Genomic DNA, 72089 nt, shown 5'->3' with positions numbered 1-72089 from the left:
TCCACGTGGACTGGGTCTGGGGGAAACTCTTTGGAGTATGAAGCTCTACTACTTATTATGGGTGACCATAGATTTTACTTGAGCCTCATTTTTCACAAGCTATAGAGTGGGGATTGTAATCCAAACCCCACGGGGATGTGATGCGGAGTAGAGGCTAGACAAATCCAAGTTCCCTTGTGGTCCTGTAGTTGTGCAGTACCCTCTCCTTTCACTGCAAGACTCCCCCCGACCCCCAGCTTTACCAAGGTATAATTGGCAACTAAAAATTGTATGTATTTAACGTGTACAACGTGATGGTTTGATATACGTATACATTGTGAAGTGATTACCACAGTCAAATTAATTGACACGTCTATCACCTCACATAGTTATTTCTTTTTTCCACGTGGTGAGAACACTGAGGGTCTATTCTCTTAGCAAATTTCAAGACTGCAATAGAGTATTATTAACTATAGTTGCCAAGCTGCACATTACATCCCCAGAACTTATTCATCTTGTAACTGAAAGTTTGTGCCCTTTGACCAACCTCCCCCCATTTCCCCCAGCCCCCAGCCCCTGGTAATCATGGGTCTACTCTCTGGTTCTATGAGTTCAACTTTTTAATATTTCACATGTAAGTGAGATCATACAGTATTTGTCTTTCTCTGTCTGGCTAATTTCACTTAGCATAATGTCCGCCAGATTCATCCATGTTGTTCCAAATGGCAGGTAATCCTTCTTTTTCTATGGCTGAACAATATTCCATTATGTGTATGTACATACCGTATCTTCTTTATCCATCCATCTATAGAGGGACTTTTATGTTGTTTCCATATCTTGGCTATTATGAATAACACTGCAATGAACATGGAGTGCAGATATCTCTTTGAGATACTGATTTCATTTCATTTGGATATATACCTGGTAGTGGGATTGTTGGATCACATGGTAGTTCTACTTTTTAGTTTTTTGAGGAACCCCCCATGATGTTTTCCATAATGGCTGTACCAATTTACATTCCCACCAACAGTGCACAAGAGTTCCCTTTTCTCTACACCCTTGTCAATACTTACCTGTTGTCATTTTGACAATAGCCATCCTAACAGGTGTGAGGTGATATCTCATTCTGCTTTTGACTTGCATTTCCCTGATGATTAGTGATGTTAAGCCCCTTTTCATGTACTTGTTGGCCATTTGTATGTTGTCTTTGGAAAAATGTCTTTTGAGGTCCTTTGCCCATTTTAAAAATGGGTTATTTGGAGGTTTTGTTATTGTTTGTTTATGTTTTTGCTATAGAGTTGTGAAAGTTCCTTGTATATTTTGAATGTTAACCATTTATTGGATATATGGTTTGCAAATATTTTCTCACATTCTGCAGGTTGCCTTTTAGTTTTGTTGATGGTTTCCTTTGCTGTGCAGAAGCCTTTTGCTTTGATGTAATCCCATTTGTTTATTTTTGCTTTTGTTGCCTGTGCTTTTGGTGTTATATCCAAAAAAATCAATGCCAAGATCAATGCCAGGGAGTTTTCCCCTATGTTTTCTTCTAGGAGTTTTATGGTTTCAGGTCTTATATTTGTCTTTAATCCATTTTGAGTTGATTTCTGTGAGTGGTGTAAGAGTTCAGTTTTATTCTTTTGCATTGGATAGCCAATTTTTCAAACACCATTTATTTATCCCTTCGCCATTGTGTATTCTTGGTATCCTTGTCAAGGATTAGATTAGTTGACCATATATGTGTGATTTTATTTGGGTTTTATCTGGGTACTCTATTCTATTCCATTGGTCTATGTGTCTGTTTTTATGCCAGTACTATACTGTTTTGATTACCATAGCTTTGTAATATAGTTTACAATCTTCTTTCTCAAAATTCCTTTAGCTATCTCGGTCTTTTGTGGTTTTATAAGAATTTGGGGATTGCTTTTTCTATTTCTGTGAAATATGCTGTTAGAATTTTGATAGGGATGACTGCAAGACTCTTAGTTATCCTCACGCTCTGGAGGTGGGTTGTATTTATTGGTGCCACATGACTCAATTGAATAATTCTTTACTGAGAATCTATAAGGACATGTATATGCTCCAGATTGGGAGCTCCGAAAGTGGGGGTGGGGAGGCACAAAGACCATGGAAAATATTTTATTTACATCTCCTGGAAACTTTTTTTTTTTTTTTTGCGTTACGCGGGCCTCTCACTGTCGTGGCCTCTCCCGTTGCGGAGCACAGGCTCTGGACGCGCAGGCTCAGCGGCCATGGCTCACGGGCCCAGCCACTCCGTGGCATGTGGGATCTTCCCGGACCGGGGCACAAACCCACGTCCCCTGCATCAGCAGGCGGACTCTCAACCACTGCGCCACCAGGGAAGCCCTCCTAGAAACTTTTAAATCTAAGCATACAGTAGCTATGATGTTCTTAGCATCTACTAGGATTAAATGTGCCAAGTGCCTCTCTGTACCTCAGTTTCCCCTTGATAAAATAGGAATACTACCAGTGTCTACCTCATAGGGATATTAGGAGGGCTCAATGAGTAATATTAGAAAGTGTTTAGAATGGCACATATTACTGATTCTGTGCTTGCTAAGTAAGTACATAGTCCCTTATCTGGGTAGCATTTTTGCAAAGTTTACAGCTTCCAGTTGTCAGATGAGGAAATTGAGGCTTGAGCCTGAGATTGTTGACATTTGTCAAGGGAGAGGGACTCTATGATCTCAATCTGATCAGTCAGGGGCGCCGTCAAAGATTCTCAGAACCAGAAGGATGCATGGGGTTGTCTAGGCCACTGATGCTAGACTGTGCTGTACCATTCCTCCCTCATCCACTGTGTTCTCCCAGCCCCACTCACCACACTGGCCTCCCTTTGGTTCTTTGAATACACTCAAAGTATTTCCACTGCAGAGCCTTTGGACACGTTGAACTGTATGCTTGGTTCACTGCTTCTAGAGCTTAGCTCTCAGCTCAGGTGTCTTGATCCCACGGAGGCTTTGCCTGGCCACCATAACTTCACTAGCCTCTCTCCCACTACTAGGACATCACCGTTTTAAGATCTTTATAGTTCTCTGTCATTATTACATTTATTTTTGTTTACTTGGCTCTTACCTGTTTCTCTTCCCTTCCCATCAGAATATTTTTCTGCCTTCAGTCAGTGCTTTGAACAATACAGATTCTCAGGTATTTACTAATTGACTGAGTACTACACCCCTAAGGGCTGTTCAGCTTCGGCTCATATGCACATGTTGTCAGGGAGCTCATTCCTTCCTGAGGCCATCTGTTCTGCTGTCTGCGGCTTTGACTGTTAGAAAGTTCCTTCTTTAACTGGATCAATTCTGCCCTTTTGGTATGCACAGACTAAGTCTCTTTCTATCACCTTTGGAGGTGAGGCCAGTTGGTGATCCGATTTTTGGTTTGTCAGAAGATTCTCTTTTTCCTTTCCTTTTCCTCTTTCACATGGCCTCTCAGGTAAGATTAAAAAAAATGGAGGTTGTCCCCCATTATCTTCCAAAGGTATCCACAGATGGCCCACTGTTGAATGCAAATACTTGTCCTAACGAGGGGTGTGTTATAGAACAGAAAGCCACTCAGTTTAACTTCAGTCCAAGAATGAGAAGGAAACTAGGATAAAAAGATCCATATTTCTAGATGCTTCTTGTGTTGTTATTAATAGATTTCCTGTGGGGGTGAAAAGGTTCAGTGGTCAAAGTCTGAACACACTGGGTTTCACTGAGTTAAACTTTCCTGTAGATCTTAGATTCTTTCCTATAACTCTTGCCAGAATCTTTGAGATGCAGTGGGGCCTGTGGTTTCTACAAGGGAGTCACAGTTTATGAATTGCCCAAACCCATTCACCCTAGGAATATTTTCATTCAACACCCGTGAACATCTCACGAACCACAGATGTCCAGGGTTTCTGATTTGGGAAATACTTTCGTAGGTGTTTCTTCAGCTTTTCTAGCCAAGATCTCATGATTCTAGAGAGGAACCTTCTAGAGACAGAACACTTTTCTCTTACAAAATCTACAAGGATAGGCCTGCCTTGCCCACATCGGATGAAGGACCAGGCACGCGAATGGGGCCTTAAAAATTTTCCTCTTTTCCCATCACCCTGGGAGGCCATCTTTCCTCCTTCTCCTCTGTCTTCATTCCCCACCCCCAACCAGGTTCTTAGTTTATAACCCCTTTCGAATAACATCTCAGGATTCTTGGGGAGATAAGAATCACCAGGAATTGTTTGAGAGCTGTAAATGAATTAAGTTGGTTAGGATTTCTAATCACGAAATGGCTTCATTGCCTCCTGCCGATAACAGGGCTGTAACCTTCCTCCCCTGGGGAGTACAGGTCCCCACCCCAGGGGTCACACAGCGGTCAGGGCCCTGGCAGCTGGGGAAGAAGAGAGAGGCTTTCTCCCCCTGCTACCCCACGCCGCTGGCTCCAGGAACAGCTAGGAGCAGCCTGGGCTGATGACAGCCCGGGTGGTGGTCCCACAGGGACCCTGTCGGCAACTCCCCTGCCTGTGTCACCCCCTCGACTTCCTGGGGACCTTGGCAGGCCCCTGCTTCTCTTGCCACTTGGACTGCCCTTCTATCCCGTGTGGAATCCTGGCGCCTAGTCCCATTTATTTATTCTGTTGTCCAGAGTTTACCACGGTGGGGCTTTGTAGGGAAAAGACAAGTGTCTGTATAACTAGTCATAATGCTGGATTTATTAATTCATCTATCCATCCTTCGTCAAATATTTATGGGGCATTTACCGTATGCCAGACAGTGTACTAGAAAGGAAAACAGACTCTATGAATAAGGGGAATAGTGTATACACACACACCCTTTATACATTCATAGTATAAAGAATAGTATATATACATATGCACATATATGTACATATATATACTGTATATGTTATAAACGTATATAACATATACATTTGTTTAAAGCTTTGACATCCGGCAAGTCTGAGTTGAAATCAGACCTTTGCTGTGTGACATTCAGTTGCATCCCCCTCTGACACTTATGGTGCCTGTGTCATAGGACTGGGGTGAGAATTAAAGCATTTGGCTCATATAGGACCCTCCATACATGGAGGCCACTATTATCACAATAAAGGTACACAGAGTTGTGGGAGTGAAACGGAGGTAAGGTAATTTATAACTTATCTTTGATATCTATCTAGAGAGATATGCATGTAACAGCCACCAGCAGATTCTGAGCAATTACTTCAGAAGAGAGATCAAGGGCAAGGTGGGCAGGGCAGCGTTTGAGTGGGGCCTTGAAGCATGAGTAGAATTCCAATAGCTGGGGAGAGGGGAGGGCATTCCTAGCCAAGGAAAATGCAGGGCAAAGGGTGTGAGATAGGAATGTACCTGATGTGTTCCAGGAGCCTCAGGTGATTTAGTGTGGTTGGAATGCGGGGCTCACCAAGGGCTGCAGGAGAAGAGGGAGTCAGAGAGGTGAGGGAGAAGGGACCTTTGGAAAACCTAGTTCCTGTGTTCTTTGCATTGGCCTTAAACTTCTCTTCCTGTAATTCCTGTATCGGTCCTGATGCTGCCCTCTGGGGTGCTTGCACAGAGCGAGTCCTCCCTCTTTCTCCTGACAAGCCCTTCAAACCTTAAATTTCCTGGAGTCCCTCACCTGTGTCCCAAACATACCCGGTGCTTTCATGCGACCTTCAGGAGACCTGGCTTTTAGAACCTGTGCTCCTGTGCCTTCCAGGTCATTTTTTTTCTGCTCTGCACTCCCTCTTTTAAATGAATGGCTTCCGGATTAAAATTCCTTTATTAGGAAAAATTTCTAGCATATACAAAACTAGAGACGATAGCTTATGGACTCCCGCACGCTCATCAATAATTTTCCACAACTATGATCATTTTTGCCAGTCGTTTTCTCTGTTCTCTCCTCCTCTGTTTTGTTTGCTGAAGTAGTTTGAAGCAAATCCCAAATATTACATCTTTTCATACATAAGATTTTAGTATGCATCACTAACAAAAGAGGGATGTTAAAAACCTGACCATGTTATTTTGACAGTCAACACAATGAACAGAAAATGTCAATATCCTCTATTACTCATGTTCGGAGTTCCTTGATTGTATTCGAGATTTTATGATTAAGAAAATCAAGATCCAGAAAAGATTCATATATTGCCTTTGCTTATTATATCTCCTGTTTCTTTTACTCATTAACAATTCCTCCCCTGTCTCTTCCATGCTACAGATTTGTTGGAGAAACACAATCATTTGTTCTGTTGACTATCCCATATTCTGAATATGACTAATTGCTCCTTCCTGGTATTTAATTTAATTTATTCTTCTATTGTCTATACTTCCTGAAATAGGTAGTTAAGTCTACAGCATAATTGGAGTCAAGTTCTTTTTTTTTTCTTTTTTAGGGGAGAACAATTCACAGATGGTGGCGTGTGTTCCCCACTGCCTAATGTTTAGGAGTCACGCAAGGAGTGTTGTTCCACTGTTAAATGAGGCGGAAACTGATGGGGGTTTAGATGGTGTCAGTCTGATCTCTCTATAGGTCGTCTCTTCTGGACATCTCTTCTGTCTACCCTTCTCTCTTAAAAAGAAGCACCGAGGGGCTTCCCTGGTGGCGCAGTGGTTGAGAATCTGCCTGCTAATACAGGGGACACGGGTTCGAGCCCTGGTCTGGGAGGATCCCACATGCCGCGGAGCAGCTAGGCCCGTGAGCCACAACTACTGAGCCTGTGCGTCTGGAGCCTGTGCTCCGCAACAAGAGAGGCCGTGATAGTGAGAGGCCCGCGCACCGCGATGAAGAGTGGCCCCTGCTTGCCACAACTAGAGAAAGCCCTCGCACAGAAATGAAGACCCAACACAGCCAAAAATAAATTAATTAATTAATAAACTCCTACCCCCAACATCTAAAAAAGAAAAAGAGCACCAAGAAAGGGATGCATCACTCCAGCTGTTGTTGGATTATAGAAAAGAAGTATCACCCACACCCCTTATTCTGTACCTCACACTTCTGTTCATGCAGCCAAAGGCTCCCTGAACTCATTCTGGGGCTGCAGCACACTGCTGACTTCCAGTAAGCTCACTTTAAAAAAAAAAAAACTATTTATTTATTCACTGTTGGCTGCGTTGGGTCTTCGTTGCTGCGCACGGGCTTTCTCTAGTTGTGGCGAGCAGAGGATACTCTTAGTTGCGGTGTTCAGGCTTCTCATTGTGGTGGCTTCTCTTGTTGCAGAACATGGGCTCTAGGCACATGGGCGTCAGTAGTTGTGGCACGCGGGCTCAGTAGTTGTGGCTCGCAGGCTCTAGAGCACAGGCTCAGTAGCTGTGGCACACGGGCTTAGTTGCTCCGCGGCATGTGGGATCTTCCTGGACCAGGGCTCGAAACCGTGTCCCCTGCACTGGTAGGCAGATTCTTAATCACTGCGCCACCAGGGAAGCCCTAAGCGCACTTTGAATAAATCCCCTAAGCCTCTTTTTCATGGGTTACTGATAAGCCACCTCTCTTTCTTCAGGAACTTTCCCATTTGGTTTTTTGGTCTGAAGTAAACCTTATATTTATACAAATAAACCTTATATATCTTATACATATATAACATTTATATATGTATTATATTATTCAAAGTGAAGTTTTGTTTTGTCTCAGCCAACTCTTCAAGGTTCATTTCCACTGTGATTTTGTCATTATAGGAAGGCTGATAGGAGAAGGGACTGCTGAGAGCCTTGATTTTAGCTCCTTCACTTTATAGATGAAGAAAATGAAGTATAGAGAAATTCCCTTTCTTGAATTAAGTTGCTCAGGGTCATGCACCATGGGGCAGACAGTTATGCTGGTGACCCCTGCTGAACCACACTTCTGGGTGGTCACTCGATTATGTAGCCTCCGCCCACATGGGGGAGTGGTCCTGTGACTCTCCGGCCAATGAGACATTAGCAAGCAATGTTAGCAGAGGCTCCGTGAGCACTTAGGTACTGGTGCTTGTCTTCTTGGAAGGGTCACTCTGGCGATGCCAATGGGGAGGGACCTCCAGTGGCTGAGAACACAGGGTGATGGGGCTAGAGAGACACCCAGGTAGCTGTCCACAACCTGCTGCTCCATGAAGAAGGACAGCAGAGGGTTGAGCTTCTCTGGAGCATCTGAAAGCTTCAAATACCTAATGATATAAGTATAAACTCAAGGCTTCAATCTCGACTTCAAGCAAATGAACCAACAAAGATCAAGACATGCTCTTGAGGGCCTGGAAGTGAGGACTAGAGACCCCAGATGCAGTAGCATGGTTTGAGCATGGCGTGGGACACACAGGGTGCTCAAAACCACAACCAGATCCATTCCTTGGTCACAGTGCTTTGAGGATCTTCACGAGGGCTTTAGTATAAATAGCTGGGCATTGCTATTAGGAAAGAGAGCCTGCCCTTGGTAGTTTGCTGAGTTGAAGTCTGCAGAGAAAGCTCGACTGAGTTCTCCTTCCAGGTTGCTTGTGGGTTCAGCCATCTGCAGCCCATCCTTTTGTTGTCTTTATGCAGTAATGCTGGGATTACAGAATCCATTCAGGTACTGTCTGAACAGGTACCTGGATTGGGTAGGTGACTCCTCTCTCTAATTACACCAAGGAAGATTTTGGAATCTAGCTTGATTCATATTTTATGGAGCCTAAGTTTTATGCAATTCAGGGGACCTTTTCAAAGCAGGAGAATGCAATATTCCAAGTATCAACTTCAGTCCAAGATCTTGGAAGGGACCCGTACAAAGGAGGAACCTCCAAAATGAAGTTTCATAGCTTTTCAGTAAATCCATCTCTGCTCCCATTTATGTAACAATTCCTTCAGCCAAAGTGTTCTTTCTCCTACTTCTTTACCTCTCAAACTCCTACTAATACTTGAAGTATAAGTAAAATGTTCCCTTCTCTGGAAGTCTCTGGTTTCCCTAGGCAGATTGAATCACCTCAATACGGTGCTCCCACACTGCTCCATTTAACTCATATCCCCCCAGATCCTAATGTTCTGTCTAACCTAAGTGTCTGTCCTCTCCTGCCAGATCCACTCTTGAGGCCAGGGACTGTGTCTTCTTGTTTTTGTTTCTCTAGGACCCAGAAGAGGACTCTGTAAGTGTTTATGGGATGGATGAGCCCTTGTCGAATCCTGGAGACTACTACCCATTCCTTTGTAAGACTCAAGGTCAACTATTGGCTTGATAAAGCTGGAACACGCCCAGCATGGAGGAGAAACAGTGAAGGTAAACTGTGGTCAGAGGTCTTTACTACACACACACACACACACACACACACACACACACACACACACACACACAGATTCACAGCTTCCCAAGGTGCTACCAAAGGGCAGGGCTCTGTTGTAAGAAGTGGAAAAGTCCTTTCGTGTGATGCAGCAAGTTCTTTCTGCCCATCCACTGCATTTAACTCCAGGTCAAGGAACCAGACAATTAGCTGGAGTGACTCAGCCCTGAGGGGGACTAATTATTTTAGCTGAGACCCAAGAGAAAGATTAGTAATAGCTTCCATTTGGAACCTTTCTTTGCAGAGCCTGAGGCTCATGGCAAACACTTTCATGAACCCTGATCTTTTCGTTAACACTGAACCTTTGTGGGGATAGGGGAAGGGGTCAGTGCTTATTCGAGCCAATTTCCGGCTAGAACCCCCGGGACCAGAGAGAAAGTGAGTCAATGTCTCCTGGGAGCTCAGGTGGCGAGTTGGGCTCAGACCTTGGCTTTCTGAGGAACAAAGACCATCAGAACTGGAAGAGGCCCCAGGAGCCACATCTTGACCAATGTTATTTTGGAGTGGAGGAAGCTGAGCTGTCGAGACGGGGAGCAAATTGGCCACTGCTGCACACGATGGGGACGGGACCAGAGCTGAGGCTTCCTGAATTCCAGGTCAGACGTTTGTTTTGTACCATGAAAGTCTGAATAAAGAGCACCTAGAGACCCGCTGTGGAAGATGTTAAGTCTAACCAGCGTCCTGGGAGGGGAGAAGGAGGGAGAGGCAGATGACCTGCCACTCCTTGTCTCCGTCTTTGGGGGCTTGTTATCTTTTAACTAAATGATCCTCCTCCTTTGTGTACAAGAAAAAGAATTTGTTTATTTGGTTGCTCTTGACTCCCAGCCTGGTTTTTAGAGAAATCATGGCAAAGGAGATAGGGCCATAGTTCTGGATTCAGAAGGCCTGAGTTCAGGACCCAGCTCTGTGCTTTCTGACCTTGTCACCCTGGCAAGTCACTGCCTGTGTGGTAGCCACAGTTGTTTTGAATGATCAGACACCCCTTTCCAACCTTCTCCTCCACTGCCAGCCTCCATCAAACAAACATGCTTGGAGAATCTAAATATTTGTTCTCTCAACTTCCCTCGCGTCTAGGTGTGGCTTTTTACAAAGTTTTGGCTACACAGTCTTAAGTGGAATTCTGCTGGGGGGTTTCTGGGAGGGCTTTTTTTTAATCTATTTTTTTAAATTGAAGTATAGTTGATTTACAATGTTGTGTTAATTTCTGCTGTACAGCAGAGTGACTCAGGTATACACATATATACATTCTTTTTAATATTCTTTTCCATTATGGTTTATCCCAGGATATTGAATATAGTTCCTTGTGCTATACAGTAGGACCTTGTTGTTTATCCATTCTATATATACTAGTTTGCATCTACTAACTCCAAACTCCCACCTCCCCTCCCCCTTGGCAACCACAAGTTTGTTCTCTATGTCTGTGAGTCTTTTTGTTTTTCCTGATAGAAGAGACAGACATCACTGACACTGCTTTCTTTGCTTCCTCCTAATTGAGTGCAGATGTGATGGCTGGAACCGAAGCAGACACTATGTGTCCGTGGGAGAAAGGTCAAGTGAATCGTACACATGCTGGCCATACTTCCAGGTTTCTTGTTAGATGAGAAACCCAAATTCACATTGGTATAAGTTACTGTTGGTTTCTTGTAGCTGAAAGCATTCTTATGTGGTATAAAATAGATAAAATTTTAGGTTATCTCTAGTGAATGACTATTATTTGTCAACCCAGAATCCATTTCCCTTTCTTCTGGTAGCAGCATCCCAGTTTTCCCAGGGGATCCCCTGTTCCTCTACTGTCAATCCACATGGTTCGGGTGGAGCTGACTTCACCTCTGGTTGTACCCTAGGGTCCGTCAGAACAGTTCACACCCTCCCCTCAACCTTCGGGATAGACAGATTGAGAGATGCTTTGTGCCTTGGGTGTGGCTAGTGGCACCCAATGCCAGGACCTTTGTGATAATCCTGGGAAAGGGAGACTCTTCCCCTCAGACCTGAGAGGCTGGCTGACGCAGAGGAAAGCGGAGCGGAGAGATGGGAATGAGGTGGAGACATAACTGAGTTTTAGATGCAGCCCCACTCACACTCTTCAGTTACTTGAGCTGACTCTTCCATTTCAGGAGTCCAGACTTAGTGACGAGGTGGGGCCACTTAGCTTTAAACAATAGTTGTCACCAGAGCAGGGGCTCAAATCCTTGTCGAAAGTGAATCCATGTTTTGCCGAATTCTGCAGATGATCTGCTTACGAGCCAGAACGCAGTCCCCGGGCTCCTCTTCCTTATTTGCCCTGTTAACATCTTGCTCAGAAATTTACTAGAGGATTTCTCTCAAGCCATCGCCGCTGTTCCTGTGCGGATCTGCCCTCTTATTAGACCACCATGCAGCAAATCAGCTTCTTGGTCTAATGGCCATAAAAGGTCTTTTCCACCTGACCATCTTCTGCATTTATTTACCTGAGATTACATTAAAAATCCATCCTACAGCCAAGAGCTCTTGGCCCGGCACCTTCTCTTCTCAGATTCCGAGCCTGCCTGCTCTGTGTGTTCTTTTATTCTGTGAATGAACGTGATCTCCCTTGGTTTTTGTCCCAGAGCTCCTGGTCCACTTCTCCTTGTGCCCTGTGTCTGCCCTTCCCGCCTCCAGAGGACGCTTTCCAGACCTCCATCCCCTCCTATGATTCTCTGCAGTGGCTCATTGGGTGATCCCCCTGTCCCCACATGGGACCCCTCCAGCACCAGAAGAGGCAGAAAAGCATTTTCTTTGATAGCAAGAGGGCATATTTTAAAGCACAAGAGAAGTGAGAAAAAGCAACCATTGTCCTGTTATTTGTTAACATTTAATTTCTAGAAGTATATACTTAGGGCAAAAAATTCAAACACTGCCAGGCATCAGGGAAAACAAATATTCCTCTCTCCATTCTGTGAGACCATCAGCCCACTCTCTGGAAGTAATTGCTGTCAGGGTTTGTTTTGTATTTGTCTAGGAACTTTCTAGATATATAGATGTGAGTACGCACACACACTGGGAACACGGCAGTGTACAAATCAGATAATATCCTTGACCTCATGGAACTTTCATTCTACTGTTGGGAGATAGACAATGAATAAAGAAATGCATAATATGTCAGGTATTGATAAGTACTGTAAAAATTTAAAAATGGGGTAAGGGGTAGGGAATGACAAGGTGTGTATGTGCGTGCTGTCTTAGGAAGGATGGCCTGAGGGGGGCTGTCTGAGTACTATTTGATTGACGGAGTGAGCCAGGCAAATAGCTAGAAAAGGATGTTTCAGGCAGTGACAGGAAGTGCAAAAGCCCTGGGGTAGGATTGTATTCAGCACTGTGGAGCAGTAGCTGGTAGGAGGCCAGCAAGGCCGGAGCAGGGAGCCCTGGGGAAGATGATGGGAGCCACGGAAACTTCCGTGTTGGCCACGGGAAGGACTTTCTGACTATTCCACGTGAGGCAGGGAAGAACTTGAGGGTTTGAGTCATGATCTGACTCACATTCTCCCAGCATCCCTCTGGCTGCGGAGTGAAGAATAGAGCCCAGGTGGGGCGAGGCGAGCACAAGGAAACAGTGGGGAGATGCTCGTGGCTGGCATCAAGGAGATAGAGTTGGATGCTGGGTTTGCTACTTGATTAGAAAAGATAGTCATCAGACAAATATCATATGATATCACTTATATGTGGAATCTAAAAAAATGATACCAATGAACTTATTTACAAAACAAAAATAGACTCACAGACACAGAAAACAAAGTTATGGTTACCAAAGGGGAAAGGGAGGGGGAGGGATAAATTGGGAGTTTGGGATTAACATATACACACTACTATATATAAAATAGATAAACAACAAGGACCCACTGTTTAGCACAGGGAACTATGTTCATAATAACCTATAATGGAAAAGAATCGGAAAAAGAAAATATATTTATAACTGAATCACTTTACTATATACCTGAAACTTAACACAGCTTTGTAAATCAACTATACGTCAATTAAAAATACATATTTATAAAGAAAAGATAGTCATCAAAATTGCTGTAAAGATCTGAGCGTGAGCAACTGGAAGAAAGGCGTTGCCATGTGCTGAGGAGAAAGGCTGAGGAAGAAGCACGTTTGGGGTGGGGAGCGAATAGAGTTTGTTTTTAGACGTGTTAAATTTGAGAGTGATGTCAGGTGGCCGCGGCCTGCAGCAGCCTGAAGCAGGGTTTCGGTTCCCAGCCAGAGACTGAGGTCAGGTCGCAGCGGTGAGAGCACCAAAGGCTAGCCACTCGACCAGTGGCCAGTGACAAGGCCCTGGCCCTTCGGCTTTGCAGAAAAGAATTCCCACAAAGATGGAAAGTAGTGAAACAAGTAAAGTGTTTATTAGAAGAAAACAGAGTACAGTACGTGAGGATAGACACACGGGGGGGCTCAGAGAGGGAGAGAGTCACGCTCTCGTGGTAGTTTAAATCTGGGTTTTCTTTGGCCAATCATTTCGATTTGCCTGGTTCAGAGTCCGTATTTGGTACATCTCAGGATCCTCCCGGGTGTGCGCGCATCTCTTAGCCAAGATGGAGTTTACTGAAGAGGCCTGTGGGTAGTTAGCATCACTTACTATGGGGTGACGCCCCCTCCCGTTTGACCTCCAAGGAGCTTTTCTGTGCATGTGTAGTCGGGGAGGTCTCCTGACTTTGAGAATGAGGAATATGTGGTCTCATGTTCTATCTGGGCAGGGCCCAGCCTCCTCCCTCGATTGTCCGGCTGTTTTCGTCTTGGAGTATCGGTCCACAGAGAACGAACTCCAACTGTTTGCCCCGGGGGCCCACCTATCTCCTGCCTCAAGGTGACATTAGACAGTCAAGCGGAGGTGTCAGGAGCACTCAAGGAAGAAGTCTAGATGAGAAATTCATTTGGGTGTTATGGTGGATGGTAAGCATGACATGCACTTTGTAGCTCTTCCTGTCAAGAGGAGGACTGTTTTCCCACCCCTTGAATCCCGGCTGGGCTTGTGACTTGCTTTCACCAGTGGATGCAGTGGAAGTGAGAAGTGAATTCTCAGGCCAAGCCTCAAGAGCCCTTGTACCTTCTGCCTTTGTGCTGTTGGAATCTTGTGACCACAATACGAGGAAGCCTACTGAGGCCCGGTCACCCTGTGGCCTCAGCTAACAGCCTACCAGACCCAGACCTGTCTGTGAGTAAGGCCACCTGAGATTCCCCCGGTGGCCACTGACCGACTAGCTGACCGCAGACACATGAGCAGGCCCAGCCGAGATCAGCTAAGTCAGCAGGGACTAGACCAGGAGCCCGGTCAAGCCTGAGCCAAAGAAATCATTATTTCAAGCAACTAAGTGTTGGTGGGATTTATTACGGTGCAGAAACCATCACATTCTGATGATGTGTTTAAATATCAGGATATCTGATCTTTTTCTTACTCAGCTGAGCCCATGATATTGTTCTGAAACATGCCTTTTCCATTCAGTGATGTGTCTAATGACAGTTTCCCATGAGGTGTATTTCAGTCTCTCTCATTATGTTTTTCTTTTTTTTTAAAACTTATTTATTTATCTATTTTGGGCTGTGTTGAGTCTTCATTTCTGGGCGAGGGCTTTCTCTAGTTGTGGCAAGCGGGGGCCACTCTTCATCGCGGTGCGCGGGCCTCTCACTATGGCGGCCTCTCTTGTTGCGGAGCACAGGCTCCAGACGCGGAGGCTCAGTAGTTGTGGCTCATGGGCCTAGTTGCTCCGCGGCATGTGGGATCCTCCCAGACCAGGGCTCGAACCCGTGTCCCCTGCATTAGCAGGCAGATTCTCAACCACTGCGCCACCAGGGAAGCCCCTCTCTCGTTATTTTTAACAGCTGGATGAATATGCTATCATCAGTCATATCAACCAGTGTCTTATTTTGGTGGTTTCCAGGGTTTGCTGTCACAAAGCCTTGGTGAACATTCTTATAGACAGTATTTATATCCATGTGTATTTATCAGATAAGTTCTTGCAAAAACAATTACTGAGTCAAAGAGATGTGCATTTAGAATATGAGTAGTTGTGAAGTTATCGTCCAAAATAATTTATTAATTTATACTTCCTTCTATATGAGAGTGACTTTCATCAAGCCCTTACCAACACTTTGAAATATTTGCCAGCCTGAAAGGTAAAAAAAATGTATTGCATTACTGTTTTACTTACTTTTTTGTGTGTGGTACGCGGGCCTCTCACTGTTGTGACCTCTCCCGTTGCGGAGCACGGGCTCTGGACGCGCAGGCTCAGTGGCCATGGCTCACGGACCCAGCCGCTCCAGGGCATGTGGGATCTTCCCAGACTGGGGCACGAACCCATGTCCCCTGCATCGGCAGGCAAACTCTCAACCACTGCGCCACCAGGGAAGCCCTACTTACATTTTTAAATGATGGATGAGGTTGAGACTATTTTTGTAGGTTTAGTATCTATTTATATGTTTTTCCTGGGAATCTCTTATTTCTGCTCTTTGCCCATTTTGTGTCTTGTTTAGCCTTTTAAAAAACTGAACCATCAAAGGTCAATGAATATTAAAGAAATGTTACTGTATTTCTAAACACTTTCTAGATGTAGACTTTTAAACTTGAAAGGCAATAAATAATCATTTCCTAACATCATGGTGTTTTACAAGTACAAAACACTTGGCTATATCATCTAATATAATTTCATAGCTAACTTCTGAGGCAGGTCCTGGTATCCCCAGAGAGATTAAGTAACTTTTAGGTCAGGAAAAATTGTGAAAGACTTTGAAATAAGCATAAAAAGATTGTTCTGTCTAGCGCACTCTTCCAGAATTTCTGCCCCTTTCATTGTCTGTGAGCTATTTTTCCACTCTGTATAATTGTTGGAAACTGGTACTAATGCAAATGATACTTGTCTATAGAAATGCAAATGAATTGTGCCTGGTGGAAATGACATTGATTACTTCCCTGTGGCCATTGACCCTTTTTGTCTCTGTTTGTAATTCATTTCAGCATTCCTGATTGCCTCTGCTTGTGTCTGTTCTTTGAATTCTCCTTTGAACTGTTATGATGTCTTACTGGTTCCCCCATTAATTAGTGAGTTAGATAAAACGTTGGCACGTGTTCATTTTATATTTATATGATCGTACTGAAACCAGGGGGGCAGGGGGCAGGGCACAACCTTTAAAAGAATGAGATAGCCGTTGAGGATAGGACATAAACTGGTTAGAACCAATTAGGTCCAAAGTGGTGGAAGATTCAACTTCCAGTAGACCTTGAGCCTCATTATACGCTCATTGTCATACATTAGCATACACTAAACGAGACTCCCACCAGTGCCATTACATAGAAGGCCAAAAAGTGGGCAGTGGCCCAATTCCTGGAAATCCCCACCCCTTCTCCAAAGTAGTTGGAATAATCCTTCCACTCATTAGCCTATGAAATTACCCAGCCCATAAAAGTTAACCACCCCAGTTTCTCTCTCCCTCCCTCTTTCTTAGGCTTTTCAGCACAGAGTGAGGCTGGCCTTCTAACTAGGCCCCTTTCACAAAACCTGGGAAGTTAAACTCTGAAAAGAGCTTATTCTCTTACCCTTCATTCAAACCAGAAATGACAACATCCCTCCCCAAGCCAGCAGAATAACCAAAGACACTAAATTCTGTTTAAATTTTTAAAGAAATGTTTCTATATTTCCTTCCCTCTTTAGGACATTCATATCAAAGCCAAACAGAATGTGTTAGACATGGGCCTCTTGCAACGTCATTGAGCGAATGTTCTGCTTGCAGGGGGAGGTCAGTACCATTCCTTCCACCAACCTGGACTGAGCTTCAGGGCACAGAGCCTCAGCTGTTCATGTCAATATCCAGTTCCATTTATGAAGTGCTCAGTAGGTGAGCGCTTATGAATGAATGAACAAACCTCTCCTTAGTCTCCTCTGTGCCTCTGTTCTCACCATAGTTCATCTCACCAAAGTAAGGGCCAGAAGGACCCTCAGAAGTCACCTTGTCCAACTGCCTGTTTTACAAATGAGGCCCAGAGTGGGTGAGTGACTGGCTGGAGGTCACACAGCAAATTAGAGGAAGTACAGGTGCAAGAGGACAACCTCTTCCTTCCAGAGATCATCCTGAGACCTCCCACAGTGTCTGTCGCCTGAAGCAGGAGGGTGACATTGGCCAGGAGAGATGAGAGCTTCCTTTATTGGTCACCTTGCTGCTAAGTCCGATGCAACCTCCCAAGGGACAACCTCAGGGTGGCTTCCTGGGCTGTGGGTTGTCTTTGGATCGTGAGATTGATTCCCCCAGAGACCTGGGCACCTTCCCGCCACCTGCCTTCACCTGGAGAAGAGAGCAGCTCCACTAAGGAGAGGATGTCTGGTCCCTGTGTGGAAGTGGCACAGATGTCGCCCCATTTGGGGTGCGGAGGTGCAAAAAAAGCAAAGTGCAGGGATGCAGGTCTGCTGGATGATGAGAGGGCCCGGGAGAGGCTGTGTCTCCCACGGGTGGCATGGCAGGAGGGCGATCCGGGTGGGGAGCCAGGCAGAGGCCAGCTGACCTTGAGCCGGTAAATAGCAACCTGTGGGAGGAGCCAGCCTGGGCCGTGCAGGGGGCAGCAGCATGGGGCCCTGTCACAAGGAGAGGCCAGGAGAGAGAAGTGAGCCCTGAACTTTACCCTGGGCTGTCCCTCGGCTTCCCAACCTTTCCCCGTTCCTCTCGGGCAGCTCGGAGTGGGTAGGGGGACCAACTTGGGGAGAAATGTGTGCCCAGGGGGGCCAGGAAACATCCTCCCCATCCCGTCATTTACAGCAACTGTTTGTTGTGGAAAAGTCACTTTGCTTCTCAGAGTCGAGTTTCTGCATTAGCAAAAAATGGATAAATTAAAAATCTTACCTCATAGGGTCACTCATGGCTTTGTACAAACCGTTACCCGTAGGAGTGTCTATTCTATTCGTGTACTGCTGCCGCCCCTGTTTGGCTTCTGGTACACATTCCAAATCTGTGTTGACTCAGTGGACAGCTAAACCTTAGGGAGCATTTCCTAGGTGATGAGCGGTCGTTTCATCCTCATCAAATCTATGACTGTCCTCTGAGGGGCACAGTGACTTTTCCAGGCCACACTGCTGCTAAGCGCAGAGCTGGGATTCGAACCAGGGCCTCCTGACTCCCCAGCCAGTGGGCTCGACCTCCACGCACCGCCCTTTACTCTGTGATCCTGCTCCATAAACTGGGAAGTTTTGCATAAGTAACACACGTGGGTCCCCGGAGGAGGGAGAGGAGTGTGATTGGCACTCAGTGGAGGAGGACACGGGGACAGAGGCAGCGACTTCCCCAGCATCCGGGCCTACTATCTTTCTAAAAGAATTGTCGTTGCACTTTGTACTGTAGACAGAGCTCCGGAGGTCCCCAGCCACACCCCCTCTCCCGCCCGCGACCGCCCCCCGCCCTGCGCCTCAGCCACTCACAACCACGTCTGGGTTTGTGGGCGGGGCCAAGTCGGCCTCGCTCGGCTGCGGCGAAGCCCCAAGGCTGCTGGTCTTCTGCTTCCGCCATTTGGCTCGTTGATTCTGGAACCAGATCTGAGATGAAGGCGAGAGAGGATGGAGATAAGCAAAAGGGATTTTCTCCATCTAGTTCCTCCCCCCAAAATGCATAATGACGGCGCCTTCCAAGGGACCAACCCTTTACAGTAGGAAGCTCCATGGCATCCAGGATTTCTTTGGATCTGATCTGCCTTGAGAGAGGGGGCCGGGGATCACAACCTTCAATACCTGCAGGGGTGTGGGCTCATGGGATGGGGTGAAGCAGCTGGGTGCCATGTAACTGGGAGTGGTGGAGTCTGCGGTGAGCAGTGGCTAAAGGGGGCAGCTTCTCAGCTTTAGCCAACAGTCACCATGTGGAAATGTGAGGCCAGCGTTGCAAGCTCATCCAACGTCTAAGGCAGAAATCTTGATTTTTATGTGAAAGCGCTGAGATTTAAGATACCGTGCAGTTCAAATAAAACCCATCTAAGTTCTTTCCTGCTGGTGGGCCACCGGTTTGCAGCCCCGTTGGGCCCCGTGGCATCTGTAGGTTGGTTGAATGTTGGCGGTTCCCTGTGTTCACAAGTGCCCTGATTGTCCATGACATGCTGCCATCTGCACTTGGTCGTACTGCCGAGGCAGATGCTGAATACTGGGCCTTACACTGGATGCAGATGCTACCCACCTAGCTGGTGACTGTTTTCAAATAGGAAGAAAAAGGGGAGAAGTCCAGACAGGGGCGGTCGTTCACCAGAAGAACAGTAGGTTCCAGTGAAATGAAGGGTGGAATGTTGACATGGACCCTGGAGCAGATTTTGAATTCGAATGAGTCCATCATATATTTTTTTAAATTTTTATTGAAATGTAGTTGATTTACAATATTGTGTTAGTTTCAGATGTACAGCAAAGTGATTCAGTTATACATATAAATATTCTTTTTTAACGTTCTCTTCCATTATAGGTTATAAGATATTGAAAGGTGGACGGGGGGAGGGATAAATTAGGAGGCTGTGATTAACATATACACACTACTATGTATAAAATAGATACTCAACAAGGGCCTACTGTGTAGCGCAGGAAACTCTACTCAATACTCTGTAATAACCTATATGGGAAAGGAATCTGAAAAAAGAATAGATATATGTTTATGTACAATTAAACCACTTTGCTGTACACCTGAAACTAACACAACATTGTAGATCAAATATACTCCAATATAAAATTAAAAAAATTATATTGTTCTGTTTTTCAAGGATTGCTTTTTTGTTTATTCATTAAAAGTGAAATTATAAAAAAAAAGATATTGAGTATAGTTCCTCCATTATATTTGTTAAAAAAAAATGAAGAGTGATTTAGAAAACTGTTTTAGAGAGAGTGCCAACATGTAACAATTGGATTTGCTAGAGCGGTTCTTGCAGGACTGGGGATATGCAGAGGGCGAGGCATACCCCTAGTGAGTGACAAGGGGCTACTGTATCTCTAACCACAGAGGAAGCCATAGACACTTGGGGGGACAAAATAACAGATTACAGATTAGGTCTCTGACCATGGAGGGTCCTTGCCACCTCTCTGTGCTGCCTCCAAAGTGATGCCCATGTGTTCTAGGTCAGGGGTTGGCAAACTAGAGCCTTGGGCTTTCTCTGGCCTCCTACCTGTATTTGTACAACCCTTGTGCTAAGAATGGTTTACACATTTTTAAATGGTTGGGAAAAAAATCTAAATGAGAATAATATTTGGTAACACATGCAAATGATACAAAATTCAAATTTTAGTGTTCACCAGTACAGTTGTATTGGAACATGCTCATTTGTTACATACTGTAAACTACGGCTGCTTTTGTGCTACAAGGGTAGAGTTGAATAGTTGTGACAGTGACGTTATGGCCCCCCAAAGCTTAACTTAATTAGCATCTTGTCCCTTACAGAAAAAGTCTGTTGAGCCCCGGTCTAGGTTGTCAAGACCTATTTTGTGAATGAGGCTGTGTGGTGAACGATGTTCTGGAGCTACAGCCAAGTACAGAAGGAGGGAGTGGAAGCAGATATCTATGCTACCTCTGTGTCCATCCCCCAAGGTGAGAAACCATCTTATAACTGTGGTGGCCTCATTTCCTGGAAGAAGATATTTGGCCAGTATAACTGCACTCATGGGATAAAGCCAATGGAAAATTTCTGATGGGGCAGCCCTAGAGGGTGCAGGATACATGGGATCTTACCCATGGCCCCAAGTGCACTGAGGTGGGGGGCCGAGGGCGGGGATGGCTGTACCTGTACCCGAGCTTCTGGGAGGTTGATCCTGGCTGCCAGCTGGTTGCGGACGTAGGCATCAGGGTAGTGGGTAAAGTGGAAGATCTTCTCCAGCTCATGCAGCTGCTCTGTGGTGAAGGTGGTTCGGATCCTCCGCTTGCCCTTCCTCTCCTCTGGATGGAAGAGGGTCCGAGCTGGGTTAGTGACCTTGGTCTCAGTGAAGCTTTTGTGCTGTCTTGTTCTACCTGTTCAACCCCCGTTGCCACTACTTGGCCTCTAGCTCCTTAGGTTTGGAGTTATACAAGGTTCTCTTTCCTAGAAACTCTGCTCCTAGGCTGACCCCACTCTCCCATCCATCCTGGACAGAGTGGCCAAGATGACCTTCTAGAAACTTCTTTGATTGTCCTTTCTGCTGCTCAGATGCCTTCAGACAAATTTCCCTTGTCTGTAACAAGGAATGGTAAACCACAGCTTGGGGGCCACATCTGGTCCACTGTTTGTTTTTAGAAGTAAAGTTTTATTGGAACACAGCCTGACCCATGGGTTTATGTATTGTCTATGACTGCTTTGGGCAGCCATAGGTGACTCTATATGGCAGAGATGAGTCGTCGAAACAGAGATTGCAAAAGCTAAAATAATTACCATCCAGCCTTTACAGAAAAAGCACAGCAGTCAGCCCCTGACAGCCCGTTTCCAACCACGTGACTAGCCTTATGCCCACTCAGAGCCGCTGCATCATAGGTGGGGTCCTAGTGCAAACGGAAAATGTGGGTTCAGAAAGAAAGCTTTTTCCTTTCTTCCTCTCTCTCTCTTGACTTGTCAGGGTGGTTTTTTATTTGCTACTTAAGGCCCTGCTCCCTTGGGCACAGGGATACTAATAGCATGAGTGTGGACCCTCACAGGGCCCACCCTTCAACTTGGTGCCGGGGTGCCTGTGCCTGACCCTGACCCTCCTCACATCCGTGCCCTTCCCTCCCCGATACCCCCCACACAGATGACAGAGGAGGCAGCAGTCACTGGGTAGGGGCGGGGAAACAGGTGACTGAGAGCCCATCCCAGGGAAGCAGGGAGGCGGTGAGAGGGGCACCGAGCCTGAGCCGAGGCTCCAGGCCCCTGGTATGTGCTTCGTGGTTCCACTGGATTGCGCTTACGAAACACAGATTCAAACAGAAAATCATTAAGAATTTCAAGAGGGTGACCATGAGCTTTAACCCGCAAGTGCTAGGCCTCCTTCTGAGCGCAGGGCCCTGTGCAACTACACTGGTCACACACAGGCCCATGAAGCTAGGCCTGCGTGCCCGTGTGTGTGTGTGTGTGTGTGTGTGTGTGAGAGAGAGAGAGAGACGGGAAATCAGGTGTTGAGTTTGGACGTGTTACACTTGAGATGCCTGTTGGGTCTTCAGAGCACATGATCAAATGGACAGATGCTTATGTGTTTGGAGCTCAAAGGGGATCTCGGGACTGAGGTTCACCAGCGTATATTTGGCCTTTGATCTCATGAGAGTGGGTGAGATCACTTAGGCAGGAGGAGAAAAGTGGAGGGTCTGGGAGTGAGCCTGGGTCTGTCCACCATTTAGAGGCTCAGGAACCAACGGGGGACCCAGGAGAAATCAATGAGGGAGGCCAAGAAGGACAGGTCTCTGTGGTAGGCGACAAGTGCAGTGACATGGACACCTAGCGAAGAAACTCTTTTAAGAAAGAAGGCTCAGCTGTGTCCATGCTGTGACTGGATTAATTGCAATGAGGACAGAAAGGGGGTCCTTGAACCTGGCTGCATGAGGACCCTAACGTTAGCAGTTCCCACAGAATAGGGGCAGCAAGGGCTCAGGGGCAGTGGGCAGAGGAGAGAAGGGGAGGAGAATTGGAGGACACAACAACGGTGCACATCTTCAGAAAGGTTTGCTGGGATGTGGAGGAAATATTGCAGTTGACAGCTGGAGAGACCATGTTCATGTGGTCCCAGGGATTTAAAACAAATTAACAGTATAACATCATGTAATCTCTCCAGCCAATCTCTCTCTCAGTCTATTTTTGGGGGAACCCTACCTAAGACAGAGGGAGCTCAGATCCACAAAATTCCATAGAAAACGTGGGGGAAGAGAGGTTTGGAAAGAAGGGAGTGATCACAGACTTTAAATTAGAGAGGATGAAGGGGAAGAAAAATAAGAAACAATCAGTGTGTTTATTCAACACCTGTTAAGTACCAGGTATAGTGCTAGACCCTGACCTTGGCCTGTGTGTATGTATATTTAGCTTGCCTTGTTCCAGCATGGATTTGTGAGGCATGTGGTCCTGAATCTGGCCTTCAGGATGTCATTGAGGTACACAGGAAGACTACTTGGGTTGAATTAGGATGGTCAAAGCCAAGCGAAAAAGAACAATTTTGTGTTATCCACAAACACACTAAATACAGTGTCTCTGATACTGGGTAGAAACTTCAACAAGTGTATGTTGTATTAAATTGGATGCGGTGTGAGTGGTCGGGGTGAAGTCTAGGCGGTGAGGAAGAGAGGAACTTTTATGTCGAGAAGGTGCGAAAAAGGCTAGAGGGAGGTTGGGGAAAAGTCTGGAGTGCGGCCTGGAGCATATATCTAAAGCCTCTCAGGAGGAGAAACTGAGGAAGAAGAGTGAGGGCTTTGGTGGATGCTTGATGGAGCAGGGCTGCGGGGCAGGCTGGTCAGAGGTGCTCATTATACCTGGCATTGAGTTGTTCAGGACAGGTCAATGGGAGCTCAGGTCATCAGCAGAGAGTGAAGGAGGTGGGAGGGATTAGAGGCTGGAGGAATGAAGAAGGGATTTGGAAAGCTGCTCTGGAGAAGGACGAGAGAAGCCAGGAGAGTAGGGAGGATGGGGATTCAACCAGCCTTGCTGTACCTCCTGATGAAACTAAGGGACGGTGAACATTGGAGGAAGCACCAAACCAGGTGGGGCAGGTTTGTCTCTCTGACCATGGACTTCTGAGGCCAGGGTTACAGTTCTAGTCTGACTTGCAACAAAGACCACATGATGCAATTTTAGGAATAGTAGGAAAGGTACACACCCCCCCACACACACACCACCGCACACACAGATCACCTTCACTTTTGGGGCCAATTCCTACCATTCTAGTTGACCACCATGGCTCCTGATTTCTTTCTCACTCCTGTAAGAAAAGTCTGCTCTCAGAAATGATGGTGAATCTAGGTACGTCCTGTCCTAGCATCCCTCACGCACATTGGCAAGACTCAAACCCTCTGGGGAAAGAAGCCTGCTGTTCTCTGTCTCTCTGTGTCTCTGTGTCTCCACTGTGAGCTCCTGGAGGGCAGGGACTATACATTGGACTTGCTGAGTAACTGGCATCTATTGGGAGCTTCATAATTATTTGCTCTAAATGAATAAAGGTGAAGTTTAGGCTCTGTTCTCAACCCATTCGGCAGATAAGATGCTGTCCCAAGAAACAACGCGGAATGATTTGTCTGGACTCTTGTGTACTGTCAGATGTCACAGGTCGGGAGAGAGCAGAATTACCTGGAAAGGAGGGGTGGGGATCTAAACTCTTGTTGAGGTCTCCTTACTTCCGCTCAGTCCGCTTTCTTTTTCCCCCCAAAAGAGGTAAAACCACCACAAACTATGAGCTGGAGTAGACACAGTGAAAAATGGATTTCACTTGTGATGGTTTCACAGCTGAAGAGATCAATTAACTTTTATGTGTGTGTGTGTGCTTATTATCTGTCCTGCTATCATTGGACAGTAGAAAACCCACTAAGCTGGATGCCAGAAGCCCTGAGCTCTGTTCCTGGTTCCAGTCTACAGCTTGGGCCATGTTTTATTTACTCTCTGGGCCTCAGTCTCCCCATCTGTAGAAATGGGGGAGGAGAGTGGGTTTGAATGATCAAATCGCTAAGGCCCTGACATGCTGTAATTCTTTTTCTCTTCAGTTGGAGGCTGAATGGCTTAAAAGGCCTGGCCTCGGGCTTGCCTGGTGGGTGAAAGGAGAGGGCCAGAGAGGAGAGATTTCTGCTGAGGATAACTCTCCCGGCTGAATTGCTCCTGTGTCTCTGAGAATCAACAAGTGCATTTCATAGTCTGCCTTTGGTCTCACCCCTCCTGACTACCCCTCATTTTTGTTAGTCCATTTCTTTTTTCCCCTCAAAGTACTTTTACTCATTTTTCTGACTCTTGGAAGCTTCTTGGGAGTCCCGGACAGTGAGGGGACTCACTGACATGATTACCCCCTAGAGTAAGCTATTGGATTGTGAACCAGCTGATGTGATCTGATTTCTCTCCTTCTCTATCCCCTTTTCCCTCCTCAAGTCCACCCTACTTTTTAAATTACAAAAAAGAGATATTTATTCTATGTTTAGAGCTGGTGGTGTATTTAAGGGATAGAGCCAAACCCAGCCAGAACTGATGTAGAGAGAAATGGCAAGCCATGCTGAAAGTATCTCATCCATTCATTCATTCACGAGGTCAGCATGTTAGATGATATTAGTGATGCAGTGCAGTTCTATAGAAAATTGCAAAAAAATTTCACAGAAGGGAAGATTCCAGGTTGGACGGACAAAGTGAGGTCAAGGACAGCATGGATCTGGGATTCTTCTGGGAATACAGAGCTTTGGAATAGAGGATACTGAACAGAAAACGCAGGGTGCTGAACCGGAATACAGGAAAGTAGGCAATGGGGAGAACAGAGGATTAGAAACAGAATGTAGATTGTAGTAGAAATAAGCCATCTCCTCCTTTTTCCCCAGAAGGAAAGTTAGGCAAACAAGGGCTCATGACTAAGCATGAGCCTTAATAAAATGATTATTTCAAGTTTCCATTTGTGTAATCAAGGGAGCAGCTATTAGGATATATATGGCTTTCCCGTATTTCCTGTAGGACCAGAAGGGCATCCTTTGGAGATAAGGTGAAGAGGAAAAGATCTGAACTCTACCCTGCAAAATAATTGGGGAGGGGCTGCTTGGCAAGTTATGGGTCAGTAAGAAAAATATTGTTCTCATTAGCTTTGAACTATACATTCTCAGGATAAATGTTTATTCTTGAGAGATGATGATAATGATGGTGATGGGATCTATGTGTATGTGCCCAACAGCTGTAGTGACTTCTCCTGTGAAGAAAGAGGGGTGTCTAAAATTCACATGGTTGGCGAGATGGAGGCTGAGCCCCAAGTGGACCGGGCTGCAGGACTCAAGGGCCAAAGCCCCTCCCCTAAGACTGAGCATGGGTTCTTGGGGTGTCAATAGTCAAACACTGATTGTCCCCGTCCAACTCTTCTTGGGATGTTATTTGAGACTGAATATCCCTAAATTGGAGAACTATAAAAAGGAGTGGTAGGGAGAGGGGTCCTGGAGTTGAGATCACCCCCAGTGAGTGGGGATCCCTGAAATATGACTAGTGACACCCCACCAGGAGAGCCATTTTGGGAGACAGATAGACTTGGACCTGGAGCTAGGGAAACAAGGTTAGGATCTAAGGCTGGACCTTGTTAAAAGTTTAACTCCTTAGGTCTGCCTTGTTCAGTATGGTAGCCACTATCTACCTGGGGCTGTTAAAATAAAATAAAATATACAGTTCCTTAGTCACACTAGGCATAGGTCAATAGCCACATGTGGCCAGTGGCTACCATATTGGACAGCACAGATGTAGAACATTTCCATTATCAGAGAAAGTTCTATTGGACAGTGAGTGCTGCCTTACTGGTTTGGATAGTGAGTTCTATTGGATAGTGAGTGCTACCTTACTGGTTTTCTCATTGGGTTCTTGAACAAGTCATACTCTGGGTCTCACTTTACGTCCTTCTTGTGTTGCAGCTTCCTCTAATTGCCACATATGTCTAGGAAGGAGAGTATCCGTCAGTCATAGAGCTGACTTTGATGGTGCTGGGAAAACTGGAAGTACAGGGAAAGTGAGAGGAAGGGAAGACTGGCCCAGGCCCATCTCTCTGCTGATGACTGGGGAGAAGGAACGTGTCCAGTGGAGAGGATGGTGCCCTGGAGCTCCGGGTGGTGACTCAGAGCACAATGACCTGCCCATGGTCCACAGGGCAGGGAGGATGGGGGAGAGCAGAATCTGAGGGGCTGGCTCAGGAGGTATGAAGGTCAACACTTCAGTTTTCCCATCAAATGCAGGAAGAGGCTGCTCTAGGAAAGGAGTGAGGGGGCCAGGAAGCCTGATGCTTGGGTTACAGACCACAGTAGGTGATGAGAGAGATGAAGCAGGGGAGGGAGGCAGAACAGCATAAATGGAATGTGGAACCGAGAAGAAGACAGAACACAGGACTCTGCAGGTAGAATTTTGGAACCAGAAGGAACCTCATTAAACAGGAAGCTGGAAGTACCAGTTCATGGTTGGAGCGCCCATTGCATGGGATGATTCTTAATCATGGGGAAGGGCTGGGATGTTCTGGGCCCCAGCTCAGAGAGGACGATGGGGAGTGTGGAGCCCCATCCAAGGGCACCCGGGAGAGGGTGGGGAGACGGGGCAGGAAGCGGGCAGGGAACTGCCGCCCCTTTCAAGTTGCCCCTCACCTGGTTATTAATTGTTGGAGCTGTGAATCCCACTTCAGCGGGTCTTCAAAGAGAACGAGTCAGCAGAACTTAATTAAACCTGAGACGTTTAGCACATAGATCATACACAATTTACACAATACACAATTTACACAAGTGATTAGGTCACCTAATTATAAACTGATGGTTTTCCGTGCATGGCTCCCTCCCCTGATTGCTCTTCTCTGCGGTCTGCTAATTGGCCGCTCAGCTAAGGCCCCAGGGGCTTTGCAGCTGGGCCGAGACTCCAGAAACGGGCCTTGTCCTTGTCTTCCCAAGGCAGCAGGTTCGGCAGGATGGAGATCCAGGCTCCCTTTGGGGCCCTCCTGCAGGGTGAGGACACCTGAACAGGACAGGTGGGGTGCAGGGAGGTGCCTCCCAGGGCAGAGATGCTCTGGCCTCTTCCCTCCGGGTGTGGTCCTGGACTTCTACATTTCCCTGTGCCCACAACGTGCAAGGCACGCTCCTTGGCCCAGCATTCAAGCTCTTCAGGCTCCCCGCTTCCCAGGGTCATCTGCTTTCTACCCAATCATCACTTCCATTATTTCTGCACCACCTGATGGCTTCTAGATTCCCCAAATCAGCCATGCCTTTTTATCCTCCAGGGACTTGCTCTCACTAACCCCTACATCTGCAAGCCTGTCCTCCTCCTTTGCCTAGTAAACTCTTACTCATCCATCAAAACCCAGATCAGTCAAAGATTTCCTTCTCTCCAAGGTCTGTTGTGAATCTCCATGTGGAAACACAACAGATTTTTTGTTTAATCGATAAGTAAAGAGTGCTAAATTTCAGTGTGCAAGAAACCAGCCTCCATATTTGTACAAAAAAATCTCTCTCAATCTTTATGTATCCATGTATCAAAGTGTTAACGGTACTTACTACTGCATAGGAGAAGTTATAGCTACATTTTCTTTTATCTTCTTTCTGTTTATCTGTATTTTTAATTTTTCTATAATAAACGTGGATTACTTGTATAAATAAACAACAACCCAGCGAATACAGCTAGAGTGGAAAGAGATGAGGATAAAGAAATTGCTAAAAGAAACAGCTGAGAGACCATTGGAAAGCTCACCAGCCACGGATTTGCACCCTGTTCCCAGGGGTGACTGGGTCAGTGCCCATCCACCCCTCAGCAGCGTGAAGATGGTTATTTTCCACATGTATGGTCTCCCTTTCATAATATTTTTTATATATGGCTCTCAGCATATATGTCCCCTCATACTCTACCACACTTTTCATATGTGTTTTTTCTTTTTAAAATAGAAGTTGTACCTTTGTTTAAAGGATTTTGTGCGGGGAAAGCTACAAAACAAATAGCCTGAGGGCTCCTCTCTTGACACCTTGTGAGGTCACCAGAGTGTAGCCTGCTCCGTCCCCCATTCATCCAAGGTCTCTCTGACTGTGTAACTCAGCGGAAGCCTGAAATTCCCCAAACGTAGGTTTTAAAGATGCTGATGGACATAGATAAAGGCCAAGGTGCTTAGCTTGGCACACCTGACCTCGGCCTACCTCATGCCTCTCATCTCCGCCGACATTGGTCCATGATTTCTCAACTCCAGCCACCCTGAGTTTCTTTGTTTCTCAAAAGGAATATTCCATTTTATTCCTCTGGGCTGCTTCACCTGCTTCCCTCTGCCTGGCGTGCTCTCTCCCCTCCTTTGCCTGACTGCTATCTCAGATGCCACCTCCTTCTGAAGTCTTCCTTCAAGCAGAGTTTGTTGCTGTCTCCTCTGCGTTCTCAAAGCCCTGGGTCAGGTTTGTATGTTTCTCTGTGTTGTTACAGTATGGCTCTCGAGACAGTGTGCTTGGATTTGGGCACAGGGTACTGGAACATGGGCTGATTACATGTGCTTTCAAGGTGCCATCATATTTCAACAGGTATAACTGTTTTCCTCGCTGAGAAGGTGTGTGTGTGTGTGTGTGTGTGTGTGTGTGTGTGTGTGTGTGTGTGTGTGTGTGTGTTTGCTTCCCTCCTGCCCTTATTCCTTTCCACTCTATACTTGTGACAATGCAGGGGAACAGACAGATGACACAAGCTGTGAAGCTAGAGGATGTTTCCTGATGTGACACAGGAAGTGTCACAGAACTTGTTTCTATTCAATGCGGGAATCCATATTGTTACCCTTCCTGCCGAGAACTGAGGAGGAAGTTAACCAGCTCTTATCTCTGTGAAAATACATACAGAAGGCCAGCCCAAGTGCAGGTATGCAGAGTACCCAGATTAGAGGCATCCAAAGCCCCAGGCCCTGTAAACAGGGAGAAGAGCCATTTCTGGCCAAAAAAATGATTAACAACTGCTACAGTACAAGGAGTATTTGGAGGAGCAAACCTCTGTGGCAACAAGCATTGATTAAAAGAAAGGAAAAAAGGAACTTTGAGAGTTCTATATATGGAGACCGAAAGTGACCTATGAGGAGTCATAAGGAATAAGAAACCATCAACCCAGTGTGGAAGAGTGTGAGGACAAGAAGAGGAACAGCGAGAAGAAGGCTTGGCCCCAGCCCTGAGCCAGGGCTCCCCCTCCCAGGGCCCAGAGCAGAGCAGAGCCACTGCCTTTAGTTCTAGGCAACTGGGGGCTGAGGAGGGAGGGCAGGGGAAGGAGGGAGGGGAGGGGGAGAAGAGAAAATAAAGAGGAAGGGGACAGGGAAGAGAGGGGGGAAAGAGGAAAATGAGGGGGACGAAGAAGTGAGGAAAGGGGGAGTGGGTTGAACTGTGTTCCCCTCAAGAAGAAATGTCTAAGTTCTAATCCCTGGTCCCTGTGAATGTGACCTTATGTGGAAATAGGGTCTTTGCAGATATGATTAGGCTAAAGATTTTTTTTTTTTTTTTTTTGCAGTACGCGGGCCTCTCACTGCTGTGGCCTCTCCCGTTGCGGAGCACAGGCTCCGGACGCGCAGGCTCAGCGGCCATGGCTCACGAGTCCAGCCGCTCCACGGCATGTGGGATCTTCCCGGACTGGGGCACAAAGCCGTGTCCCCTGCATCGGCAGACAGACTCTCCACCACTGCGCCACCAGGGAAAGCCCTGCTAAGGATCTTGAGATGCAATTCTCCTGGATTTAGGGTGGGCCCTAAATCCGATGGCAGGTGTCTTTATGAGAGAAAGGAGAGGAGGGTTCCACACAGACCCAGAGGCCTGTAGACGCGTCTACAAGCCGAAGACGGCTCTGGATGGTCAGCAACCACTGGAAGCTGGGAGAGAGCCATTTGAGCAGGTTTTCCCTCAGGGCCTCTGGAAGGAATCAACCCTACCAACACCTTGGTTTTGGAATTCTGGTTCTGAACTTCTAAGATAATATATTTCTGTTGTTTTAAGCCATTCAGTTCGTGGTAATTTGGTACAATGGCCACAGGAAGCTCAGACAGAGGGAGAGGATGAGGGAAAGAAGAGGAAAAGGAGGAAGGAGAAGGGGGAGGGCCGCAGAGGCTTCTAAAGGGCAAAGTCTAGAGGCATTGAAAGGGCAAGAAAGATTGAAGTGGGAGAGATGCTCCATGTGCCTGGAAAGTGAGGGACAGGAGGCCGTGATGGGGGATGAACCTGGGGATCGGCAGGGCCAGTCTGTGAAGGACTTTGAATGTCACACCAGTGGGTTAGGGGTTGATGAACTACAGCCTGAGGCTGGATCTGGCCCTCTGCCTGTTATTGTAAATAAGGTTTTATTGGAAGATAGACATACCCATTCATTTATACCTTGTCTCCTTTTCAGCTGTGATGGTAGAGTTGAGTAATTGCCACAGAGACCATCTAGCTATCAAAACTTAATGTGTGGCCCTTTGTAGAAACGCTGCTGACCACGGCAAGAAGATATTCTTCCAGTCTCAAGAATTCCACGGTGCCCCCGGCCACCCCCACCAGATAAGAGGGGCGGAAGTCAGCACCGCCCCAAGGTGGTGTTGCCAGGACTCTAATTGCTGACCCCATTTCTGCTCCAGGTGGGTGACCACTACTTCTGGTTTTATTCACCTTTGCCTCCCCAGCCTGCCGCCTGGCCCAGTAAGCACTCAGCAATGATTCACTGAGGGACTGAATGGCCCATGAATGGACAAGGGAAGGTATCTGTGTCCCTCCCAGGCCAGAAGATCCACACTGGTTTACCCACTGAAGTGGTCCCTTCTTTGCCCATCTTCCTCTCCCCTTTCCCCGCCGGGACTCGCAATTTCCCTGCAGAGGGTCATCAGTGGGACAGGTGCAGAGATGATCTCTTTCTTTCCAGGGTCTGATCCTCCAGTACAAAGTGACTTCCTCCTGACTGAGTCTCCCTGGACTTTGAGGACCCCCGAACTCTGGGGGGTTTTCCTCTCTCAGGAGGAGTGAGCGGGCATCTGGGCTTAGCATCCCTTCAAATTGGGAGACCCTCTTGGATTTTTCCACTGAGGCTGGGGAAGGTCCCTGTGAGAGTGGGAAGCTGTGGGGAGGGACCTGGGTCTCTGCCATGAGAAATGAGGGAGGCCCAGCACTGGCCTTGGTCTGGATCACCGACCTGGCCCCGGATCTGGCCCGTATTGCTCTGTAGCACCGAACAAGCCAGTTTGCCTCTCTGGACTCCAGCCTCCTCAAAAAAATGATCCTTGGACCACCTGCGTCAGACTCACTTGGGAGATCTTGCTAGAATAGATTCCTGGCCTCCACCCTAGACTGGAGGCAGAGTCTTAGGTGCCAGGCCTGGAATGGTGCCTCTTCACAAGCTCCCTAGGGGGTTGGGATCCTGAGGTAACGCTTTGCAGTCAACCTCCAGGAGCCCCTCTGTGAAGCCCTTTAAGTGGAGACAAAGAGGAGTTTATTCCTCTGTTGTTATTATTGGGACAGGGGAGGGCCCTGGATGCACCTCTTCTGTCCTGTTGCCCATTCCCTGAGGGCTCCTGCATGCTGTGTGTGTGTGTGTATCTGTGAGTGTGTGTGTGTGTGTGTGTTTGGTGGGGAACAGGACAGAGGTGGAGAGGCATCAGCTGGGCCACCAGCACTGGCGGGGGTGGGGCCTCCTGGGGGGCAGTGAGAGGTGGAGGTGGTGAGTAGGTCCTGCCCTGCCTGGCACGGACACCCCTCTGCAGGGAGGAAGCTTCTGCCATGGAAAACGCCCACGAGTGACACCACCGAGGCTTTTGCGCAAGCAGCTTCTTGTGGAACCGGTCGTGGCATGTCGGAGCGGGGAGGGCCCTTAGGAATTTTCTAGCTCTGCTCTTTCGTGTTCCAGATGAGGAAACGAAGGCCCAGCCAGGGCAGCGGCTTGCCTGAGGTCCTCCAGTGCATCGGTGCCAGACCAGGTCTCAGAGGCCAGGTTTCTGGAATCCCAGCTTCCTGCCCTCCCCACCCAGCCTAGCATCTCACAGACTCCAGCTCTTTGCAGTTTGTGCAAGTTACCTTTATAGTTTCTGACATGCTGGCATCTCACCTGCAATATTATTTACTTCACATTTCAACAGACTTTTTTTTTGGTTTACCTAAATAAATACATTTATTTTAAAAGAAAACCTCACATCATGACCATAAGTGGGTAAATGGTATCACGTGTCATAAATAGAAGGTTAGTGTAGAAATCATTACAGAACGATTGACATAAATAATCTTTGTAGACGGGAATAAAGATGCAGATGTAGAGAATGGACTTGAGGACACGGGGAGGGGGAAGGGTAAGCTGGGACGAAGTGAGAGAGTGGCATGGACACATATATTACACTACCAAATGTAAAATAGATAGCTAGTGGGAAGCAGCCGCATAGCACAGGGAGATCAGCTCGGTGCTTTGTGACCCCCTAGAGGGGTGGGATAGGGAGGGTGGGAGGGAGATGCAAGAGGGAGAGGATAAGGGGTTACATGTATACATATCGCTGACTCACTTTGTTATACAGCAGAAACTAACACACCACTGTAAAGCAATTATACTCCAATAAAGATGTTAAAAAAAAAAAATCTTTGTCTGCCTGCCCCTCGAAGTCATCTTGAAAACCACCATGACGACCCTTATGAGCCTTGGACATGCTGAATTCCAGCCCAGCGGGGAGACGGATGGATTTAGGCCACATTCAGGAATACTCTAGAGTGGATGGTCTCAGACCACCAGGGTTCAGTTCTAATGCTACCTACTCTGCGGTTTTTGCAGGTGATTTGTCTCCTTGGTTTCATCAGCTCTAAGGTAGGGCTCACAACCGGATATGGATAGAACAACGGCCGTGAGATTGCCATGAGAGCCGTGGAGTACCGTCCAATCTTACGACTGCTATTTTCGTAAGCACTCGCTGGGGGGGTCTCCTCTGGGTCCAGCGGGATAGCTGGCGTGAAACATGCCAGCAGCTTCGGGGGAGGTTTAGAATGACTGGCCTCCTTTTTGCCATCAGCCAATGTCAGGCTAGGAGAAGGCAAGCTGCTCTGGGAGGGGAAGTAAGATCTCTTTCTCCACAGCAGAGAGGACAGACATGGATTTTATGTAGCTGCAGCAGGAGAGACTCTGGTTAGACCCTTAGAAGAATGGTTTCTGTGAATGCTCACTGCTCATTCAATTCACTGGCAGATACTAATGAACTTCTCAACATTAAGCTGGGGCCCTTTCCTATTGATGGGCTGAGCTACTGGGAAAGCTGCCAGCTCCCCGGGGACGTGTTGCCCGCCAGGGTCTTTCCCTTGGCCCGCCTCCGAGCACAATCTCCATCTCGGGAGACTTGACTTGGTTGGAGGAATTGGAGCTCCGTGCTTGGTAGGAGAAGACATCACGGGCCCCCCCTGAGCTTCCTTTCCTTGGATTAAAGGGGTGGAAAGGAAAGAGGACTGGGACCCTTTTGTGAGACACTCCAGGCTCATGTCCTATCAGACTCCAGTGGGCCCTCGAGACATCACCAGCTCCATTTCCTCCGTCACTCAGCCGTCTCACCGAGGGTGAAGCTGAGGCCAGAGTGGAAAGGCACTTTGCCAAGGTGGCTCAGCAGGCCGGGGGAGAGGTGACACTGACTGCTGACTCCTGACTCTTAGCGTGTGTGTGCCCTCCTCCAGCCCTCCTCCAGCCCTCCTCCAGCTGGCTCTCAAGCAGGGGCCTGGGATCTGGTCATTGTTATTTGGGGGCAAGCCCTGGGGTGGGCACTGGCCTGGGGTGTGATCAGGGTGGGCAGATCCGGGGCACAGCTTCAGCCACTAGAGGCCATGCAGGCTGAACTCTGCTTACGTAGGGAAAGAACACGACAGACCGAGCAGGTGTTTGGGGGCGGCTGGGTCTCGGGTCCTCTGCTTTGTGACTTGGGGGCATCACCCACCTCTTCCCTTTACAGATGAGTTTCCACATCTGTCAAGTTATGATAATTATGCTTTTCTACTGAAGTTAAAGAAGAGACATGCACAGCCTCTGGGGCAGTGCCGACCACATTGTAAATGCTGAATAAATGAATGATAACTCTTAGCTGTGGCCTGGTTACAGGAACGAGCCCCAGGTCCCTGCATCCTGCAATGGACCGAGGCTTGGTCCACATTGGAACAACCACAGTGCCGGGCTGGGTAGAAAAGTATTTAAGGCTAACAGCCCAGTGCCTAACATCTTTTTGAATTTTGAAGGCTTCTCTTCTGTTGATATGGAGCAGCTTTCTCTCTGCCCGAGTGCAGCTGGGTCTTGGAGACCCAGGAACAGATGAGAAATGGCCAGGAGACACTTACCCTGGGGCTGGTCGTGCGGGGGTCTCTCCGGCCCAGAGTCTGCAGCTGCTGCTTGCCCGGTGCCCTGTCCACCTGCCCCTTCTGGCCTGACTGCATCACTCCTCTGAGCCGGCCTCTTTAAGATCTCCTCGATGGAGAAGGACAGGCCCCGCTTCTCTGGGGCCTCACAGCACCCCGAGCTCTTCCTCTCCATCCCCCCATGGAGAGCCGGGCCAGCCTTGGCACCCTCCGCGGGCGGCTGCAAGGGGGGCAGAGGGGCCTATGCCAGTGGAGGGTGGCGCTCTTCCTTTCCCGAAGCTCCTGCAATCAAGAGGGTGAGCAGAGGTGGGTCCTCGTGTGGGATTATCCAAGCAGGGTTATGTCTCTGTGGGGACTTCCATGGGTCACCTCAAAACACCCTGGGACCAAGGAGGCAGGTCACGTCGGGAACACTGGAAGGGGCTGAACCCCGTGCCCAGGGGCTCAGAGCCCTCGCCAGCTCCATGTCAAGGGAGTCACCATTGCCAAACTGGGTTCAGTCCTACTGCAGCGAGTCTTCTCCAGGGTGGTCACCTGCACAATCCCCAGTGTAGGCCGGGGACCCCGAGGTCACGGACAGTGGGGAACACGGCAAAGAGCTGGAGGGAGGAGGGAGCCTGCCCCAGGGAGATCTGGAGGTAGGGTGTCCACCTTTGCCCTTTCTCTGGCTGGTGGCCCTTTCCGCTGGCTCCAGCCAGGCCTCTGGAAGACTGGGGTGCCACCGGCGGGCCCCAGGTGCCCAACTCAGTCCTGGGCCACAGTGCAGCTGGAGGGGCGCTCCCAGAAACCCTCCTGGCTTTCTCTTGCTTCCGCTGCTGCCAGACTCCAGAGTAGACCTTCCAGAGTAGCCGTGCTTTGGCTGCCCTGCAGATGGAGGCTTTGGAAGGGGGTCACTGGGTCACCACTGCCAGGCTGGCTCTCTGTGACGGGGCTGCGCTGAGTACTGGTGTCTGAGTCTCCCCTGGCGTCTCTGGTCCGACCATCGCTTTCTTCCGTTCTCTCCCTGACTTCACTGCACAAGCCTCTCTATCGGCTCCGGGCCCGGGGTGCCTCTCCCTTCCTTTTGGGGTCCTTTCTGCGCCCGCTCCTATTTGCATGCCTCTTACTTGCCTCCTGAGACTGCACTGAAGGGGCACCTTCTCTTTGTCCAGGAAACTGTCCCCTGGGAGCTGATAGGCACCGACCCGTCCTTGCCAGGAGTTCTGTTCGCAATTACTGTGTAACCAGGAAGGAGGAGAAGACGGCTGATAAGAGAGGAAACTCTCCACCCTCTTTACGGCCGGGGATGCAGGTGTTGGGGGAAAGGGGTAAGAAGCAGAGGGAAACTGAAGGGTGGGGATTGGGGGTCCCGGGGAGGTGTGTGCAGGGGAGCTGGCCAGGCCGGAGCAGGACAAGGGAAGGTGGGAACAGCATGGCCAGGAAGTGTCCCCAGGCCCCATAACATATGTTTACTCAGCAGGGAGAATTTATGGGTCACACGTAGGCTGGAGGGGTGTGGTCTGCTTGGTGTTGGCCGAGGGCAGTCCCTCTAAGATGTGCTGTCCTGGGCTTGCAAATATCAGAGCGAGAGGGGTCTCCTGAGGTCCTTATGGGGTGTGTGGGGAAACTGAGGCCCAGACCACCGCACAGTCTCATCTAAGCAGGCCTTTGGGGAGCTCCAGGGTGCCAGGCTGGCCACAAGGTGCCATCTGCATGAGGGTGACAGATACCCTGGGAGAGACTGGGAGCGTGAATGGGGCATTAGAATCCAGACCTTCTCTCGGAGGGAGGGGGAAGGGGAAGGCCGATCCTTACTCCCTGAGGAGGGTGAGTCAGAGCAAAGAGCATCTGTCCTGTTTCAGGAGCCGTGGCCTTGGGAAGGCTCAGGTGGTCTGGTCTAGCTCGGCGAGACTGCCACCGCTGCAGTCACAGGTAAACGCCCAAATCTTGGGAGCTTCACTGCTTACTCGTGTCACAGTCAGTGTAGTTGAACATCCCTTTGGGAACCCAGGCTCCTTCCAGACTGTGATGCTACCTGGATTCAGGATTTCCAGGCAAGTGGAGAGAGCAGAGGAGGGAATGGTAACGAGTCAACAGTGGAAGCAGTTAAATGACTTCTGTTCATATTCTGCGACCAGAATGAGTCATAAGGCCTTGTCTAGGTGCTGGGAAGGGGACTCCTCGTCTGGGCCAGGAGGAAAGTAGCCCAGCTGGGTTGGTGCACAGGGAAATGCCTCCTTTACGGCCAGGTGGCCAGAGTCCCACAGGAGTGAAGCCCCCTGTTGGTGGCCAAAGGAGTTGTTGCATTGGGAGGGTGGGTCTCCTTCTGCTTGGGGCGGAGAAGGTGTGATGGACACTTGCGGCGGCCGGTGAGGAGGGGGGACAGGGACTCCAGGGGCTGAAGCAGCAGAGGGGAGGGAGGGCCTGGAGTCAGGCGCTGTGCACACACTGCCTCATCTAATCCACCCAACAACCCTATGAACTGCGGTCACTCACGCCATTTTACAGCTGAGGAGATGCGCCCAGAGGTGAGTGGCGGCTTACAGGGCTACGCAGCTAACCCGTAGAAGAAGCAGCAGTCAGACCCAGGTGAGTCCAGCTCTGAAACCCACACTCAGCTCCCTTGGCCATAATCCCCAGAGACCATCCGGTCCAAACTTCTCACCATGCAGATGAAGAACCACATCTCAGAGACAGAAGTTTCCAGAGTCACACCTGTTCTTTTCGGCACCTCATTTGAGTTCCTTGTATTCTCTCTCTCTCTCTCTGGGGTGAGCCTCACCCTGGGCTCTTGTGGTGTGGACCTGGACACTCTCTCTCCTTCCAGACCATCACCCCCATGGTGAGCCACAGCCTGGGCATTCCCACGTGTGTTCATTCCCACAGATGTTTCTTGAGTGTCTACTATGTGCCACTCACTAGATGGCACATAGAGATGCAGATGAATGAGCCACAGACCCTGCCCTGAGGGACACACACTCTAGGTTGGGGAGTGTGTCAGGGAGGGGAGAAGATGGCGGCAGACAGGCCAGTGAGTGGCAAAGTGGTCACTTTGGTGGAAAGCGGTCAGTGGTCAGTGTCAGAGGAGTTCAGAGGAGTAACTGTGCAGCTCTTTGGATCAAAGAAAGCTTTGACGCGGAGGAAGGAGAGAAGGGGAGCCGTCGCACAAGTTCCCTCAGTCTAAAACACGCAAGCAAGGAACGACACTTGGCTGCATGGTGCACTGTTACTAGTTCATTGATGGGAGAGAGATTTTATGTTATGCAGAGGCATTTAGGAAGAACATGCTGGAGAGGTATGTTGGAGCCATCTGTTCATTTATATGTCCATCCATGTGCCATTTTCAACAACAAGGCTGGTCTTGGAGGGTAGTACGTGAAGCGAAATAAATCAGAGAAAGTCAAATACTGTATGATTATCACTTATAGGCAGAATCTACAAAATAAAACTAACTAGTGAATATAACAAAAAAGAAACAGGCTCACAGATATAGAGAACAAACTAAAGGTTACCAGTAGGGAGAGGGCAGGGGAGAGGGGCAAGATAGGGGAAAGGGATTAAGAGGTACAAACTACTATGTATAAAATAAATAAGCTACAAGGATGTATTGTACAACACGGGGATACTGCCAGTATTTAATAATAACTATAAATGGAATAGAACTTTAAAACATTGTGAATCACTGTGAAGCATATAATATTGTACATCGACTATAACTCAATAAAAAAATGTTTTTAAAGGACCCACAGTGATGTACCACACTGAGATTGCAGTGCTGGAAAGTCAGCTGTGATCAAAACAGACAAGCCCCCCTCTTTTCATGGAGCTTACACTGGAAGTAGATAATAAACAGGTAATGAATAAATGTCCAATGATGCATTTTCCATTTGGGACCATGTTATAAAGAAAACAAAACAGGATGATGAGCTGGAGAGCAACCAGGTGAGGGAAGGTACTTTAGTTTTTTCAGATTTGACTTTTATCCCACAGGTGACACAGAGCCGTGGGTGTTTTTGTGAGCGATGGTTCATGAACCCGACTGTAGGGCTAAGGGGAGCATCCACTGGGGATTTGAATAAGTCAGAGATGAGTTACAGGCTGTGTGTGTTGGTGTCTGGGGGGAAGTGTGTATCAGGATGGGCTCCGTTGCAAGTAACCAAACACCCAACTTGAAGCGGCTTAAACGGTAGGGGTCCGTTAGCTCACAGGAGAATATTTGTAGGTAGGAGGCTCCAGAGCTTGTTCCTTTGGGCGCGGTAACAATGCCGAGGGCGGGCACTTCCCATCTTTCTCCTCTGCCATCCCCAGTGCATTGGTTTTGTCTTTGAGCTTGTCCCCGCGTGGCTGGGGATGGTCTCTGCAGCTCCAGGCTTTATGGCTTCACACACTCATCTCAAGGCTGCAGGGGAAGACTGGCCTTTTCTCACTCTTTTCATCACAGAGGAAGACATTTTCCAGAAACCTCCAAGTGGATTTCCTTTATTCCCCTTGGCCAGGACTGTGACACGTGATCACACTTAAATCTATTGCTAGCAGAAAGAGTGAACCAGCCATGGGGATCTCATTATTCACGGTTCGCTCCCTGGGACGCTGCAGTGGGGCCGCCTGCCGTCATCCCTCTGCTGCTCCGTTTCTGGATAAAACCGGGGGCCCGTTGGGCAGCAAGAAGGCAGGTCATTTATCGCTGTAGCGGGGATGAGCCGCAGTGCGTGTGTGGCAGATCTAGTGGGTTTTGCTTTGGGATGTTGTGTCCGGAAAGGTGTGTGACCACGTGTTCTGGGGATGGGGGCTGTTCTCAGCAACGTGCACGTTGACTAATTCCCTCCTAAGATGTGGGGAAAGAAGGAAGAGAGGAAGGAAAGCAGGAGGAAACAGCACTCCTCCAGTCCTCCCCTCCTGGTTACCCTTAGAATGTACTCACACCGCTCATAGCTGGACCATTTCCTAAGTCCTTTCATATTGGTGTGTCTGATGTTTGCAGCCTCCACAGAAAGTGGAAGTAACTCTCCCTGTTGTGCAGTCAAAGGGACCGAAGCCTGAGGAGGGAAGGGACTCACCCAAGGTCTGACCAGCGAGGCAGAGTCCCCAGCTTGAACCCAGTCTTTCTATGACCCATCCTAACCTGTTTGACCCCTGCACCCCCATGCTGCCTCTTTGAGTTATTTCAAAATTCTGGGTTTTAAGAAGGAACTCCCCAGAAAGTTTCTGTATGGAGACCTCAGTGGGTTGGTGGCTGAGAGGTTTGAGGTTGGAGGTGGGGGATTCCCATTCTATTCTCTCCAGAGCAATTTTTCAGGGTCTAGACTTCTGTGCATCAGGGATTCTGTGGGCTACTTTATATAGGCTGAGGGATCGGGACAAGAATATAAAGATGGCCCATCATGGGATGGCCTGGTGAGAAGATCAGGAGTTCTCAGTGGACCCCTGTCCTTGCACTATTTGTACTTGAGACTTGGCGTTTGACGTGGTCTCTTGGGGGAACTGAGAGGCTTAGAACTGACATTTTGAGCTTGTGTTTGATTCTTTTTCACCCTGGATTCTGTTGAGAGCATTCAAAGCCCTTCGGTAGTCTGCCGGGTCTTTATGTTCCCTTACTTGGGAATGAAAACTTGTCCTTCCAGGCAGGCTGGGCATATGCTATAGGTGCCTTAAAATGGAGAGTGGAGATACTCAGTGCACAGGACAGAACACAAGGCTCTTTCCTTTCTGCATTTGGTAACCAGAGGGGCTGGACCTGGTTTAAAGTTGATTCATATCTCTCTGGTCAGGTATGGGCAGTCTGCTTGGACCTTGGGTTGTGTGTGATAGTCAAAATCCTCTATTTCCATCATGTATTTAAAGTCAGTCATACACAGAAAACAAGCTTATGGGTACCAAAGGGGAAAGGTGGAGGGGAGGGAAAAATTGGGAGTTTGGGATTGACATATACATACTACTATATTTAAAATAGATAACCAACAAGGACCTACTGTATAGCACAGAGAACTCTGCTCAGTGTTCTGTAATCACCTAAATTGGAAAAGAATTTGAAAAAGAATAGATACCTGTATATGTATAACTGAATCCCTTTGCTGTACACCTGAAACTAACACAACACTGTAAATCAACTATATCCCAATATAAAATAAAAATTTAAAAAAATCTTCTTTCATTACCTTTAGTCATGTATTATAGTTTTCAGGGTAGAGGTTTTCCTACATCTTTTGTTGTATTTATTTCTAAGTGGTCAATGTTACTTTTAGCCTCCACTGTAAGTGGAATTGTTTTGTTAATTTCGTTTTCCAAATGTTTGTTGTTCATATATATTAAAATATAAATTTTCTATACTGAAGAAAAAATAGAATCAGTCATCACAACCTCAGAAGACCAGTATATCAATATCGGCACAGGGCTTGCAGGGGTCAGCTTGAACCACCTTGATTACCTATAGATCATATCTCCTGTAGACAGCTGTATCAAGCCGAGAGGCAGTTCGTTACCAACGGATTTATAGGGTCTAGTGTTTCTGAGTATTAGTGCATGGCATGAATCTGGGAACTCTTCCACTCAGTGCTTCATTCAGCAAACATTCATTTGATACCTACTATGTGTCAGATACTAGGCTAAGGATGAGGAATATATTAAGACCAATGTGACTCCTGTCCAGATAGGGTTATGATCAGAGAGGGGACATAATAAGCAAGCAGCCAAATAGATATTGCAAATTATGGTAAACAGTTTGAAGGAGAGAGTGCTGTCAATTGTATTACAGTAAGCCGGTGTTATTCTTTTACGATGTTTAGGAAGGTGATGTTCAGACAGGGACAAAGTGATAATATCCATCCCACCTCAACCACAGGGATGGCCAGGCCCGTTAGAACTCATGGTTATACCTCAAAGGATGGGGGCATTTCAAACAGAGGAATGGAATTTTCAAATTGGTTGAAGTTGCTTTTCTGAGAATCTCTCGAAATGCCGTGACATGCCTCGGGTTTTACCCCTCACCCATTATCAACGGAGTTGCCGGTAAATGAAAACTGGCTTTGCTGGCTCAATGTGGATTTTGTCGTTGTAGTTCTTGGTTTGATAAAGGCTGTCAGAAAGGAAAAAGAAAATAAATGAACTAAGAAATAAAAACAATTCTTAAACTGTGACCAAAGAAGTGAGTTGATGTATGAAGAGGAGTTTGGAGGCTTATTAGAGTTATAATAAAATTTAAACCTTGCTATGCCATGGTGGTGCATCTTGCTGGGGCTTCGTCCCCAAGGATGTGATTCAGGGGATGATGACTGGTCCTTAGCATTGAGATGAACATGTTAGCACTGGGTAAATCCTATGTGGCAAGTTTTCCCTCTCTAGAATTGGAAGAAATGACTGTTTCTTTTTTTTTTTTTTTTTTTGGCGGTACGCGGGCCTCTCACTGCCGCGGCTTCTCGTGCCGCGGAGCACAGGCTCCGGACGCGCAGGCTCAGCGGCCATGGCTCATGGGCCCAGCCGCTCCGCGGCAGGCGGGATCTTCCCGGATTGGGGCACGAACCCATGTCCCCTGCATCGGCAGGCGGACTCTCAACCACTGCACCACCAGGGAAGCCCAAAATGACTGTTTCTTTAGGTAAGTTCTAGATGGGGCGGTTGGCTTGTAGGGTTTATGTTGTATGGAAATAAGACATCTTTAAACTCTTGACTCCCACTGTCGTGGTGAGATGAAAGACTCAGGGAAGGGACAGATTGAGACCCATCTCACCACCCAGGCTACAGCTTAGAACGCCCTGGGGGGAGCTTTCACAAAATTCTCCATGGCTCAGCCCCACCCACACCAGTATGTCAGAATCCCTTGGCGAGGAAGATCGTGTACAACTCAATCTTATTTATTAATTTATTAATTTATTTTTGCCTGTGTTGGGTCTTCGTTGCTGTGCGCAAGCTTTCTCTAGTTGTGGCGAGCGGGGGTTACTCTTCGTTGCGGTGCGCAGGCTTCTCATTGCGGTGGCTTCTCTTGTTGTGGAGCACGGGCTCTAGGCACGGGCTTCAGTGGTTGTGGCTTGCAGGCTCAGTAGTTGTGGCGCACGGGCTTAGTTGCTCCGCAGCATGTGGGATCTTCCCGGACCAGGGCTTGAACCTGTGTTCCCTGCATTGGCAGGTGGATTCTTAACCACTGGGCCACCATGGAAGCCCCTACAATTCAATCTTAATAAATGCTTATGGGAGAAGAGATGCTGGGATACGGTTCCCCTTAGCAGGGATCTGGAGTGTGGGTTCTGAAGACCAGTTCTGAATTGATGCTCTAAATCAGTGCTTCTCAAAGCTCAGTGTGCGTCCACATTCCCTGGGAATCTTATTAAAATGCAGATTCTGATTTGTTCCACCTGAGCTGGAGCCCAAGCCTTGGCCTTTCTAACAGCTCCCAGGTGGATTCGGATGCACACCTGGGGTAGCCAAGCCCTCGATGATATGTGGAATTAAGCACCATGACACTGGAGGAGCATTTCCTTAGAGCAGGGCTCTCAACCTTGGCTGAATATTCATGTCACCTGGGTGAGTTTTATAAAATACCCATGCTGGGGCTCTTCCCCTAGAGAATCATTCAACTGTTGGGGGATGGGCCTGGGCATCAGCTATTTTTAAATGTTTTCCAAGTGATTTTAATGTACAGCTAGGTGTAGGAGCCTCTGCTCTAGAGGATTCTCTTTTTTTTTTTTTTCTTTTTTTTTTTGGCCGTGCACGGCATGCGGGATCTTAGTTCCCCGACCAGGGATTCAGTCCGTGCCCCTTACAGTGGAAGCACGGTGTCTTAACCACAGGACCACCAGGGAGGTGCCACTTAATAGAAATAAAATGCGTGCATGTTAGCTATCTATTGCTGTGCAATAAGTTACCCTAGACAATGTTTATGATGTCACATGGTTACTGAGGACCAGAAATCCAGGAGTGGCTTAGCTGGGTGATTCTAATACAGGGTCTTTCATGAGGCTGTAGCCAAGATGTCGATTTGGCTGCTGTTATATGAAGGTTGGACTGTGGCCAGAGGACCTGCTTCTTAGGAGGTTCATCCACATGGGTGTTGCCTGGAGGCCTTGGTTTCTCACTATGCAGGATCCTCCATAAGGCTGCTCACACATTAGCAGCTAACTTCCTTTAGAGTAAGTGACGAGAGAGAAAGAGAGAGAGAGAGAGATGGAGAGATTGAGAAAGAGACCAAGGCAGAAGCAGCAGTGTCTTTTGTAACCTAATTTTGAGTGACATACCATTGCTTCTGATATATTCTACTAAAATAATACTGTAGTGTTTCTTTAAGGAAGCCATACAGGGCATGTGGTAAGGTGACATTCACCAACTTGTGAATCACTTGAACCCAGAAGATGCCTCGCATTCTGTAAACTGGTCATAGACAATCATATGGTGTTCACATTTAGAGATGCACACAAAAAGTTACATAAACACTGACATCATAATGATAAATGGACTTAAACAAAAATATTCTGTGGGTCACACAGACCAGCCCTGATACAGTGCGGGAGGGGGTCACAAGAGGGTGTGACTTATCAGGAAGAGGGAATCACTGGGGGTCATCTTGCAGACGGCTACCACAGTGCGCGTGCAAGTAATTTAAAACGTTTTAGCAGTCACATAAAAAAATTAAAAAAAGAAAAGGTGGCATTAATTTTAATGATACGTTTTGTTTGCCCAACATATCCAAATATTATAATAATATCAATATAAAATTATTTTGCATTCTTTTTTATACTAAGTTTGAATTCTGATGTATACTTTACATTTACAGCTTATCTCTATTAGGACTTGCCCTGTTTCAAGCGTTCATTAGCCGAGTCGCTTATTTTCCTTAATTCTTCAGGTAGCCTTGTCTGGATGGACCCAGAGGGTAGATTATCCCACTTTGTAAAGGCTCATCCTCTATTTCCCCCCAGATGACAGACCTATTGGTTTACTTGCTATTCTAACAAAATCACCTGTCAATTTCCCCTTTTAGAAATGGCAAGTCTGGGTTTCTCTGGCTGATACTTTGTATGAAGAAGCCCTTGGGTTTTCAGCCTATTTATTCCACACGATTGACTTTTTTTATGCCACTGGTGCAAAAATCTGTCAGGAACAATATAAGAATTGCAGGAGCAATGACTGATTTTGACCTTTGACTCAGTGGAGAGAAACTAATTATGTGGAGAGAAACCAATTATGGGCTAACCTAGAAGTGCTGGTATTCATCCCCACCCTGCCACGGGCACTGAGACAGAATGTGCCCCTTAGCACCGCCCGAGGGCTGGCGTTGGGAGGAATCGTGTCCTGACGAAGCAGACCACGATTTCAAACAGAGCACAAGAGCCCTGTGCTCTGGTCCCCGCTCCCTCTAACGGGTGCTTTATGACTTGAAAGAATTTTTGGATGAGCTGAATGAGTTGCCCTTTGCTATGAGGAACAGAAAGTTGAAAGTCTTTTCTATGCAAATGACATGGTTTTATTGTCAGAAACCAGGAATGGCCTCATTACTGTCAGAAAAAACTGGCTCGGGATGAACTGCTCCAACCCCCAATTGTCACTGTTGGCAGATGTCCTCCAACATCGAGTTGGCTTTTATTCAACAACCTGTGAATTGCATTCACTCATGTAGTCACTGAGGGCTACATTTTCGTACTCAGCCGTGTACGGGACTCACCAGGAGGTGACACTTGCTTAACATTAGGTGTCTGTGGGTGCAGTGTTAGGATTTCTCTAATGCCTTCTTGGGTGATTTGTAAAATGTACTTTGAAAAAAAACTTAAGCTAAAGTTATTATGGCTCAACTTGATGAACTTGGACATTATTTCTTGGTGTGGGAATAGATCCAGAGCTGTTCTCCTAAGGATTACAGCTTTCCACAGGCATCCCCACAAGCTTTCCTTTGGGTATTCCCACATGTATTCTCCCAGGTATTCCCACAAGTATTCCCACAGGTATTACAACGGGTACTCTCCCAGGGATTACCAGAGTGTTCCCATATGTATTCCCATAGGTAGTCCCACAAATATTCCCACAGGTATTTCCATAGGTATCCCCATAGGCATCCCCCAAAACTTTCTTATTGGTATTCCCACATGTACTCTCACAGGTATTTCTGTAGGTATTTCCACAGGTATTCCCACAAGTATTCTCAGGTATTCCCACAGGTATTCCTTTGGCCTCTCTCCATGTAGAGGTAGGTCCACTTGATTGTTAATGCACATAGATCTTCCCTTAACTGGTAGCACAGTATGCCCGTGCCACAGGCCAGTTCTTACTCCAGATTGTAACTTCAAACTTGTCTGCTATCCACATTTCATCTCTACAGAGATGGAGGGAGAAGTCCTGGGAATTCCCCGGAGGAACTGGCTCTGGCTGAGGCTCACATGATGTTTCCTTAATGAGAACACACAGTTACATTCTTCTCAGACCACCGAGCCAGGAGAAAAGTCTGCTTCTCTCGAGCACCTGAGCAGCTATCTAATTTTCAGAATCACTGTCATCCTGACCACTTGTAGGTAGCCGTGTTTCTGTTTTCTCTGTGGCTCCTAGGAAGCTAAGTTACCTCATTTGACCTCTTGGACCTTAGAGTGTGTTGGACTTCCTTTTCTTCACCCTGGTTTCTTCATCAATTCATTCCTTGAAAATATGTGCTGGGTTGTTCCATCCTCAAATAAACCTTCTCAACTCTTTTCCACAATGAGGCAGAGATGTAAATAAACACTAGTGTGAAGGATGGAACAATCCATCTGTCATCCTAGAACAACTCCTGAGTATTGAGGACTGGATCCCAGGTCTCCTGACTGCCTCACTGGTGTTCTCCTGTCAGACCATGATCTGGGCACATGAGTTTAACAAGAAGAATTTAGCTTTTGTGGAAGCAACCCATTCCTGCTCCAACCGGTGGAAATCCTGGATAAAAATAACCACAGATTTCACACACAAGAGGGATCATAGCGTATTTATTTATTTTTTCTGTCGTGTAAATGGAGCCAGGAGTGTCAGGTCAGGGCTGGGCTGGCAGATTCACTATCGTTAGGGTCTACCTACCTTAGTGTCAGCTTCCGTCCTCGAGCTTGCCCCACAGTCCAAGCTGGCTGCTGGGGCTCCGGACATCAAGTTCACATTCCAGGTAGAAGGGAAGAAGGACCAGTCTCTTAGCTTGGTCAGCCCCCTGTCAAGAGGCTTTCTGGAAGGAAACTCATCCAGTGACTTTCTCTTTCATCTCATTAAGCCTCCTCTCTTAGCTGAAGGTGGGACTAGGGAATGTAATCTAGAACCTGGGAACACTGCCACCATGAATAAGATTGGGGTTCTATTGTTAACAAGAAGGGAAGCAAGAATATTGCCTGACTACAGCTTGTAGTTTGGAGCTACAAGGAACAAATCCCTTAAAAACTTAGAAAAGGAAGTGAGATGGCCTTTTTGGTGACAAACTTAATCATGAACAAATAAAACGCTGAAACAGAGAAGTGTAAAGGCAACTTAAGGAGACACAAAAGCTGTAACCTGTGAAGAAACGTGTCAAGGTGAAAGGGGCTGGTCCACTCCCCAGGGCACAGAGAAAACCCTCAAAGGGGCAGACATAGGAGGCCCCATTTCTTCCTGACCATTGGCAGCAGGGAGTGTAACCAAAGGGAGAACTTTAGAAAGTGGACTTTGGTTATGTTGGTACCACCGGGAAGATCCTATGCTTGAGATGGGTGTGCAACCAGTTGTAACACTTGGGGTACAAGTTGTTATAAGATTAAACAGCCCAAACCCTCCCCTCACAAATGAGCATGCTGGGATCCAAAGAAATAAATCTATAACATGGCAGGTGATAAATACTATGAAGGAAAGAAAACAGACAAACAAAAAACAGCAGAGTAAGGAGACGAGAATGACAGAGAGTCAGGGAAGAACTCCAGAAAGAATGAGACAATAGATGTCGAGATGCTTGAGTCCTCATCCCAGCTCTGCTGTTGACTTGTGTGTGTGTCTACATCACTGGGTCTCAGTCTCCAGCTCTGTAGAATGGGGACATTGGACTGGTGGCCAGAAAAGTTCAGTGATTAAGAGCATGGATCATTGGGTGGGTGCCTCCTGCCTTTAAATCCCAGCTTAACTCTTAACTGAGCCCGTGACCTAGTCTCCCTGAGCCTCGGTTTCTTCGCCTGTAGGTGGGAATCAGGGCAGCAATTACACAGATGTGACTCGAGGAGGCTTAAACGAGGCAATGCAAATACAGTGCCTGCACAAAGCGCTGAACAATTGATAGCAGTTTCTTCCCCTGCCTACCCTGCTGGACCAGAAAATGCTGTCTTCTTGATAATCTGCTTCCAGCTGTCACCACCGCCAGCTCCAGACTCCCTTTGGCAGCCCGTTTCCCTGGTGACAGTTGCTATGACTGTCTCAAAAGTTCAATGGCTACCACCCACCATGTGCGGTGTGGAAGACCCTGTATGCTGCTGTCTGGAGTCCTTTTAACCCATGATTTATTAGGTTTGTCGTCCCTAATGACTTCTCAAATGAGCCTATAAATTAGAAATATTAATAAAGCATCCCTGGGGTCTTAAACCGATAACTTGGGTTGTGGGGTCTATTTATGGACCAGTTATGATCAATTGATGTTTCCGTCTGTATCACCATCCATCAGGGTGCAAATGCTTCACAGCTCGTGCCCTGGGGGTTGAAGGGAGATATCAGCTGAGGGGTGGAGGGTTACTTAGCTACAGTGATGTGGGTCCTTGTTTGTTCTGCACCCACAGGGTCCATCAATTCACAGGTGTATCACTTAAATATGCTTCACACCCTCTTGCCCCCCTTCTGCATTCCAGAGCTTTCTCTGGGTGGGTGATAACATTCATTCATTCATACGTTCATTCACTTACTCCTTCCTTCTTGCCCGCCTTCCCTCCTCCCTTTGTTGAATATTTCCTGAGTATCTCTTTGGGTAAACCTGTAACTGTATCAGTAGTGATGATGAAGGTGGTAAGGATTTTAAAAAAACACCCCATCTGTCTTTGAGTATTAATACATGCCAGATACCCCATTTTCCAGAGAAGGTAACCGGGGCACACAAGCAGTAAAATAACTTGTCTAAGATGAGAGAGGTGAAGTGATTTGCCCAAAGCCACACAGCAGAGAAGGAGAGGAGCCAGGGAACTTTGGGCAAAGTTACTTCAACACTGTGCTTCAGTCTCTTCTGTAAAATGGGTTTATTGATAGAACCCATGTCACAGGGCTGCTGTGAGAATTGACCATAAAGGGCTTTGAACAGTGCCCGGTCTGCAGAAAGTACTGCTATCAGTCCTGTGCCTAAAATTGATCATTCAGTTGAAATATCCTAGAAGCCTCATGGGGAAAGGGGGGCCCAGAGAGTATCTTGCCCAAGGCTGCCGAGGGAAGAAACAGGAGGAGTGGAATTTGAACTCAGATCTGTCCTCCCCTAGAGCCTCTACACTCAGAAAGCACTTTATTTTCCAGCTCTCATCCTAATAACCAAGAAGTCACGTTCAGCAGACACAGAAAGGAAAAAACTGCGTGATCTCGCTTCTATATGGAATCTCCAAAAATTGTCTCCGTAGAAGCAGAGAGTAGAATGGTGGTCACCAGGGGCAGGGGGGTGGGGAAGTGGAGTTTCGCTGGTGGAGGGAACAATCTTGCAGTTATAGAGGATAAAGAAGTCTAGGGATCTAACATGTAGCATGAGGACCATGGTTAGGGGCAGCGTAATGAATACTGGAAATCTGCTAAGAGTAGATTTCAGGTGCTCTCATCTCACACACACGGTAACTGTGTGAGGAGGTGATATGTTAATTAGCTTGACTGTAGTAATCATTTCACTGTGTATATGTATATCAAATCACGTTGTACACCTTGAATATATACAATTTTAATTAAAAAATAAAATGGAAGAAAGAAGATGAAACTGTCTATGCAGTTTCACTGGCAGGTTGATCACCCACACACCCAGGGCGGAGGGTGGGGGGGTGTGGGCAGCGGGAACCACGAAGGACTTCTTGAAGGAGGTGGCACTCGAGGCATCTCTGAGAGGAAGGGGAGGAGGAGGTGCTGTGGAGATGGGGATGTTAACCTAGGGGGTGGGACTTGCCCAGAGAAGAGTCGCGGCAGGGTTTGCCCAGAGCAGGGGACGGGGTGGAGGGAGGCGAGGACCCACCCTCCTGTGTCAGGCCCCCGCCTCACTAACACAGGTGGGGATAAAACTGTCTCCCTCCCTGGTTGTTGACAGCGTCAGTGTCTCCGGGGTGCAGTGAATGTTGACTTGCATTTAGAGCCCTTATCTCAGTTGAAACGAAGCCCTGACTTTGAACAGTTCTTGTTTTGATCAAGGGAATGAAAGAGAGAAAGGGAGGACAGGTGGAAGGTCGGGAGCTCAGGAGGAAGGCGGGTGTGGATGGAGCTCTGAGGGACCGGGCCTGGGCAGGACCCCAGCTGCCCGCTCCATCCGCCACCTTCTCGGAGGGGCAGCCGGCCAGAGCGGGGATGCTGACAGGCGAGGCCGGGGTGATGGGCAGCTTGACAGGGCTTCTCTGGGAAGCCTTCTGTGTAGAGGGCAGTATAATCCATCACTCATTCTAAAAAGGTCCACTGGTGCCCACCAGAACTTTCTGGAAATGGTGGTATTCATATAGACAGAGGGTTTTTGAGCAGAAAAGGTTTGGAGGGATCATCAAGCCCAGGTGAGACTCATCAGGGGAGCCACTTTCCCAGGGTCGCAGGTTCGGTTAGTGGGAAAGCCAAGACAGATGGCATGTGGGTCTCTTGACTCCTGATTTTGTAGCACAAAATATACCAGAGCTGGAAGACCGCTAGAGGTCATCCCTCCCATGTGCGAGATGGTCAGGGAGGGGAAATGACCTGCCTGGCCTGGGGGTGGGGCAGGGTCACACAGTGGTTAGGGACCCAAGCTATCAAGTCAGACAATCCCAGGTTCATGTCTCAGTCGTGTCACTTCCTACCTTTGTGAACTTTAGTGCCGTCTCAGGGCTCAGGGCCCTTCATTTCTTAAGCGGAACTAATGATGCCCATGTCACAGGCTTGTTGTGAGCCTTAAATGAGACGATAGGAGCAGAGCACCGTGCCTTGCACCCAGTAAGTCCCCACTTGATGCGTGCCGTTATTATCATTTCCAAGGCTGCACATGGCGGTGGCTGTATTGTGGGATGCTGTGTCTGACTCTCCACCCCTCACTGCAGCCTTGAACTGCTGGATGGGGAGCTGACCTAGGTCCCAGGCCTGGGCCCACATGGGCCAAAATCAAAAACCTAGGAATTATCCCACACCTTTTCCTCTCATCCTACATCTAATCCATCAGCAACTCGTGTTGGTTGCATCTTTCGGATGTGTCTGGAATCCCACCACTTCCCACCCCACCTCCCCTGCCCCTGGGGTGAGCCAGCTGGGTCCCCACCTTGGACAGCTGCATTTGGTTCCCCGTTTTTCTCCTTTCCCCTCCAGTCTCTGCTCCATACAGCTGACATATCTGGCCTCTTCTGCTCAAGCCCCTTCCCTGAATCCGGAGGAGAACCAACAGCCTATGAGGCCTTGTGAAATCTGACCCGTGGCCTCTGTGTGCTCCAGTTACACAGACCTCCTGGCAGCTCCTTTGAACACACCAGACACGCTTGCCTCTTTGTATTTGCTGTTCCCTCTGCCTGAAATGCTTTTCCCTGCGCAATCCCATGGCTCACTCTTTCATTCCTTCTATTCTGCTCAAGCACCACCTTCTCAGCCAGGCCCTCCCTGCTTACCCCCGCTCTGGTACCCCGATCCTCCTTTCCTTTTCTACAGCACTTACGCGCTATATAAGTTACTTATTTAAGTAACTTAGGTAAGTGTGTGTCTATGGCTCAGAGCTTACTCTCTGTCCCTCTTGCCAATGAGATTGCCAGTTAGATTATAATTGAGGGCTGGGACTTTTGTCTATTTGTTCATGACTGTATCCCAAGGATCTAGAACAGTAACTGGCACAGTAAATACTTACTGATCCAAAGAAAGGAAGACAATCTCCTGTTTCCATTTCCTCTGGCTTGAACCCTCTCTCCGGCCACACAAGTATTTATGTCACACAAGGGCAAGGGCATCAGTGTCATGTCGGCCCAGTGTCAGCCCGTGTGCCATCTCTTTGGATGAGACCAACTTGTCACTAAACATAAAGCAAAATTTATGAAAGTAAGTAAATTGTAAGTTATGTCAAACACTATTGTACTATAATTAAACGAGTCCCTCGAATTTTTAGAATGAACAAAGAATGAATCACATTTTTCTCCTTTTGGTGGAATTTTTCTGACAAGACAGTCTAACTGTGTGTTAGGACAACCTTCTCTTGTTATTAGATTTTCACAGCACCACTGTAAAGAGGGTCTTTTTTTGCAAAAATGCTTGAGGGCTTCCCAAGTTTTCCTAAGGGCCTCTCTTAGTACTTTGATATTTAAATTACTCTCTTTGGACATACTTATTCATTATCCTCATTGATTTCCTCCTTGTTAATTATTAACTGGTCTCACCCTTCTACATTGTACTGATAACCAGCATTTTCTGAGTGCTTACCATGTGCCAGGCTCTTTGTGTATATTAATGGATTTATTTTTACCGCAGCTCTACATGGTAGGACATATTCGGTGTGTTTTACAGGGAAATTGAAACGTGGAGGGGTTAAGCAACTTGCTCAGGGGTGTGTACTGAGTAAGGGGAGGAGGAGGGGCTTACTCCACAAGGCTGCTTCTTAGCTGCTCACTGGTCAAAGGCTTTGTGTGTGATTGGAACCATGCTCTGATATCACTTTCATTGAGCTCGTGAAATCCTGCCTCGTTTGTGAGATTTGCATTTTCAAATGAAATTAATCTGAATTTCATGGGCACAGCATCATGGGATGCCAAGGTCAGTCTGTGAGGTTGACTCACCACTGACCAGATGGTGTGATGAGCCACCAGGGACACTGGTGTTAAAATGGGGTGGGACATTCAAGCAAGGATGTGTATATAAGTGGCCAGTTCATTGATGATTTTTATGTTTGGCCACGGAAGGAACTGCATGAGAACTGCTCTAGGGATAATTAAACCCGCAGCTGTGTGTTTAGAGTGAAGAGCCTGGGCCTTCCCCACACTATTTCCTGGATTCCTTCTTTGGCATAATGAAAAGCCCTTCATGACAATCTGATAGGGGAGGCAGGACTGGAGGCAGGATATAAGGGAGCTTCAGACTAACATTTGTTGGACACCAATGCTGTGCTAGAGCTTCTGGGAGATTTAATGAATCCTTCCCAAAAGCCAGGGAGAAAGGTACGACCTGCCCATTTTACAGATGAAGAAACCGAGGCACGGGGAGGTGAAGTCACCTGGCCTGGATACTCAGATCTGGATTCAATTTTGGGTTTGTGGGTCTCCCAAAGCCAGACTTTTCCCATGGCACTGCCTCCTTGCTAGTCCAGAAAGATTAGCTGTGCGGGGGACCTTGGGGATCGCTGGCAGAATTGGGCTGGGAGGTAGCCAGGGTGGCAGTGGTGGCAGGAAGTGAGAAGCAGGGCTTGCAGGAAGCTGTAGCCCTGGACAAACATGGCGGGGCCCGCTCACCAGCATCGGTTCCCACTGGCTGCCATCTGGCCTCACCAATTCCTTATATTTGGAAACAAACTCTTTCTCCAGGAATGAAACGGGAGGCTGGTCCTCCCATGATGTGATAGCTGCCACTTACAAGAGCCTGAGAATGTGTCACTCCCCAGTTTAGGGGCTGCAACAAAGTATCTTCTCTGCCAGCTCCAGAAATGTCAGGGTGACCGGCTGGACAGTGCCAGAGTGAGGCAGAGGGACACAGGGCGGTTTCCACAGAGAACATAAAAGGGAGTGTGTCTATTGATTCACGCACCAGTCACACTCAGTGTATTACAAGGCTAATAGGAAATAAAGCAGAGGATCATCTCTCTGTGCCTGAGCCCACGCAGGCCTCTGCCCAGCTCCGGCCGGCCACCTCCCGGCCTGGAGGCTGATGGAGTGGACGATATTTTTGGCACATCCAGGAATCATTGGAGAGGGGGGCCACACACATCTCACAGTCAGTGTGTGTAGGCTGGGAGACCTCCTTTCTCTCCCTTCCGTCTCCCTAGATGGTTGAGGGTCAACAGCATCCTTTTGGTCTAGATGCACTGAGTAGGGTCTTTGGCTGAAGAAAGGAAAGCTGGGCCCCCTTGCACCCTCCATCCTCTGTAGTGCCAGAGCTGCTGTCGGCCAGTACAGGGCCTGGGGCCAGTTATGAAGATGCTCTCCTTGGGGCAGATGAGGGAGGGGGTAGAACCCGGTAAACAGTGAGAGCTGGGGTCTCCCAGCCCTCCCAGCTGGAGTTCGTGTGTAGGTACAACCTAGACAATCACAGGTGGTCAGGGCCCTGATGGTGGTGGTGATGGGGGTGGAGAGGGGGGCAGAGGGATTCGCCCCACAGGAAGGGAAGTGGTCAGGATTCAGAGGCTGCGCTGGACTTGGGACCTCCCTTGCCTCCCTCCCTCCCTCTTTCCTCATTCCCCATATGATAACTTCCTCAGTTTCCCTTCTCATCGCCCTCCAATCTCCCCACCCTAGGCTAACGTGACTCCTCCATGAAGACTCTGGGAAATAGTCTCGGGGTTCAAACAGACTCTGGAGGAAATGGCATTGATTATTATTAACATTTTAAGATTACTAAATGATTATTAACATAAGGAGAAGGGCTACATCTCATCAATAACCCGGGAGATGAGAATTAATTTTAAAATTATTTATTTATTTATTATTTTGGCCATGTCTCGCGGCATGTGGGATCTTAGTTCCCCAACCAAGGCTCGAACCCGTGCCCCCTGAGGTGGAAGCGTGGAGTCTTAACCACTGGACCACCAGGGAAGTCCTGGGAATATAGATGACAACCTGGAAATTGTTTTATATGAGGGAGGGATGGGATAGGAATGCTTTCTGAAGCAGTCACTTTGGTTCATTTTGATTTTTTTATTCAGCGTATAACTTTCCGGTATGTCTCAAGATGTAAATGATTCAAATTTTGTATTTTTCCAAAATCTGGAATACCGTGATACTGAAAATGGGTTTTTCAATCACCGGTGGCCGGTCCTCAATCCCCTGCGTCGTGCTGGGCTGCCGAACGAGCCGTGTCACACTCTGGGGCAAGAACAACACGGGAGCGGGTATGACTGGGGTGGGAAAGTGGTGACGGGCAGAGCTCCGCAGGCCAGCACACCTGGACGGAATCCAGCGGTGCACCCTTCCTAGAGCCAGGTGGGCACCGAGCTCTGCCGCAAGGTGACAACCCTCAAACGGCAGGGGCGGGGCTCTGGGGCGAGGCGGAGAGGACGAGGCTTGAAATCCCGCACATCTCTCTGTCCCTTCTCTCATTATAAGGTCACCAGTCAGACTGGATTAGGACCGCCCTAATGACCTCATCTTAACTTGATGACACCTGCAAAGACCCTAAATAAGGGCACATTCACAGGTACTGGGGGTTCCACATGTCTTTTGTGGGGACACAATTAAACCCATAGCAGTAAGGAAAGCACTTAGCTTGGTCCAGTGCCTCGTAAGTGCTCAATCGATATTAGCCATTATGACTTCTGAGCCTCATAGGAGACACGACACACAAAGTTTCTTTGCAGATGACAGAACACTGGGCAGAGCTGGGGCTGGCCATTGGTATTTCCTTTATATTAATAGAAGGTGTCTTCAGACAGAGGCAGAAATCCTTAGGGAAGAGAATGGAGATAAAGAACTCTGCAAGCAGGTGTTAGCTACAGCAGGTGGGGAAGGGAGGAAGACTGTTCCAGGGCAGGAGGTGTCCGCCCACTGTTGGTGGCCAGCTGCGGGGTGAACGGCGGACACACTGGCAGCAGGCCTCAGAGCGTGGGCAGCTCAGGGCCAAGCCGGGGTAGAGCTGGAGAGAAAATAGCCACCCCTCGGGCCCGAGTACTCGAGCAGCTGGGGCCGCTTGATTACCTGGTATGCTCGCAATGCCCTATTGCCTCCTCTTCCAAATTATATCCCAATCCACACTTCCTTCGACTCCTGCCACCACTGCTCTTTCTCAAACCACCATTGCTTCTTACCTGGACAACCAAGAAAGCCTCCTCACTGGCTCCCTGCTACTCCCTTTGTCCCTGCCCCCCACAGTCATTTCTTAACATAGCACCCACATTGCTCCTTTAAAATCATGTCAGATCATGCTTAAAACCTGCTTAACCCTCTAAAAGCTTCCCATTGCACTTGTGTTACCTTTACCTACATTTTCCTCTTGCATCTGGCTTCCCAAGCACCACCTCCCTGTTTCTTTCAGTTCCTCCAACACACCAAGCCTGGCCCTGCCTCAGGACCTTTGCACTTGCTGCCTGTTCCCCCTGTGTGGACAGTCTTTCCTCAGGACTTGGCCTGGCTTCCTCCCTCTCATCATTCATTCCTATCTCTGTTTAAATATCTTCCCTGACTACCTCATTTAGAGGAACTTTCTGCCTTGGTGCCCCCCGCCCCTCCCCCACCTGCTTTCATTTTCTCCCTAATACTTACCTTGATCTGAAACTATCTTGTATTTTATGCATTTCCTTGTGTGTCTGTTTCTGTTACTAGAACATAACAGGCACAAAGAGATGAGGAATGATGAATATCTTGCTTACTTCTCTATCTTTAGTGCCAAGAATTGGGTATAGAATATAACAGGAGCTCAGTAATATTTGTTGCATGAATGAAAAATGGCTCTGAGACCAACAGGACCTAGAATGTGTGTAGGAGGAGGCATCAGGACATTCAGTATGAGCCCTTCTCATCACTTGTCCCTCGATTCCCAGTTTTGATAAATAAACCTCTACCTTGTTCCTGAAACCGAGTCCCCACTTTCCCAGCTTGTTTGTTCGCCCCCTTATTTGCTAAACAATCACCAAGAACCTATAATGTACCACCTGCTATAATAGGTGCTGGGAGGAAGATTTCAAAACTCAACAGGGAGATGCACAGCGAAGGCATCTACCCAGACCTGGAGTAGGAGGAAAGCAGGGAGGGCTTCCTGGAGGAGGTGACGCCCAAGTTTGCCTCTTCAAGGATGTGCACAAGTCAGACAGGCAGAAATGGAGGGGAGTGGAGCGTGGGAGGACATGGCCACAAGGCCGCTAACCTAGGGGAGAAGAGGAAGGGGAATAATATTCATCGATGGCACTTTCTCAGCAACGCCAGGCATCATGTTAAACACCCGGCAAGGATGGTCTCCTCTGCCCAGCTGGCAACCCTGGAGGCAGGTACTTCGCTATCCTCACTCGGCAGAGACGGGAACTGATACAGACAGAGGTTCAGTCGTGTGTCTGAGGGAACACAGCTAATACAGGGTGGGGGTCAGGCTCCAGTAGGGGCAGTTCCACTCCCCGGCTGGTATTCTTACCTCTCCTGCCATGTTGCATGCCAGGAAGTGGTCTGATGGTACATCTTGGGTCCTTGCTTGACATCCAGTTCTCCCATAGGGCCCCTCATTACTTTTCCGGGCCCCCCTATTCAGGGATCATGAAGGCCTTCCCGGTGGGTACAGCCTGGTTGCCAGTCCTCTTTGAAGCTCAAATCTCCAAGTCTTGGCTTTCCCTAGATTCTGCGCTGTTCTGTCCTGGACCTCTCGTATGGCAGACTCTCCTTGTAATTCACTTATGATGCTGTGGCTGCAAGGGAGGGAAACTCCAGCTTGACCTGCCTTAAAAAAGAAATTTTTGTTGTATATATGTGCCACATCTTCTTTATCCACTCATCTGTCGATAAAAGAGTTAGCTAGGGGGAAGCAGCCGCATAGCACAGGGAGATCAGCTCAGTGCTTTGCGAGGACCTAGAGGGGTGGGATAGGGAGGGTGGGAGGGAGGCTCAAGAGGGAGGGGATGTGGGGACACGTGTATGCCTATGGCTGACTCACTTTGGTGCACAACAGAGACTAACACAGTACTGTGAAGCAATTATACTCCAATAAAGATGTGTGAAAAAAAGATAAAGAAGTTTTCTTATCTCCAGTAACAGGTGTGGAGTCCTGCATCTCCCTGCCTCTAATAGTCACTGCTGCATCCAGAAATCTGGTCATCCCTGTCCTTATTAGACAGAGACGGGGGCAGCTGGGGTCCTGGGGCCCAAGGGACCGGCCCTCTGCCCAAGGTCACAGCCACTGGAGTGATTGAGTGGAGGGTAGGGGAAGGGAGATTCAGGAGCCCAGGAAACACCCTGCTTTCAACCCTCACAGCCTGAGGGACCACCAGGATGAACCCAACACGCTCACAGCCCTGTGTACAGCAGCCGCCACGAGAAACTAGGACCCCAGGTCAACACGATGGGGCCCAGCCTGAGGCAAGGGCACACAGGGGTCCAGAGCCCAGAGTCTGGAGCCAGCCGGCCTTGGTGGGAGCCTCGGCTCTTCCACTTGGAATCTCTAGACCCTCCAGCCGGTCAGGTACCTCTCAGTGCCTCAGTTTCCTCCTCCGTAATATGGGGCTAATTACAGAGCCCAGCTCACAGGTGGTTGTGAGGATTCAACGAGTGGCTTTGTGTGAGGAAGCCCTTAGAAGAGGGTGGCACACATGGGGCGTTAGCTGTTTCAACCCCCAACTCCCAAATCTCATCTTCTACTGTTCTTGGTTCATCCCTGACTGACTCAATTTCATGTGTCTCCCAACTCCCCCAGCCAGCAGTCCGGTTCAGGCAGGAAGGACTGTAGAGAATTTAAAACAAGAATGAAACGGATCAAGGTCAGTCTGCTTTCCATGATCACCATGCACCCACAATTCTAAACAATGTCAGCGATAAAATATTCCTCCCTCCCTGGCAGGAAGCCCCCCCTCCCCGCCCCCTGCCAGGGACGCCACTGCCCAGACCCTTGGGGCGTGCCCTCTAGAACGTAGCAGCGCTGTCTGCAAGATTCCCCACGCACTCAGCCTCCTCCCCGGGGCCTTCCCTGTGCCCTCTTGTTCTGGGGGACGCCCGGATCTCCCCTGAGCACACGAGGCCCCAGCAGCCTTTCAGGTAGACTTTTTTTCCTCTCCCATACTCTGTACTGCGGGGACTCCTTGCCCATCCTTGCTGCCCAGGGTCAGCCACAGACTGAGATTCAAGCCTCCTGCCACCCCTTCTTCCTTGCCATCACCTTTAGGGCCTGAGTTTGTATCTCATAGACTGAAGCCTTTAGCCCCTGCCAAGATTCGAACCTGGACTTGTGGGGTCCTAATCTAGGGGGGGTTTAGTACCTGCAGAGAGGATCCCTCCAATAATCCAGCCTCTTTGTTCCTTAGACTCCTCTCCTCACCCTGTCTCAGTCCGTCACGCCCACGGTTACACTGTGGACCTTGTTTCTACCAATATTTGCTATCTCCTTCTCCCTACCGCCCACCCAATTCCATGCCTTAACCAACACCCCCTGTCATTCCCCATCACTCCTTGCGGTTCCCTGTCTCCATGCTCTTAGACCTCACTCTCCTTGCCACCTTCACTAGCATCCTTTTACTGCCTCTCACCCCTCATGCCCTCGACTCCCTCCTTAGAGCCTATGGCCCATCACTTCTCACTGGGTGGCACCTACTTGGAAAAACACGGTCTAGGTTAAATCCAACTTTCTCTCTACTCCACACCTGGACCCAGGTGTTCCTTTACCTCGATGACCACTCCTTTCAGCAAACCCCCAGGGGGTCTGTTGGCCAACTCTGTTTCCCTAGCTCCCTAGCGTTTTACAAACTACAGGTCAAGATTCACTCATGGGTCAAGCCGATGTAGTGGGTCCAACAAGCATTAAGAAAGTGAGATAAAATAGAAAAGGTCAGAGCCCCCCAGATATAATAAGGTTAAATGCTGTTTTGTGAAATGTGTTGTCTACTGGGTCTGGATGTAAATGAATTTCTTACTGTGGGGAGTGGTCCAAAGAGGTCTGGGTACAGAACTGGGCTTATTCCCCTACCCTTTCCTAGATGACTATTTCAGACTTGCTTTTCACTAATCATTCACCAACAATTCTTTAGCTTCAAAAGTGTCCCTTTTTCTCCCGCGTCTCAAGGATGCCCTGGCATTGCTTCCCATTTCACTGAGACAGTAGTTGTCATGACAACAATACCACATGGTCCCGCCCACTCCTAGGCCGGCCTTCCTTCCTCACACCGTCAGCAAACTGTTCTCCCACAGAAGGTCAACTCCTCCAACCCTCAAGGACACTTCTCCCACCAATGATCCCCTTTCTTTCTTGCCTTATCAACTTTCTATTCTCTACAGACTAATTTCATCAGTGTACAAATAGGTGATAATGAATAATAATAATACTGCCTTGATTCCATAATGGCCTCTAGACCTTGCTTCACTTTTCTCCTCCTCTTTATAGCAAAACCCCTCCCGCCAACAAAGACAGCAAAGCTGTCTACCTGCCAACTCTGTATCTTCTCTCTCTTTCTGCTTGAACCCATCCAATCAGGCTTTTGTCCCCACTCCACCCTAGGAGCTGGTCTGATTGAGGCTGCCAGTGGCATCGATCTTGCCATACCTGGTGGTCGGTCCTCATTCTTCATGTCTGTGACCCAGTTAACCAGCCATACTCTTCCCCTTGAAATACTCTTTTTCACTTGGTTTCTGCGATCCCACACTCCCCTGGTGTCCAGTCTCACCTGCTTCATGGATGTGTGTCCTATGCATTTGTTTAGGGACTAATGCTCAGAAGAGCCTTGAGATTTAACTCTAATTTGAAAAGATACACGCAACCCAGTGTTCATAGCGGCACTATTTACAATAGCAGAAACATGGAAACAACCTAAGTGTCCATGGACAGATGAATGGATAAAGATGTGGGATGTATACAATGGAATACTACTCAGCCATAAAAAAGAATGAAATAATGCCATTTGCAGCAACATGGAAGGACCTAGAGATTATCATACTAAGGGAAGTAAGTCAGACAGAGAAAGACAAATACCACATGATATCGCTTTATGTGGAATCTAAAATATGACACAAATGAACTTAGTTATAAAACAGAAATAGACTTACAGATACAGAAAACAAAGTTATGGTTACCAGAGGGGAAAGAGAGGAGAGGGATAAATTTGGAGTTTGGGTCCCTGGTGTCCAGTCTCACCTGCTTCATGGATGTGTGTCCTATGCATTTGTTTAGGGACTAATGCTCAGAAGAGCCTTGAGATTTAACTCTAATTTGAAAAGATACACGCAACCCAGTGTTCATAGCGGCACTATTTACAATAGCAGAAACATGGAAACAACCTAAGTGTCCATGGACAGATGAATGGATAAAGATGTGGGATGTATACAATGGAATACTACTCAGCCATAAAAAGGAATGAAATAATGCCATTTGCAGCAACATGGAAGGACCTAGAGATTATCATACTAAGGGAAGTAAGTCAGACAGAGAAAGACAAATACCACATGATATCGCTTTATGTGGAATCTAAAATATGACACAAATGAACTTAGTTATAAAACAGAAATAGACTCACAGATACAGAAAACAAAGTTATGGTTACCAGAGGGGAAAGAGGAGAGGAGTTTGGGATTAATAGATACACACTACAGTGTATAAAATAGATAAACAACAAGGACCTACTGTATAGCACTGGGAACTATATTCAATACCTTGTAATAGCCTATAATGGAAAAGAATCTGAAAAAGAACAATCTATCTATCTATCTATCTATCTATCTCTATATCTATCTGTCTGTCTATCTGTCTCTATATATATCTGAATCACTTTGTTGTACATAACATGGAAGGACCTAGAGATTATCATACTAAGGGAAGTAAGTCAGACAGAGAAAGACAAATACCACATGATATCGCTTTATGTGGAATCTAAAATATGACACAAATGAACTTAGTTATAAAACAGAAATAGACTCACAGATACAGAAAACAAAGTTATGGTTACCAGAGGGGAAAGAGGAGAGGAGTTTGGGATTAATAGATACACACTACAGTGTATAAAATAGATAAACAACAAGGACCTACTGTATAGCACTGGGAACTATATTCAATACCTTGTAATAGCCTATAATGGAAAAGAATCTGAAAAAGAACAATCTATCTATCTATGTATCTGTCTATCTATCTCTATATCTATCTGTCTGTCTATCTGTCTCTATATATATCTGAATCACTTTGTTGTACACTCGAAACTAACACAGCATTGTAAATCAGCTATACTTCAATAAAAAAGCTCTGCTGCTGCCATCTTGAAATTCTTAATAATTTTGAGGAAGAGGCCCCTCTTCATTTTGCACTGGGTCCCCCGAATGACGTAGCTGTCCTGTTCACTGGTGGCTCCTTCTGTCTTTTGTGCTGCTTCCTTCTCATCTCTCGGGATTCTTCATGGAGGGTCCCAGGGCCCAGCCCTCGGAGGAGTGTCCTCTCCACTGATACCCACCCCCTTTGTGATCCATCTAGGCTCATGGCTTTGGCCGCCATCTGTGCCCTGATGTCTCCCAGGGTTTCTCTCCCAGAGGTTCCTTCCACTGAAACGCAGAGCTGTCCTTGCCACGGCCTCCTTGGGTCTTCACTTGGCGATCTCATAGACATTTCACACCGGGCGAGTTCTAAATGGAATTCTGGACTTTTTCATCCTCTGTAGTCTCCCTTCCCAGAGAGTGGGGGCTTCTACCTCCAGTCCTAGGACTAAACCCTCAGAGCCATCCCCGGTGTCCCTCCTTCCCTCACACCCACTTCCTAGTCATCAGCAATCTTGTCGGCTCTACTTGCAAAATATAGATACATTTTGACCACTTGCCACTGGTTCCATCACAGCCACCCTGGTCAAAGCTGCCTTCACCTCTCCGCTCTGAGCTGGTCTCCTTGCTTCTGCTCTTGCCCAGCCCCTACATTCTACACCAGAGAAACCAGAGCCAGCCTTTAAAAATACGTGATAGATTGTGCCATGCCTCTCCTCAAAACCACCCAGTGGCTTTCTATGAGATTTGCAATAAAATCCAGAATTCTCTCATGCTTCATGTGGCTCCACTTCCCTTCCCCCACCTTATGGCCCTCCCACCAGGGTCACACCTGCTGTCCATCCACCTGGAGCACTCCCCCCCACCCCACATCTCTCCATGGCTCATTCCTTCACCCTATCGGGTCTCTGCTCAAATATCACCTCCTCCAGGAGGACTTCCAGGATATAACCTGCCTCCATAGCACCTTCCTGTCATGTACTTCTCCTCCTTCTCCTCCTATTCCACTTCAGAGCACTCATCAGCCACTGACACAACCCATATTGTTCTGTTTCTTGTTTTCTTAACCCATTAGACTGCAGCTCCTCGAGGACAGAATTTTGATCTGATTTGTTTTAGATTTGCAATAAAATCCAGAATTCTCTCATGCTTCATGTGGCTCCACTTCCCTTCCCCCACCTTATGGCCCTCCCACCAGGGTCACACCTGCTGTCCATCCACCTGGAGCACTCCCCCCCACCCCACATCTCTCCATGGCTCATTCCTTCACCCTATCGGGTCTCTGCTCAAATATCACCTCCTCCAGGAGGACTTCCAGGATATAACCTGCCTCCATAGCACCTTCCTGTCACGTACTTCTCCTCCTCCTCCTATTCCACTTCAGAGCACTCATCAGCCACTGACACAACCCATATTGTTCTGTTTCTTGTTTTCTTAACCCATTAGACTGCAGCTCCTCGAGGACAGAATTTTGATCTGATTTGTTTCCTATTATAGTCCAGTCAGATGACAATTGCTACAATTTTGAAGAGGTTTGTTATTGATGTCACCCCCTCCACAAGCAGTCTAACATCTCTGAAATTGGGATGCCAGGCAGCAGTCACAATGTAGTTGTCACAGCCTGTACACTGGACTCAAAACTTCCAGATCGGGTGTCGGCAGCTAGGAGGAAAATCCCGAGATCATGCACCCTAGGTTCATCACAGCATTATTTACAATAGCCAAAATATGGAAACAACCTAAGTGCCTATCAGCAGATGAATGCATAAAGAAGTTGTGTTGTATATATACAATGGAATACTACTCAGCCACAAAAATAAGAAATCTTGCCATTTGCACCAACATGGATGGAGCCTGAGGGTATTATTCTAAACGAAATAAGTCAGATGGAGAGAGACAAATACTTTAGGATTTCACTCATAAGTGGAATTAAAATAAAACAAAAGAAATGAACAAACCAAACCAAATTAAACCAGAACAAACACACAGATACGGAGAACAGGGTAGTGGTTACCAGAGGGGAAGGGTGAAGGGCAAAATGAATAAAGGCGGTCAACTGTAGGGTGATGAACGGAAACTAAACTTTTGATGGTGAGCATGCTGTAGTGTATACAGAAGTTGTACACATGAAACTCAGATAATGTTATAAACCACTGTTACCTCAATTAAAACAAATAAAAAAGAAGGGAAAAAAAGAAATGCTGCCTCACACAGGGGCACTGAGGAGGAGATTGTGTGCAAGACAAGGACAAAAGTGATTCTGAGTCAAAAAGTGATGCAGAAGAGTTGGTCTCCGGATATGAAGATGTCTGGGGAATACTGTAACCAGTTTATTTCGCATACATTTTCCTTTTTACGTTTGCACAAGTGTGATCCAAATCTAGGTGTAAATAGTCTAAATAACTTTCCACCAAAGTAAAATAATAAAATGTAAGTAATATGAAAGCATCATGGTATAGTTTAATTTGGTCTCGTGCTTCCTTGGTGGTGGTACATAAAAATCGCTCATCTGACAAATCATGATGTGTTAAATCAGGGATCGGCAAACCTTTGACGTAAATGGCCGGCTAGTCGATATTTCAGGCTTCCCAGGCCATCCAGTCTCTGTTGCAGCTACTTAACTGCCTCTGTGTTGTGCCAATAGAATTTATTTATGAAATTTAGATTTCATATAATTTTCACGTGTCATGAAATATTATTCTTCTGATTTTTTTTTAACCGTATAAAAATGTAAAAAAAAAAAAAAAAATCCACTCTTAGCTCACAGGCTGTACGAAAACAGGCCTGCAGGCTGCAGGTTGCCCAACCCGCATTAAATTCTGGAGAAGGTGGTAAACCTGTTTTACCGGGGAAGCTGGCCCAGAGCATCACTGAAATGTCTCGTTCAAGGGCAAAGAATCCTAGATCTGGGAGCTCTTAGGCATTATCGTCTGCAGGTCCACTGGGCCCCTTTCCCATTCTGCAGATCCCGGGAAGCCCGATCCAGGCGCCGAATGCACGGTCGAGGTCCCACGGGGCGCCCTCGGCATTGCTGGGTCAGGCTGCTTGGTGTTTTCAACTGTGTGTGCTTTCCAGATCCAAGAAATGGGTGTAAAAGTGCTGAGCACAGCCGAGGCACGTTTTAAACACTTAAGTGTTACACCGCCCTCCTGCTTGCTCTCCCTTATAGACAAATTTCTGTCCTTCTTTGTCAAGGGAGTAGGCTCCCCGCCCGCCCTGCCAAGGCTGTGCCCGCCTCCCAACCCCACCGGGCCGGCTGGGCCGCCTCCCGCCGCACCGCGTGGCACCCGATCTGTGGCGGTGAGACGGGAGTGGGAGGAAAAGCTCAGCGATCTGCGCCTCCAGCCCTCTCCCCCTGCCCCTTCGGAAGCCATTTGTGCTTCTCTAAGCCTTCACCTAGGCGCCGCCTTTCTCCCCTCACTTCTTTCTCGCTCACTCCGCGCTGTCTCTCCACTTAGTGGTTCATTTACTGCTCAATCTGTGATTAATTAAAACAATTTAAATAACTGTGCTGATGCTAAATTCACTTTCAGCCGCCTTCGCCGCGCGCGGCTGCGTAAGCGCAGGGGAGCCGCAGTGCGTGCCCCAGACGACCGCCAGGGGGCGCTGTGGGCTCAGGTTTGGCCGCAACCGGAGGCTTAGGCTTAGAGCTGATTTCGGCAAGGAAAGAGTTAAAATGAGCATCTTCTACGCGCGTCCCCCCAGCTCCCCCTTTGCCTTCTTCCACTTGGGCACCCACTGTGTCCTTGAAGTCCCCAGAGAACTTCTGGTCTAACCCAGAACAGGAAAGGTCAGGAAAGCGAGCTCCTTTCTCCTGCCCTGGGTCAGCCTTGGGATGTGACCTGGACCCATGGGACCCAGACACGAGGAAGGTCTCTTCTGCAGGAGAGAAAACAACCCGACTGTGTGAACAGAAGACCCGAGGATGGCCTTTCTTGCTGGGGAAAGGGAGCAGAGGTACAGGGCAAAGGCCCTGGCCTGCGTTCCTTGGCCTTGAGGTGTGCACTGAGTTGAATAGTGTCTCCCCAAATTTATGGCCACACAAAACCTCAGAATATAACCTAATCTGGGAAAAGGATATTTGCACATGCAATTAGTTAAGGATCTCAAGATGCAATCATCCAGATGGGCCCAAAATCCAATGACTGGAGTCCTTATAAAAGGAGAGAACACGGAGAGACACACATATACAGGGAAGAAGGCCAAGAGGCTGAGATTGGAGTGATGCAGCCACAAGCCAAGGAACCCAAGAAACTGCAAGAAGTGAGGAAGAGTTCTCCCTGAGAGCCTCTGGAGGGAGCACGGCCTTGCCAAAACCCCCATTTCAGACGTCTGGCCTCAGAACTGTGAGAGAAGAAATTCCTGTGGTTTTAAGCCAACCAGGTTTGTGGGAATCCAGCAGCCACAGAAAACAAATACAAGGTGTTAAGACAGAAGGCAGCATGGAGGGGGCCACTCTGTGCCAGGCATTTTGCTGGGTGTGTTCACAAATGTCTTCTCCCCTAAGCCTCACCACGGCCACATAAGGCAGGTTAATATCAACGGCCCCACTTTGCAGGGTCAGGCAACTGGGAAGTGGTAGAGCCAAATCCAAGCCCAGGTCAGCCTGGATCCCCGGCTGTCGATCCAGAAGCTTCCCTGCCTCTGGGCTCCATGGCCCAGCTGTTTCCTGGGATCTTGCCTTGAGAGTAATGTGACCAAGGACGACATAGAAGTTTGCTGGGTGGGTGATCCAGGCTGGTCTCAACTACAGAACTTCAAGGCTTTGCACTTGGGCCAGCTGCCTGCTTACAGATCTACATGAGATGAGGTTTTTAAAAAACTTTTTTATTTTTTAGGATTTTTTAAATTGAGGTATAGTTGCTGTATAATATCATATAAGTCACAGGTGTACAATATAGTGAGTCACAATTTTCAAAGGTTTTACTCCATTTATAGTTATTATAAAATATTGGCTATATTCCCCTTGTTGTACAATATATCCTTGAAGCTTATTTTATGCCTAATAGTTTGTACCTCTTACTCTCCTCCCCCTGTATTACCCTTTCCCCTTCCCTCTTCCTACTGGTAACAACTAGTTAGTTCTCTATGTGTCTGTTTCTTTTTTGTCATATTCACTAGTTTGTTGTGTTTTTTAGATTCCACATATAAGTGGTATCATAGAGGGTTTGTCTTTCTCTGTCTGACTTATTTCACTTAGCATAATGGCCTCCAAGCCCGTCCATGTTGCTGTAAATGGCAAAATTTCATTCTTTTTTATGGCTGAATAGTATTCCATTGTATATACGTACCATAGCTTCTTTATCCATTCCTCTGTTAATGGACATTTATGTTGCTTCTGGAAACGTTTTTGGTTATCACAACTGGGTGAAGGGGTGCTACTGTCATCTAGTGAGTTGAGGCCAGGGATGCTGTTAAACATCCTGCAGGACAAAGAATGATCTGGCCCCAAATGCCTATAGTGCCAAGGCTTCTGCTGCCCATTTCCCCTGCTCCTCCAACATTCCAGTATGTTCTTTGGTGGTTTGGTCCTGCACATATCTGCCCGGCCAACCTTTCACATCTTTGTTCAAATGCTATCTTCTCGATAGACCTAGTCGGACCACCTTGTTTAATGTTGCAATGGTGCCCCTCCTCCGTGGCCCTCCTAATCCCTCTTATCTTGCTTTTTCAAAAAAAAAAAAAAATCCGTAACACATACCACAATCTAGCATCCTATGTATGTTACTTATTTCTTATGTTTCTTGTTTATTGTCTGTCTCCAACAAAGAATTTTTTCTTTTTTGGTTATCTTATTGACTGGTGTATTCTTAGTGCCTAGACACTGGCTCTGTGTCCACGTGGCTCTGTGCCCAGGACATCACTGATCCCCAATGCAGTAGTGAAAAGTGGGGCCAGACCCCATTTCAAATCCCAGCTCCCCAGTGACTTGCTGTGTGATCTTGGGCAAGTTGTTTAACCTCTCTGTGTTTTACTTTCCTCATTGTTAAGGTGGAGTAATACTGTTTCCACCTCAAATGGATGTTGTGAGGATTAAATAAGTTAATGCATGGTGAGAGTCTGGACTGCTGGAACATGGAAAATGCTACATGAACGCCACTGTTGTTATTTCCGTTTTCCATTTGGGTTCTCCCATCCCTGCCCCCCGCCAGCCCTGCCACCTCCCAGCCCTCAGTTCCTTGGCCCTGCCCTTACTCTGACCTTTGGTTCAGGTTTCACTGGGCTTGTTCCCTGGCTGCATGTTATTTTAGTTCCCCAGGCCTGGGTCTCCAATTCTAATTTTGGCTTACTTTGTTTTCTCCTGCTGGGTCTATAGTGGGCGCTGGTCACGTGGTCACGAGTATAATACAGTACCAGTATATTATCATTTAAGAGCGTGGGGGCTGGAGTCAGAGAGACTTGAGCTCAAATTCTAGCTCTGCCACTTAGTAGCTGTGTTTTTTGGATCAATTCCTTAAACTTTGGGGCCTCAGTTTCCTCATCTATACAATGGAAATGAATAACAGTACTTACGTCATAGGCTTATTTCGGGGATTTTGTGAGAAAATTCAAGAAAAGTGCTTACACTAGTGCATGTGGTAAGAGGACAGTATTAACGGCCGTTAATACTGTTATCATTGCTGTTCCCAGCATGCTGTTTGCACTGGGCTAGGAGAGGAGGATCCTGGGTTCAAATCCTGCCTCTGCCATTTCCTAGCTGTGTGACCTGGGGTAAGTCACTGCTCCTCTCTGGGTCTCAGAGTCATCATCTGCTCCCTGAAGAAGCCCTTTTTGGGGTGCTTTTCTGTTTTCAAAGCTCTGACGTCCTGGCCTCCCAGCTACCTTTGACCCAGGTCTCCTGAGTGACCCAACTTGGCCTGGATGTCTGAGTTCCCAACTCTGAGCCCTGGGTTCCTGAGTGTATGTGCTGCTCGACTGTGCCTTGGGATCTGCCCTGCCTTAGAACATCCCTCCAGTGGGATTCTCTGGGGAGGACAGGAGAACTCCTTCATCGGGAGGGAGACTGGAGTAGTGGTCTTGATGTTTCCTTCTGGCTCTAAGGCTGCTGTCGGTTGCGCCGCCATGTTTTTTTCAGCTCCCGTAGCTGGATCTTTGAATGTGTCAGATACCACTGAGCCTATCTTATATGGGACAGCATCAGTCCCAGCACACACGACCTTAGAATTAAGTCAAGCTGCCATCCAACCTTAGGATCCAAACCTCTACCCATCCAATAAGTGAGCACCTAATCATACCAGGCACTGTTTGGGGCACTAGAGACAGAGAAGCAAGTAAAACAGATTTCCTAGCCTGCAGCAGGCTTGTTACCGCTCCCCCAAACTCTACTTCCTTTCCTGGGGGAGGATCATACTTCCCCACCTCACTGAATTCCGCCTTGGCCAGCGAAACCTGAATGGGCTGTTGTGTACCAGCCATGTCATGCTTTGCTACATTCTCTTTTCCATCTGGCAAGTCACCTGCAATTTCCAGAGAGTGGCTTGTCCATCAGCCTAGGTCTTTGAGTGAGGACGATGGTAACATGGGGGTAGAACCCACAGCTGATCCACGTTGGACAGGAAGTGAAAAATAACAGTATTGCTCCACCTTAGCAATGAGGAAACTAAAACACAAAGAGGTTAAACAACTTGCCCTTGTGCTTCTAAGCCCTTGAGCTTTTGGAGTTGTTTGTGTAGCAGAACCTGGCTTATCCTGACTGACACACTGTTCTGTGAAGATTCCATTCTAGTGGAGAAGAGCAACAATACATGATAAACAAATAAATGTGTAATATAATATCAGGCACGGCAGGGAAACCGAAAGTAAGATAAAGAGATAGAAAGTGATGGGGGTGCTTTTGTAGATGGGGTGAACAGGGAAAGCCTTGTGGAGGAGCTCAAGGAAGTGAGGGAGTGAGCCAAGTGGGTATTAGAGGGAAGGGCTTCCAGGCAGAGGGGCCAGTAGATGCTAAGAGCCTGAGGTCAGCACGTGGCCCATGTGCTCAAAGGAGCAGCAGGGGCAGGGTGCCTGGAGCACAGAAGCGAGGGGAGAGTGGACCCTTTTGGAGAGCAGGTGGAGGCCAGGTCATGTAGAGGCCAGTGGACCATGGTAAGAGCGTGGGATTGGTTGGGTTCCAAGTGTGCTGGGAAGCCATTGGAGGGTAGAGAACAGAGAAGTGACGTGATGTAACTTACTTTACAAGACGGGCACTCTGACTGCTCTGGGGGGAGGAGATCATGGGGGCTGAGGGACAAAGTACGGACACTAGTCAGGAGGCTACTGCGGCCACTGCAAATGGGAGCTCATGGCGCTTCCTCTAGCGAGGTAGAGAATGGAGGTTAGAGGGCGCCCGATTCAGTGCATCTTGTTAAATGGTGGTATTAAGGGCCACATTGGCTTTGGTTGGCATTTATAGTCTCCAGGGTGAACATGCATTTCCATTTATCTTTGGGTGTGATCTTTTTTATGGTTCCCTACGGTTCTCAGACTCACCCAGAACATGTAAAATGCAGATGGTCAACGTCATCCCAGATTCCCATTTTGTAGGTTTTGAGGGCAGTTCAAGCATTTTTAATAAGAACCCTAGGAGATCCTGTTGCGTCTGACTTGGAGACCATACATTCAGAAACACTGTCGTAAATGATTACAGAGAAACCATATAATTCAGGGATTTTCTGATCTCTTGGGGTTGGACCTGGAGGGGGCATAAGTCATCTCTATGTGAAGAAGTTGAATGAATGTTTGATCACGTGGAAACTCTCCAGAGCCCACAGTAGCAGCATAATAGGCTGAGAATTTACCCCCTAAAATGAGAACCCTGAAAGGATAACTTGGGGTGAAGGTCATTCTTTCGTGATGTACCCCTCATCACTTATGGGATGCAGCTCATTTCAGGGAAATAGAGATGGGGGAAGGGGCTAGAACTGTGTGAGGACTGTGAATGTTTGCAAGGAGAGAAGGTTTTAAAAAAGTTTCGTTTTAATTGACACAGAAACTTTGGTCTAACTTGGGTCACTGAGAAACATACATACCTTGCTCCCATCATACCAATATTCTTTAAGAAATTAGAAAATCTTCTAAGATCCTATTAGTCATGGTATTTCTCTCATTTCCATTTATCCCAGAATCTCAAAAGCCACTGCTTCCCGGAGGGCAGTCCTGGTGCCAGGGGCAAAACACACATTCCAAGTTCATGTCATCACTTTCCAAAACATAAGTCAAGAGGTCCAAGCCAAAAGCCTCCCAACTTCTTGGGCAGAGAACAAAATTTGAACTGTAAGAAGGAGAGAATCCAGAGAGGGTCAGCCCCAGATGATTTGTCAGACCAGTGCTTTCTGGGCTCTTACCTCTTGGGAATTTGAGACAGAGATTGATTGCTGTCCTGTCCGTCTCAGATGACTCCTGGTTCATCTATCAGGTAGCCAGTCTCCATTTTTTGCAAACCTCAAAAGTTATCCCCTCTATATTTGCCTGGGTTCAGTCTTGCTATGGCTTTTTGAAGTCACAGATATCAAGATTGTGGTGTGGGGACTTCCCTGGTGGTCCAGTGGTAAAGAATTCGCCTTGCAATGCAAGGGACGCGGGTTCGATCCCTGGTCAGGGAACTAAGATCCCACATGCTGTGGGGCAACTAAGCCCCCACGCCACAACTACTGAGCTTGCAGGCTTCAACTAGAGAGCCTGCGTGCTGCAAACTACAGAGCTCATGTGCCCTGGAGCCTGCGCGCCACAACTAGAGAGAAGCCCGCGCGCCACAACAAAAGATCCCGCATGCCTCAAGGAAGATCCTGCATGCCGCAACTATGACCCGATGCAGCCAAAAATAAAAATTAAATAAATAAATAAACAATAAAT

The 72089-nt window shown here is 47.7% G+C and overlaps 1 protein-coding gene across 1 annotated transcript; it reads right to left on the bottom strand.

Annotated features, from left to right (window-relative positions):
- Positions 1-17252: 17252 nt before the first annotated feature.
- ISX (intestine specific homeobox) lies at positions 17253-57474 on the bottom strand. Its single transcript, XM_024743470.1, is given in 8 exon segments — positions 17253-17329; positions 17515-17611; positions 17613-17801; positions 18639-18752; positions 20960-21111; positions 35098-35335; positions 55119-55208; positions 57463-57474. Coding segments are annotated over 8 exon segments (969 nt in total).
- Between the last annotated feature and the right edge of the window lie 14615 nt (positions 57475-72089).

The sequence above is a fragment of the Neophocaena asiaeorientalis genome, unplaced genomic scaffold, assembly GCF_003031525.2.
Source record: "Neophocaena asiaeorientalis asiaeorientalis breed wild unplaced genomic scaffold, Neophocaena_asiaeorientalis_V1.1 scaffold332, whole genome shotgun sequence".
NCBI lineage: Eukaryota > Metazoa > Chordata > Mammalia > Artiodactyla > Phocoenidae > Neophocaena > Neophocaena asiaeorientalis.
The sequence above is the reverse complement of the archived record's forward strand: the minus strand, read 5'-3'. Positions and strand labels throughout refer to the sequence as shown.